Below are 71180 nucleotides of genomic sequence, written 5' to 3'. Positions count from 1 at the left end.
CAACTACCTCCTGTTTTTTCTCTCTAAAATCATTAAATTTGTGTGTGGAAAAGATCCTGTCTCCCATCTCCACTCTCTCACACTCAGAACCGAGGCATATTTAATCCTTAATCCATCTGTGCTGACTCTCATGTGACAGGTAAAATGTATTTGACTTAAGTTCTAGAAGCCCAAGATTAAGGGTCTTTTGATCCCTGGTAGATGATAAAAGGGGGAGGGAGGTGTGAAATGGGGCAGAGACTGGGGAGGGATGAGTCAGCCCTGAGCCCACTCCCACAGTGACTGTACTAATGTATCCCTGAGGCAGGATCAACTCATCTCTCATGGAGGTTCTGCCTCTCAACGCTGTGCTGGGGCTCAGTGCCCGGCACTTGAACTTCAGAAAACCCAGTCATGGCTAAGCTAATGGAGGAACCATCTTGAAAGTGGGGTGATAACGCCTTTCCACTTGGTAAGGCCCCATTTCCCAAGCTTTGTAAAAGCCCAGAGTGGTGGCTCTGCTGCTGGTGACACCATGCAAACTGTTCCCCCAGGGGCAAATCTTCAGAGACCAGCATAAGCGAACGTTCCAGTAAGAGCGCTCCCTTTCTAGCAGCTTGAGAGAATGAGGGATGCAGAAATTGTTCTCTTTCTCCACCCCCCCCCATCACTGTCACTGCAGCTCAAGGTTCACATTACTTCTGGGGTCTTCAGCTTAGTTTTCAGCGGGGGCTGTGGTTTCCTACAAAGAAAATGTGCGTCTTAAGAAAAGAAATGCAAAGATTGGACATCAGAGGTTCTTTCTTAGGATAGAAAATCTAGCTCCAAAAGATATCAAAACCATCAAATGTCCCTAAAAATATTGTTTTGAATATTTATTAAATATCGAATAGGATAACACTGCATGTATGAGTTGAGGTTGCTGAATGGGAAGAAGTGTTCTGAAGGAGCAGGGGGCTGGCAAGAGGTTTCTGGCCTCCTTGAACTTCAGGAACCCCTGAAAGGAACCTCAAGGCAGTTATTCCTGCTGTCAGGCTTTTGGTTTTCCTTAAACCAAGCTTTCATTGTGTAACCCCCCCCCCACTAGCCTCTAACTCATAATCCTCCTGCATCATCCTCCCATGCTGGGCAGGCTTCCTATTCCCCACCTCCACACTGGCTTTTCTTCCAGAAATTAACCTGTAATATCCCCCAGAATATCCTTGCATATCTCCCACCCCACCACCACACGCTAAGCTAAAACAGCAGGATGTTAGGTACCTACGAATATGCAGGGCAGAAGAACAATCAACCACGTGTTTCCAAATGAGAAAAGTACATTTTGGTTGGTTAGACAAGACTGTGTTAGCTCCGGAGTGGCATAGATATACATGTCTGTGTCCCCTTATTACATGCCCTCTGGACACTTCCCTTTAGGTTGTATGTGTACATGCGTAGGAGAATGAATATGAAGGATAGAAGCTCTCTTTGGTTGTTTTCCTTGATCACTGGACATTTTATTTTTAAAGATGTGTTGAGGACTGGAGAGATTGCTCAGTGGTTAGAGCACTTACTGTTCTTCCAGAGGTCCTGAGTTCAAATCCCAGCAACCACATGGTGGCTCACAACCATCTGTAATGAGATTTGATTTGTGTCTGATGACAGCTACAGTGTACTTATATATAATAAATGAATCTTTTAAAAATGTGTTTGGATTTATTTTCCATGTATGGATGTTTTGCCTGCATGTATCTCTGTGTACCATGTGCATGCCTGTGGTCCATGAAGATGAGAGGTAACTGGAGTTAGGCATGGTTGTGAGCCACTAGGTGGGTGCTGGGAACTGAACCCATGCCCTCTACAAGAACAAGTGCTCTAAACCACTAAGCCATCTCTCCAGCCCCTCTTTCTATCTTAGATTTGAAATGAAGTCTCTTACTGGAATTTACTGATTCTTCTAGAATGACAGGGTAGCAAGCTCTAGAAAGTTTCATGTCTCCACCTCCATAGATGCTGGGATCATGGGGGTGCACCGCCATGCCCAGCTTTTTATGTGGGTGCTGGGCATCTAAATCTAAGCCTTCTTGCTTGCTTGCTGAGTATTTTATCTAGGGTTGAGGTGGGTGGCGTCCACAGCTTCCTGTGCTTTCCTTCTTAATGATGCACCACCTGGGTGTGAAAGGCTACTTTAGCTTGTAGCACCACTGAATTTAACTCTTGAAAATACGTAGCTTGTCTTCTTGTTGGAAATAAGAAATAAATCTTGGAAAAGAAAGATATATTATTTACCTAAATGTAGTCTCCTCTTCACTATGAAACATGTCCTGGTTTGAAAAATAAATAATTCAGTAACAACTGTAATCACACCAGCTTTTCTTTCTTTTTCTTTGTGTTTCTCTCTCCCTACTCCTCTCTCTTCTCCTCTTTCCTTCTCTCCTTCTGTCTCTCTCTTTTTGGTTAGAAATGGAGATGGTCCCAGAATCTGAGCTTAAATATTGACATTTTTAGAAAGTGATCTCACATTCTATCTGGTTCTATCTCGTGCTTATAAATGTGAATTCTAAAGAGTTTGGGAAGCAGAAACTCCTGCAGACAGAGCATCTGTGTGGCTTGACGGCCCCTGGCCAGGAGCCACCCGTTGTTCTTAAAGAAATGGTTGGATCTCCAGCTTCCACCCAGCAGCTCACAGCCATCTGCAAATCTCATTCCAGGGGATCTTACACCCTCCTCTGACCTCCACAGGTACCAGGCACACACATAATGCTCAGGGATTCATGCAAGCAAATTACTCATACAAATAAGATAAAAAAACAAACCTGAAAAGCAGAAATAGCTGGGTGTGATGGCCCAGGACTTTAATCCAGCACTCAGGAGGCAGAGGGAGGCAGGCAGATCTGAGTTTCAGGCCAGCCTGGTCCACAGAGTGGGTTCCAGGACAGTCTGTCCTACACAAGAACACCCTGTCTTGAACAACAATAACAATAAATAAATAAATAAATAAATAAATAAATAAATAAATAAATAAAAATAAATAGGTAGAAAAGAGGACAAGGTTCATAAGGTGGAGAAAGAATCTGTTATTATTTGAATGTTCTCCTTAGTGGAGAGAAAAAGTAATTTCTGAAGTTAATATACAAATACCTACATCTGTCTCCTCAAAGATAAACAAGCCATCAGCAAACAGGGAAGAGGGTAAAAGAACAAAATGTGAATTCAGACTTCAGAGGACAGAAGAGACAAACATTGCTTCAAAAACAAAACAAACAAACAACCAGAGGGGCAGGAGCAGGAAACAAGTTATTTTATATAAAAAGCACACTAAAAAGACATTAACAAATGAAGGTGAAATTTTTAGATGGAAAATTAAATTATCAAAGTGTACTATATGTGGACAAAATATTAAAAAAATATTTTTTTAAACTTTTCAAACCAAAGGCCTAAGTATTAAGTTCAGCTTTGGTGTTAAGAAGAGGTCCTCATCGCTGTGCAGATCTGGGCAGGATTCAAGAGAACTTTCAGGCCTTTATCACTGCAAAGCCCCACCCACAATTCAAGGGAACAGACAAATCTTACCACGTCGAAGCCCCACCCACTTTCTTCACCACCTGATCCCTAGGAAACCTAATCTCTTTTGCTGTTAAAGAGGACGCAACCAAAAAGGAGAAAACTGACAGAGGACAGCCACTTGGTACACAGGTACAATGAACATTTATTTATTTATTTATTTATTTATTTATTTATTTATTTATTTATTTATTTATTTATTTAGTCATTTGAGACAAAGGTCACCTATGTAGCTCAGGATAGCCCTAACTCCTGTTCCTCCAGCCTCAGCCTTCCAAACTGCTAGAACTACAGGTGTGCACCACCACTCCTGAATCTCGGGGACCGTTTTAGAAGCTGTTTGGCCTTGATGATTAACAGATACATTTTTGTTGTTGTTGTTGTTGTTGTTGGTTTTTTGTTTGTTTGTTTGTTTTTGCCTATTTGATTGGCTGCTCACACAGAGAGGAACCCAGAGAAGCCAGTGATTCCATCACAGCCAGGAATGAAAAATGACTCACAGAGGCTTTGGGTGAGCAACCTGCTGCTTAACATTAAAATGTTTCTGATATTTTTGATATTATAATATAATTATGCCACTTCTCCCTTTCCCCCTCTAAATCCTACCATATCCTTGGCTCTCTTTCAAATCAAGGCCTCTTTTTTCATTAGTTGTTGTTACATACACATGTACATACATACATATCACACACACACCCTCCCTATTGCTGAAGATACCATGTACTTTGGACACAGGACCCAGAAGCTCCTGAGCAGGAAATGGCATAAATAGATGACCTCCTCCCTGAGGAGGCACCAGAAGATGACAGACAAGTTCCAGAGGAGGGAAGCAAACAATAGTCCTATCCAGCTGCGATGCTTGAGTCACAACAACAACCAGCATGACACAAGAGCCCTAAGGGTGCATCAGCAGCACTAACACCTTGTTGGTACCCAAGGTTACCAACTCTCTAATCGGATGTATGATCTTCTCAATAAGAGGGAAACCATTAGAATGCCTCTAAATAGGGTTGGTGGAGCTGTTTGAGACAGTGTCCCCTGCTCTGGAGCCCTGGTTGGCTTAGAACTCAGAGGGTCTACTCCCTCTGCCTACCAAGAGTTTAAGGATGTTTAAGATGCTCGTTTGATTAGTTTGGTTTGAGTGCTGGGCTTGTGGTGCTCAGTATCAGCTCTACCACTGAGCTACAACCTGTAGGTCCTAGCGGGGTAAGTTTTAAAGAAGAAGGCTCTCTTTAAATAACCTGTAAGTACAAGCAAGTAATTAAGAAGAAAAAAAGGAGAGGAGGGGGAGGAGGAGGAGGAGGAAAAAGACAAGGAGGAGGAGGAGGAGGAAGAGGAGAAGGAGGAGGAAGAAGAGGAGGAGGAATAGGAGCAGGAGGAGGAAGAGGACAAGGAGGAGGAGGAGGAAGAGGAGAAGGATAGTAGTAATAGTCATCGTCATCCCATCCCCTTTCATAGCAGAAAGTATGCTCAACCAACTTGGCTAACAGGAGTGTGGAAGAAAAATATAGAAGACAAATTTATTGCAAGTGTGCTTTCTACCAAGGTGAGAGAGAATGAGAGGGGAGTCATAGGTGCATCTTCACAGGGCTTAGAAACACACCACTAATCAGTCTTAAAACAGTTTTCTAAATTGTTTTTATGTCTCCTGTAGCCAATCAAAAGTTCTTTCTGATCCTGAAAGGCTGAGCAAAAATCTACTCCCAATGGCCATCTAAAATTTAGTAACAAGAATTGTTAGGCCAAGATTTAATAAGTCTATTGCTTCACTTTCTAGATGAATCAGAAAGAATTTAAATCATTTGCCTGACCCGTCCCCCAAAAAGTAGAAAGAAAGAAAATTAAAATAAAAGAAGAAGAGAGAATAGGAGTGAGAAAAAAAAAAAAAAAAAAAAAAAAAAAAAAACTAAGGCAAGGAAATGATGGTCACATAATCAGGCACACAGACGATGAAGATTTATTTCCACGAGGGTTACCTCTGGGATGGCCCAAGGTCCAGCTATCGATTCAGGGCTCTCAGACACACATGGGGGGCTGGGCCCACTTCCATACACTGTGGAGCCAGAGCTGCAGCAGGAAAGATGGTAAAAGCTGTGTAGCTGCTCGTAATGATTGTCACAGTGGTACCCCAGGCTGTAGTAGAACTTCAGCTGCTCCCTAACAGCAGATGGAAGAGGACAAGAAGCAACAGTCGTCATCAACAGGGCAGCACTACACACTCGCTCTTTTCTAGAAGTTTCACGTACAGACGATTCTGCTTCTGCCAATTTAAAATGAAAACACTTATGCTCTCAGCAACAGGCTAGCAGTTGGCAAGAAGCTTGTATTGAATAACACTGATGCTTTCATTAAAGTAAAAGATAAACAAAACCAAGCTCACCTTTGCCAGATGAAGCAATAGTTACTTTGTTGAGTGGTGCCAAAGTCTATAACATCCTCACATTTGGACATTTCTCCAGACGCGGAAGAAAACAACTTGAGCACTTTTATTTCTGAATCTGAAATTACATCAGCCGCAACCACCCTTACAAAGACCTCTTATACGCAGCCACGAAATGTGTGCAATTACATTTAGTGGCAAGTCCCGCCAGGCAATTGTCTCCTGACAAGGAGGAAAGGTGAGTAGAAGCAGGATGCATCTGTAATCACTTGGGGACACTTGTGCAAACCTCTCTGGCTTCCAGCTGCCAGTGCCTCCCAGGATTGCCAGGATTGGGGAAACCTGCAGAATTCTTTGTGTGTTTGTGGGTGAACTTTGAAGAAGTGATACTTCTCCACGTCCTGCTTCCCTTCCCACCCATATTAGGTAAGAATGTCATTTTCAATATCTAAAACCTAAATACCACAATCTGAAGGGCCTGTCCCTCAGTGGTCTGCTACAAGTAACTACTGGAGCCAGTTCCTCATGGTTCTCTCTCTCTCTCTCTGGTGTATTTATTTCATGTATGTGAGTACACTGTCACTGTCTTCACACACACCAGAAGAGGGCATCGAATCCCATTACAGATGGTTATGAGCCACCATGTGGTTACTGGGAATTGAACTCAGGACCTCTGGAAGAGCAGTCAGTGCTCTTAACCAATGAGCTTTCTCTCCAGCCTTCATGTCTGTCTCTTTAGATATCTAAATACAGAAACCACTTTCTCAATCAGCTGCAGAATCGTCAAGATGGAACTGCGTATCACATACATACTTTCCATAATGCCGATCTGAGCTATGGTTTTGGATTAAGATCGTATCTCTGTGTGGGAGGCTGGCCTCAAACGCACGGCCTTCTGTCTCAGTGGTCCTCAGTGTTCCCATCACAGCTTTATCAGGTTTAAATTTAATTTTTTTTAAATGTTAGAACCAAAAACTGTAATAAAGCAACAGCATGCATGCTTTAGTTTGCATCAATTACTCTGATGTGTTCTTATTGGTTAAAAAAAAAAAAAACATTATTTTAGTGTATGTGTGTGAGCCTATGTGTTTATATGCTCCATATACATGCAGGAGCCTGTGTAGTCAAGAAGAGGGCCCTGGAGCCCTGGAGTCACAGGTGGTTGAGAGGTACTGTGCTGGGTACCAAACCTGGGTCCTCTGCAAGAACAGCAAACACTCAAGTGCTGAGCCATCTCTTGAGCTCCCTCTTACTGATTTTCACAAGTCCTTGCTTGCTAAGGCCGTAATAGTTACTGCATCTACTCCTCACTGTTGGAAGGCCCAGACTCAGTGGTCACTGGCCTGGTAAAAGTTGCATCACCCTACTTTGACAAGTGTTGGTGAATGGCTTTTTCTCTAACATTACGAAGGCCTGGTCTGGGTGCCTGTGGACTTTTGTAGGTGCTAACCCTGTGCTGCCAGAGTCACTGAACTGAACAAATGTCTGTGTAAGCCACTGCTGCTTCCTTTGTTTCCCCAGATCCAACACAAGTCCTTAGACTGCAGCAAAGCATCAGGGATACTTCCTATTTAAAAAGAAAAAGAAGGAATGGGGGGGGGGGGGAGGCTGGAGAGATGCGTCACTGGTTAAGCATGATCCCATTCAATTCCCAGCACCCACATGGCAACTCACAACAGTCTGTAACTCCAGTTTCAGAGGATCTGATGTCCTCACATAGACACAAATGCAGGCAAAATAATTGTACACGAAAATTAAGTAAATATAAAATAAGAAGAAAAAACTTATTCCCTTGTCATTTTAGAACCCTTTAAATCAAGAAAATCAGAACCATGACTGTGAATAAAGGATTTGAAGCTGAGATCAGGAATGTGCAAACTGAACATCACAAAGGCCGTCAAGAAGCTGAGGGAGAAGGACACAGGACAAAGGGCTTTGAGCAGGGATCCTGGATGAAACCAGGTATTTTGAGACCTTGTAGGTTAAGATGACAAGGGTGGACTCAAAAGTGCTGCTTTGCTCTTTTCCCAAGTGAGAAACTAAGCAAGTTCAGCTGGATGGAGAACACAGAGCAAGTTCACCGTGTGTGCTAACATCCAGGAAAGTTGTCCATGACCTACTCCTGCTTTAACCCAGAAATGCAAAGGGATCAAACGCCTCTGGGAATACAGCTATACCCAACCCCCACAGTCCTAGAATGTAACAGGGTCGCCACCTTTTATGTGCAAGAAGGAAGGTAAATGAGTGGAACTATTATACTCTTGTGATTTTTCTGAATGGGGCTAACTCCCTCCACTTTATCTTACCACGGCTATTCTTTCTTGCTGTTCAAAAAGGCATGCAGGCAACTTCTTCAATAAATATTTGCTGGATGGATACATGAATGAAGGGTTGGCTCAGATGCAAAGAGCTTTGCAATCAGTCATTTCAAAGCACAACAGAAATCCTGATCGCTGCGTCACCTACTGATCTCTCAACAGTTGGTTTGCTCCTTGGAAACTTCAGTTTCCACACTGGGATTAAGTGGCCTTTTATAGCCTGTTTTTGAGAGAACAGGAGGTCTTAGGAGAAGTATGTCCCGTTTGAATCCAGTGGAACAGGTCTATAATTCCGCAGAGGTTTGCTTCAGACAATGAGTCCTGCAACCTGAGCTAGTTAAGACGATGCTGATCTGACCGCTCAGCAGCCAGAAGGAGAAGCTGCGGCTTTGTTCTCTGAGAAGGAGAAAGTTCAAGGTCAAGTGTGTGTAAGACTCAGGATCAGCAATTGGCTGCCCCTTAGTTGTGTGGCTTTAAAATGTCACGTCCCTGGGTGTATTTCAGCATTTATAACCTAAGACTAGATTCGGATATTTTACTTTGGACTTTATTGTTTCTCTTTCTCTCTCTCTCTCTCTCTCTCTCTCTCTCTCTCTCTCTCTCTCTCTCTCTCTCTCTCTCTTTTTCTTTCTTTCTTTCTGTGTTAACTCTATCATGGATTTTTCTTTTTCTTTTCTTTTCCTTTCTTCCTTCCTCTTTATTTTGAGACAGGTTTCTCTGTGTAGCTCTGGCCATTCTGGAAGTTGCTTTCTAGACCAGGCTGGCCTCAAACTCACCTGCACCATCTGCATCACCTTGTGGGATTTTTCATTTTTTGATCGCGTGTTAGGGCATAAAAATATATTCGAAAGTGTAAAATCCAATTTTACTTCACTGAAGCAGTAATTCCATTAAAAAGACCAATTAAATTTTGTTCTCCAAAAATTTATCAGTGTTCTCCAGAAATTTAGATCCACAGATCCACAGATCCACAGATTTTCATATAATTTAAAGGAACTAAATTTCCTTGACATTTATCAATGTGGCCTCATCCACCCTATTAATTATGTTTTAGCTGACATATTCTTAAGTCTTCTGAGCTCTGCTGCTGGATGAATTCCTAAGGCAGATTTTATTTCTTTTTGTTAAAATCACTGTGGGACCTCCACTTAATGATTTACCTCCTAGAGTCAACCATGTTCTTTGATTCCTGGGCAGAGCAGATGATTTTGTTAAACCACGAAACTCTTCTCGAAACCATAAGTAGGTGAATGTGTGATACTCTGGCACTAACAGATCCCAGTGTAGGATTAAACTTTCAGGAGCTTTGCATCTGGACTAGGTGTCCACACTGAACCCATCAGATTAAGCCGGTATAGACTTGATTCACAGAGTTGCTTGCTAGATGCCTTATAACCAACTAAATGACAACCAACAGGTTTTTAAAAGAACTATACTGTGGCTAATTACATCACTCCTCTTTTGTGTGTGTGTGTGTGTGTGTGTGTGTGTGTGTGTAAAGACCACTTGATCACAGTCTTCTGGAGTTCCCAGAACCTGATTTGGAAGCAGCTCAGTTTGCAAATTATGGTGTTGATTTTGTTGTTGTTGTTGTTGTTGGCGGTGGTGTGCATGTAGGGTGTGTGTGTGGAGGGGTGTTGGGGGAGTGTAGGATAATGTCATCATGCAGCAGGACTGGTCCAGCTTATCACTGGATGAAAAGGAAGAATAGGCCAGGAAAAGTCTAGGAAGGAGGAAGGAAGAGGAGAAAAGAAGAATCAAGATGGAGGTTCAGATGTAGATAAACTCGATCAATTTTATCTTGTCTAGGTGGGCGGTTTATATCTTTATTAACTGACAGTGAATTTATTGTGAATGTATTGGGGACTGAGAATTAACATATAAATCTAATGGCTAAATTATAAGTTTCTTGAGCTTTGATTTTACAGGGCTAACGGGGACAGTGTGTGAAAGCAAATAGTTGAGAGCAGCCGTGCAGATCCGAGCGGAGTGAGAACGCACGGGAACTGGCAGCGGCCGATTTTTTTATTTGTACTGCAACAGGTGGTGTCCCACGTTGGTCATGGTAACAATCCTCTAGGGGACAGTGTGTAAAAGCAAAAGCAGACAGACAGCCGGAGAGCATGCTCCCTGCAGCCACTGATCCTTTTTTTTGAAAACCGAAACAGGGACGGAGGAGTATTAAGACAGAATTTCATCCCAAAGTTGGCCTTGAATTCCTGATCCTGTTTCTACATCCCAAATGCTGTCATTATGGGCACTTTTTGTTTTGTTGACTGCCTGGGCTCCCCTGGAGCTGTGTTCCACCCACCTCTGCCTCCTTAGCACTGGGTGTTCTGCTTTGTTCTGATGATCTCATAATCATTTACTTGTTTCTTATTGAAACTTTAAAATGAAGAACTTGCCAAACAAACAAAACAAAACAAAACCACACAGTGAAATTATCTAGATCCAAAGTCTACACATCCCAATGAACTTTTGTCGTAAAAATAGCTAAGTTTTGGAACTTTAAACTGGATTTTACACTTTCAGATACATTTTCACATTACAAAGCCTGGAAAATTTATGACAGTTAAAACTAGAAAATTATTTTTTTATCTTTTCGTGACTAACATGCCCATTGTTTGTATTTAGCCTTTCCTTTCTACATGGTACAGTCAGTATACCCACATGTACATCTGTTTAGAAGGATACACATATACATATATTATATGCTATGATATACAACAGCGAATGTAAGTTTTTCCCTGAGATTGTGTGTCTTTCCTTAATATTATATATTCTAAGCCCATCTGTTTTCTTGAAAAATTTCGTCATTTTCTGTAGAGCCAAAGAGTGTTCCATTCTATGTATGTGTCAGAATCTCCCCATCTGTTGACAATGTGGTGTCTTGCTGTAGATGATAAAGCAGCAATAGGCATGTGGGTGTGAATGTTTCTGTGGTTGGGTATCAAGGTCCCCAGGTGTATTCCCAGGAGTGAAATATGGGGTCATATGGTAGTTCTATTTTGGTTTTTTGAAGAATGCCCAAATCGATTTTCATAATGGTTGTATTAATTTGCACCAAACCAGCCACGAGTGAAGGTTCTATTCTCCTCAGCCTCTCCAACATTTGTTATATGCTGTGGTAAATAAAAATGCTAATTTTATCCCACACTAGTGCCACCATTAGGGCCACATTGCATTATGGCAAAATCATGACTCAATAATCAAAAATTTATCAATCTGATTTATATGCTAAGTTCTCAATCCACAACACATTCACACAATAAATCTTTGTAAATCCTGGGTATTGGCCACTGTCTGGAGTGTAGCTGGTAGATTTTTCTCCAATTCTGTGTGCTGTTTGCTCTCATAGCTTCTTTGTTGCGCAGAAACTTATTTCATGTCTTAATAAGCAGGAATAGTTCCTGTGATACTGGTGATCTATTCAGAAAGTTCTTGACTACATCAAAAGTACTTGAAAAGCATTTTCTGTTTTCTTCCAAATGTATCATCACTGCCAGCTATATATATATATTTATTGGCTCTTGTGTAAAAATTAAGTGGGGGGCTGTAGAGATGGCTCAGTGGTTAAGAGCACTGACTGCTCTTGCAGAGGTCCTTCCTGAGTTCATTTCCCAGCAACCACATGGTGGCTCACAAACATCTGTAATGGAATCTGATGCCCTCTTCTGGTGTGTCTGAAGACAGCTACAGTGTACTTATAAAAATACAATAAATAAATAAATCTTTAAAAAAAAAGTGGGCATTTCTTCGCCATTTTATTTCCAGGTCTTCTATTCCATTAGTCTACTTGCTTTTACACCACTGCCAGGCTGTATTTATTGCTATAGCTCTGTAGTCTAATTTGAGATCAGGTGTTATAATTCTCCAAGCAGTGTTCTTATTTTCTCAGGATTGCTTTTACTATTTGTTTTCCTCCCACCCTTTGCGGTTCCGTATGAATTCTTGTATTTTTTTCCTAAGCTCTTGAACTATGACACAAAAATTCATATTATGTTAAATCTGTAGATTAATTTTGGTAGTGCAGCCATTTTCAGAACACTAACTCTACCAGGCCACCAGGAGCATAGGAGATCTGTACATAACTTTCTCTAATAAAGACTAGAGAAATTAACGAAACAGATAAATAACTTTTGGCAATCACACTTCCTCTGTTGTAATGTTTAAAATACCCACACTTATATTTCTCCAGAAGCAGCTATATTTCCTTGAAGGTAATGAGGGGTTGGGCGCTTCCAGGAACAGAGTAAATAAAGCACAGGATTTTGAAAGTTTTACTCATTCGCATTTTCTTGGATACGATTACTATTACAATGCGGGACACGGCCTGGCAGGACCGGGCTCGCAGTCCAGCTTGGGGACACTGCCAGCTCTGGTTCCTGCGAGCCCCGGACGACGCAACAGAGAGCTCACTAATCTGCTCTCGGCAGGAAAACGAAACCCTTCACTTAGTGATCCGAGCCAAAGGGAAGCTGCAAAAGGAAAGCGGGTGCAAGGAGGCGCCGGCCTGGGCGATGAAGCGTGAGACTGTCTCTAAACAATAAGAAAAATCACAAATGGAGGAAACCTAACTCTGGGCTCCCAAATCAACAAAGGCACTCCACCGAAGCCGGAAGTGGTTCCGCCTCTTCCTGAGGCGCACCGGAAGTTGGGGCTTGGGCGGAGTGTGTCCCGCCCACTTCCCAATGCGGGCTGAACTCACGGCTTCCGAGGATTTGCCTGCTTGCCACAACGTTTCCCCCTCTGCTCTGAGACCCTCCTACTGCGGCTTCGTTACTCACGCTTCTCGTAGAGTGGGCTACGTGACCTTCGAGCCCGTACTCTGTTAGTTATTGCCATTTGCAGGCGCCTAAAAGGTGCCCCCTCGAGGATGACGTATAATTCGCGCGCCGGCTTCGGCAGGGCCTGCCTCCGCTTCCATTGGGTTCCCACGCCGGCTTCTCTTGCTAGGCACGTGTGTTGCTGAATGGAGCTGGTGGCTGGAAGCTACGAGCAGGTCCTGTTTGGGTTCACAGTGCACCGCGAGTCCGCGGGGAGCGGCCACCGGGAGGTGAGGCACCGCGAGTCCAGGGCTGCGGGGGACGGGCGGGCTGGACCCTACCGGGCAGAACCGTGGCGTCAGTTTATTGTTGGGTCTCCGTGGGTAATTGATGTAGGACTTGTTGGAAAAAAGGACAGCTTTATGCAGATAATTCCAGCTCTCGAGAGGCTGAGGCAGGAGGATGGTGAACGCAAAGCTTGTATAGAAAGATTCCGCTCTTTACAGAGTAGAGGCTTTTCGGAATGAGATAATATTTACTTGTTAAAGTGGATAAAATATCCACTGACGAAAACAAAAGAAGTTCATTTCAATGGGGAGTGGATGAATGGTTGTTAGAGGTTGGGACGAACGTAGGGAGGTGATGGAGAGAGGATGGCTAATGCTTGCAGAAATGAAGTTTGGTGGGAAGAATAACTGCTCCTTTTTTATTTTATTTTATTTTATTTTATTTTATTTTATTTTATTTTTTGCCTTGAAAGGTACAGTTGACATCAATTAATTGTATATCCTAAAGTAGTTACAAGAGTATTTTGAATGTTCAACTAAAAAACATGGCACATAGTTGGGATAAGTTGTCTTTTTCATATCTGATCTAAGTATGCATTGAAACATCCCATTGTGCTCCATAAATACATAGTTTTATATGATAATTAAAAAGGGAAAAACTTAAAGTATTCTCAAGGCATGAAAAACTGACAATTATTTCAACATACGAAAAATAAGGTGTGCATTTAAGATGACAATTATTGTAGTTCTTTAAGTCCTAATGTAAAAATAACTTTATCTTTCACTGAGCTTTTGTTCTGATTAACAAACTACTACAGGGCTGGAGAGATGGCTTAGCTGTTAAGAGCACTGGCTGTTCTTTCAGAGGGTCTCGGTTCAGTTCCCAGCATCCACCTGGCAGCTCAAATATACCTGTTCCAAGGGATCTGGTACCCTCATACAGACATATATGCAGTCAGAATACCAGTGTACATAAAATAAAAATAAACTATATATAAGAGAACTATTCCAACTGGACTGGGATGAAGAAAGTGATGCGAATCCACTTTATCGTGAATTTGCTGTGGGCAGGGTGAAAGGTGCCAGAGGTGTGGATCCTGCTTTGTAGTCTTCTTGGTTGAGATAAAGTGTAGCATAGCATGAAATTTATTTTTGTCAGGTATGAAAATAAGATGATACAGGTAATTGCCAACATAAGTCAAACAGTAAAGGGAATTAGAAATGTCATTTAGCAGGGCAATGGCCCCACCCTTAATCCCAGCATTCAGGAGGCAGAGGTAGGCAGATGGATCCTTGAGTTCCAGGCCAGCCTGGTTTACACAGAGAAATTCTGTCTTGAAGAACCAAATAAGAAAAAAATAAGTATGATAATCTTAATTCTCAAATGATTATTTCTCGAACAATTCTACTGATCACCTACAGATCTGTTTTGTTGAGAATTCCTGAGTGTGTGTTGTGGTTTTTGTTTTTGTTTTTAAGTGTACTGAAGATGTACAGCAACCCTGAGATTGATACATTCATTCTCATTTTATAGATGAATAATTGGGAGGTTCATAGGGCAAGAGACACTAAAGGCCACATGCTTTACGAATACAACATGTCAGTCAAGGTCCTCCAGATGTTTCCAGACTTATGTTGTTAACAATTCCAGGTGCTGCTTCTAAATCTAGCCAGAAACCAAGATAACCAATATCATTTGTGTAATTTGGACAAACAAGTAATGATTTGAGCATAAAGCTGTAACATCATCAAGTCAGCTGGCTCATGTCTGTAATCAGGAGGCTGAGGCAGAAGGATTTAAGCCAGCTGTGGTGGCACATGTTTTTAATCCCAGCACTTAGGAAGACAACCATAGCTACAAAGTGAGACCCTGTCTCACAAGAAAGAGGAGGAGGGATGGAGAAAGGAAGAAACTTAAAAAATAAAACCATATGCCTCAGGTACATTGTGTTGACTGAAAGGAAGCATGCTGCTCCTGACTAAGGAATGGACTATCTGCTCCTGTAGCCTTTTAGGACTTGATACGTAGTGATTGATTTTAAGCATATATAAAGAACTTTGCTTGCTTTGTCTTTTTTCTTTTTTTCCCTTTCTTCCCTGGTTTGTTTGGTTAATTTTCCTGTGTAGCTCCTTCAGTTTGAAGAGCACTGTGTGTGAGCAAGCCTTCTTCTGTTCTTTGCACTCGTCCAGAAGTCTATAGTAATGAGTACCTGGTCCTGAGACAATCACTAGTGGTTCTCGAGGGCTCATGGTGGTACTTAGGAAAATATACCAATGCAGTCCTGTTTTTCTTTATAGGGCTTATCATGTTTATCTCTGTGTAGTGTCACATTAACTGGTTTTCTATCTCTTTCCTTAAAGTGAAAGTTGTATTTGAATACCGACCTCTGTCTTTGTTTTTCTACTACCCATAGTGTTACCAAGCATATACAATAGAATAGTTACATAGATAAAGAGAAAATGGGCAGTTGTGATTGGAATTAACCCACATAGGAAGTTAAACATTTGAATAAGTTACTGCTATGGAAGTCTATGGATGTCTACATTACTGGGATCTGGAGGCACGTTACTGAGCTCACTTCCTCTCCTTACAGTCCTTACACAGGTCTTTGATCCTTTTCTGTTCTTTAATCTGTGTATTATTACATAGTTTTTCTCTACTTGCAGGATCCACTGCTTGCTTTTTCAGATTGTGGGACTGTATTTTCAGAGAACTGTGATGTGGCTGTGGTGTTGATTATGTATTTCTTTCTCAGACATGGACTCCTGTGGCTGACTTTACTCACCACGCCCACACTTCCTCCCTGTCGGCTGTGGCAGCGAACAGTCGCTATGTAGTCACCGGCAGCAAAGATGAAACGATTCACATTTATGACATGAAAAAGAAGGTAGAGCATGGGGCTCTGGTGCATCACAGTGGTAAGTTTGCCTTAGTGTTCTGTTGCCGTATGAGGCGCCATGATCGAGAGGTGTCTCTTATAAAAGAACATGTTTGGTAAATGGGGGCTTGCTTACAGTTTCAGAGGGTTAGTCTATCATAATGGCAGGAAGCAGACAGGCATGTTTATGGAGTGGGGCAGGGAGGGAGAGAGGGAGGGGGAGGAAGAGAGACAGAGACAGACAGACAGACAGACAGACTGAGTGAGTGGTGTGTGTGTGTGTGTGTGTGTGTGTGTGTGTGTGTGTGTGTGTGTGGTGTCTCTGCAGGGCTTTCTGGTTGGCAGGGAAACAATAAAACATAGTTTAGCATGGTTTAGGTAACTGGTGCTGGGCCAGACTTTGAGAGTCTGGCATCAGTTCATTTATTTTAGCCATATTTAAGCGCACCAACATTTTTGGAAAAAGTTTTTGGTTAACAGTCAACTCAGTCCCATGTGTGCAGCAAGGCTTAAGACATGTTTACATTGGTGATCTTTACAAAGTCAATATGGCTTCTTTCATAAGATGGTTCTATTGACTTAGAAACAGTGCTCAAGTTAAGGGCCTACAGAGAATGACTCAGCACTGGCCTCACTCGGGCTTTGGAGAGCATAAGTGACCTCTCTGACTAGGATGGATTTTTTTTTTGGACTAGAAGTAATGCTCAGGTTTTGGGGGGTTGGGGCAAGTCTGGGATAAACATAATATTCTGGGGGATACAGAAGAGCCTGGATCAACAAGTAGCAAAGCATCATCAGGTTGTGAACTACAATTTCTCCCAGCATTCTAGAGGAGTAACCACATGTAGCTGTGTGGGTGCACAGGAACTTTGACCCTCTACAATGGCGCCATAGCCAAGAACTTCACATCCTGAACTGTAGGCAGGATAGACATGGGGCCTTTTGAAGCCACTCCCAGTGACACACCTCCTAATCCTTCTCATCCCTCTCAAACAGTTCTACTCCTGTTGACTAAGCATTCAAATGTATGAACTAGGAGCTTGGGGGCATTCTTGTTTAAAACACCCCAAAGTTGCAGCCTTTAAGATACATGGGGGTATTATCAGTTTATAATTGAGTTCAGTTAGACTGATAGGTAAATGTCTCTACTGTGTTCAGATTCTGTGATGGGAAATATAGAAATTGTCTCAGGTAGGATTTCTATTGCTGTGAATACCATGATCACAGTAATTCTTATGAAGGAAGTCATGTAATTGGGGCTGGTTTATGGTTCAGATGTTCAATTCATTATTGTCATGGCTGGAAGCATGGCAGCATGCAGGCAGATTTGGTGTTAGAGGTAGCTGAAGGGTTTCTACATGTGACAGGCAGCAGGAAGAGCGAGTGACACTGGGCCTGACGAATACTTAAAACCTCAGAGCCCATCCCCAGTAGCACACTTCTTTTAACAAGGTCACATTTACTCCAACAAAGCCACAGCTCCTAATTGTGCCATTCCCTATGAACCTGTGGGTGCCATTTGCATGGAAACTACCACACAGATGAAGGGAAAAGATGTTCCTTGTCTGTAGGTTGCTTTCCTGTTCTAAAAGGCAGGGAGGTAGACAGGCTTTTCTGTAGAGTCTCTATGCACCTACAGCCGAGCATGCTTACCACAGAGAACCTGAGGTGTGCCAGAGTCAGATACAGGGGAACCAAGGTCATTGGAACTGAGGCCAAAGAGGAGGAGTTGCACACAAGCTTGTGCAAAGTCGCCCAGTATAGAGGCAGATCAAGGGATTAAATAGTTAACTGATTATTTTAAATCGAATTTCTCATGTAACAGATGAAGGTAAAGGCAGAAGAGAAGTCGGCATTAATTTAATTTGTACTTAGCTTGAAGAATTTGTCCAGAGTCTCTCTCAAAGGTGCAGGTGTGGTTTGAATGGCTTTGTGGCCTGAAGTCTGTAATGTTTTCCACCACTGCCCTCCTTAGCTTTTTAATGCGTGATCGGGAGAGGAGGTCTTGGGAGAACAAGGCTTCAATTGGCAGTGGGAAGTGAAGGTTCTGAAGTGATTGAAATGATTAAGGAGGTTTGTTGGCTACAGAGCTGGAAAAGTAACATTTTATAGCATTGTTACTGCTGATGGCAGTGCATGAGAAGAATGCAGACATAAACCACAACTGGGCATTAGTAGTGATTGGATGGGTCGCTTGAACTTAGAAAGTAGGAGTCATGGCTCAGTGTGCGGAGACTTCTACATAAACTTTAAGCTGCATTCTTTTTTTGACTTTGTATTTCTGAAACAGGGTTTCTTTGTATAACCCTGGCTGTCTGGAACTTGCTCTGTAGCCCAGGCTGACCTTGTCTAAGAGATCTGCCTGTCACAGGATGAAAGGCATGCGCCAACTCTGCCCAGCTTAAAGCTGCTGCCTTAATGCTGGGTTATATAGCTCAGTGGTAAAACCCCTGCTTAGTCTATACAGAGCCTCTTGAATTTAGTCTCCTAGAGCCACTGAAACAAATGAAAACTGTTAGTTTTAATATGAAAAACTTGAATTCTTTACCTAAAGCTTTAAGGTATGATTCTATAGTACCAAAGTGTTGGTTTTGTTTTTATGGTACTAGAGATTGATCATGGGTCTTGTGTGTGCTAGTCAGAGCCACTGCCAAACTGTATTCATCTTCCTGAGCTTCCAACCAGAAACAGTTCAGAGTGGATATAATTTTGCCTGTCTTGCTTTTTCACAGGCACAGTAACTTGCCTGAAATTCTTTGGCAGCCGGCACTTAATCAGTGGAGCAGAAGATGGGCTCATCTGTGTCTGGGATGCAAAGAAATGGGAGTGCCTCAAGTCCATTAAAGCTCACAGGTGAGACCATGTGTTCCTGTTGTCATTCTGGCAAGACCCCTCACGCTGGGGCTAACTGTCGGTTTCCTTTTAGGGGTCATGTGACTTTCCTTTCTATCCACCCGTCTGGCAAGTTGGCTCTGTCTGTTGGTACTGATAAGACATTAAGGTAAGTTATAAATGCCCAAGGGTGTCTTTACTAATGTCTTTTACCTAGTAATAACAAAATGCTGTTTTCATGTCATTCCGAGAAAATACGGTTTTCGTGTAGTTCTGAAATTTTTAGCCATTTAAGTTGCTGTAACAACAAATGCAAAATAGAAAGTCATAGAGCTGTTTCATAACGATGGTGTAGAGAATGTTTGTATTGGCCAGGCAGGGTGGTGCAAGTGTTTAACCCCAGCACTCAGGGCCCAGAGGCAGACAGATCTCTGTGAATCTGAGGCCAGCCTGGTCTACATAGCAAGTTCCAGGCCTAGACCCTGTGCCCCCCACCCTCCTCCACCCCAAAAAAGTGCAGTTATTGTAAGTTGAGGAGGAGAGTGACCCTGAAGGGACATGTTTAGGTGATGAAGATGTAACAGATAGCAACATGTCTAAAGATTCGGGAATGGGCTGAGCTTTAATCATGCTTGAAGAAAAATACTTACTGACAAATTGCTACAAAGTAAACAGTAAATTGTCCTGTGTAGAGGCATGTATGCCTGTTTTTCCCACTTAGTGACATAAAGATCATGCTGTAAACAAACCTCCTGTTTTGCAGAACGTGGAATCTTGTAGAGGGAAGATCAGCTTTCATAAAAAATATAAAGCAAAGTGAGTATTTTGCATGTTTTATAATAACTAGCTAAACTATGAATGTATGCAGACACTTTTTTTATGTTTATTATTTTATGTGAATGGGTATTTTGCCTGCATGTATGTTTGTATACTACTTGGATCCTTGAAACCTTGGATATCAAAAGACATCAGATGCCCTGGAACTTGAATTACAGGTAGTTGTGAACCGCCATGTGGGTGCTGGGAATCAAGTGCAGGTTCCCCAGAACAGTCAGTGCTAAGCCATCTGTCCAACCCAAGATAAAACCATTTTTGCCTTACAGATGCTCACATTGTGGAATGGTCCCCAAGTGGAGAGAAGTACATAGTTGTTGTGCTGAATAAAGTAGATGTCTATCATCTGGACACGGCGTCTGTGAGCGGCACCATCACAAACGGAAAGAGGATCTCTTCTGTTGCATTTCTTTCAGTGAGTTCTGGAAAGCAGGGCTGGGGGTTTTGAGGTGTCCAAATCCCTGACGGCGTTCTGGGAATTGTTTTTCTTTTTTCTAGGACTCTGTCCTTGCAGTGGCTGGCGATGAAGAAGTTGTGAGGTTTTTTGACTGTGATTCCCTAGTGTGCCTCTGTGAATTTAGAGCTCATGAAAACAGGTATTCTTTATTTTAAAGCAATCTGTGTGTATATAGTCCTACTGAATGTTAAGTCGGCACTTCCATAAGTCTCCATATGTGTCTGTGTTAAGAGAAACATGTCACAAAGATATGACATGTATGATTGCTGGCATCTAAGGAGATGGTGGAACTGTTACCTCCTTGGATTTCATACAGCAGGAGGGTTGCTGTGACTGCGACTAGTTGTTTTGTACTTTAACTGTTAGACTTGAATAGCAAGTATTTTTGAGCTAAGGAAAAGCTAAACAATATTGAGCTTTGTTCCTGACTGCTCTTGTCCTTTTTAAAATTTCTTTGCCCACTTCCCCTTTCCCCTGCTATCTTTTCTCAGTGGGAAAAAGGATGAGCTCTATCTCCCAAGTGTATAAAGGGTAGATAGTCTCAGAATAGGTTGATCATATACTTGGCCAGGTTCATTCCACACTTACGGGAGCTCTCCCAAACCTGGCCAGTGGACTCAGAATGTGCCTTTTTTCTTTTTTAGATTTTAGTATAATTTTCAGACAGGTAATAGCATATAGCATTTTACTTAATTCCTGCTTTCTGGGAATGGCTGTTTTGAGAAACCTCGCTGTAAACATCCCGTCCTTCAGGCAGTGCACAGGCAGTGCCTCCCTGCTTAAAGCAAGCTCGTTTTAGGAAATGGTTTCACATAGAGCCACCAGGTCACCTCAGCTCTAATCTGAACTCCATTATATCCTCAGGCACTTCCTCCTGTGTGGTGTTTTAATTATGTTTTAATCGTGTGCCAGGCATTTGTGTTGTGTCTGAGGGGCACCCTACAGTGCTGTGGAGGTCAGAAGACAGAGCTGTGGGCTGGTTCTTTCCTTCCACATTCAATCGTGTTTTAGAGATTGAAGTCAGGGAGCCATTGTGCCAGTTCCCTCAGTGTTATTCTGAAGTAAAATTACAGTTTTAAGGGTCTTAGACCTGGAAATAGCATGGTTTCAGTCCCATTTGGAACATTTGTCCAGTAGAAATGGAAGGTGAGTGGTATGTTAGGCAATCCAGAAACCAAAAGGCAGCTTAGACTAGAAGTGGTGGTTTCCCTGGAGTTGGAGAAACCCATTCTTCTCTCTTCCTCTTCATGAGCCTGCAGTCAGCATCTTTTCTGTATGATGTGCAGATTTTAGTTACAGGCTTCATCACCCATATCCTTATTTTCTAGAAGGATGTATCAGAAGATAACCCGAGTATCTGTGGTTGTCACTTCAGCTTTCTCTTTAGATGTGGACAGTGTTTTTCACAATTTGGTCTGAAAAGAACTCAATTGGAATATGCGGCATTAGTTATGTCTTAGGCTACTGTTCATTGAATGCTTTGAAAAACTTGAAACATTGATAAAGCAAGAGCCTGTTGTGGTTTTATGATATCACATCCTCTGGAGGAAATGATCTCTGGCATTGATGTTTCTCCCTAGGGTAAAGGACATGGTCAGTTTTGAAATTCCAGACCATCACGTTCTTGTCACAGCATCAAATGATGGCTTCATCAAAGTGTGGACACTTACACGGGAGAAGGTCAGTGTCCCTTATCAACACACTGCAGTGCAGGCCCGACTGTGACATCATTACGCCATGTTATGGTAGTACCACATTACTGTAAGTTAGCAGTGTTTAAGAGTCATAAAACGTAGATCCTTAAGCTTTAAAGTCTCTTCCATTCATAACCTGTACTAGAGTTGTAAAGTTGGATTACCACAGAACTGCCTGAGGCTGTGAACTAAGTAAGATCAGGTTAGACATCCTAGTGCCCTTGCTTTCAGTTGAAAACTTGGCTTGCTGTTTTTGTGTATTGGGTCATCTTTATCTTACAGACAAATCCTAGAGAAAAAGATTGCCATTACCAAAAACAATTTGAAAGGTCCTGATTGGTTATGGAGCTACCATTAGTGTTGACCAGATAACAAGACACTGAACTCCTTTTTCATGCTCCTTGTAGTTTCAGTCTGGAGTGGATGTGGTTTGTTGAATGTCTGAGAACTTGACAATTTCTGGATACTTGGAATAAGTTGTGAGCAGCCTATCAGAGCAATTATAAACGGTGGTCGTCAGCTCCTCTGAGAGTCACTATCTTTTGCGCAAGAAGACACAGGCTTGCCTCACCTGATAGAAGGGCTGTGTTATGAGATACGTTGTTGGGTAATTTCACCAGTGCATTCACACAGACTCTGGTAGGACGCTGTACTTAGTGTGGATCTGTAAGCCTAGTGTGGTACACTCATCCTGACACTGACGGAAGCATTCTTCTGTGGTACATATGGTATACTGAAACTTCAACTTACATTATCTGGTTATGGAAAAAGAAAAGCAGTTATACAAAAACTCCTCTGGGTTGAGTGTAAGTTTTATTTTTCTTCTGTTCCAGAAAGATCCCCCTTCTTTGCTATGTGAGGTCAACACTGGTGCCAGGCTGACGTGTCTTGGCGTGTGGTTAGACAGCGCGACAAATGAAACAGCAAGCCTCCCTCCAGCTGCAGAGCCCTGTCCCAGTAAGTTAAGCTGATGGATCATTTAAAAGACTGAACAGTCTGTTTCCTCAGGGGTTGTTGAAGGGGGAGGAACAGTCCTTAATGCATTGCCTCATGTGTTTTAGACCAACCTAAGACGATCAGAAGGAAACCTGGTGACAAAATTCAGGAAGAAACATCAGAACCTAACTCAGAGAAATCGGACATACCTGGTGACAGCAATCAGCCAACAAAAGGAAATAGCCCAGCGTCAGCCAAGAAGAGGAAAATGGCAAATGTGTCGGAAAAGAAGAGAAAAAAGAAAATGTAATTCACATGGCAAATCCCAGATTCTCCTCCCCAACAGAGTGTCTTTTTGACAGAATTCTCCTTTTAGAATATTATACCTAAATTTCCCATGTGAGAAACAAAAAAAACTTCTCCATCTGGAGAAAATGTGCAGCTTAAAAAAAGAACCACTTTTAGGTGGTGCTCTGTTTTGTTAAGTGATAAAATTATTTTGGCAGATGGCATTTTATTATATATTGTAGTATATAGTAGTTGTATACTTTTTACTGTTCAGAACAAGTAAAGATCTGAAAATATTTTATTAAAAATAATGCAATTTAAATATATTTATTTGGTGACACTTTCGTGCTAGCTGTGCCTTCGTGCCCCCAGCCCCTGCTCCCCGCACAGACCTGTTTATGTCTTTACCAGAAGTGGATAAAAGGGGTTTTTAGACAATCTGCTTCTAAGCAGTTGGTAACAAGCAAATTTAAGGGCAAAAAATAACACTTCTTATCATCTTTGTCTTTAGAGCATCAGTACCCCTTAAGCTAACCCAACAGCCTCAGCTCACTTCCTTGTCACGTTGGCTCAATGTCACCATAACCCTCTGCTTCAGATTGTTGTGCGATTAAGACGTGTCAGTATGTGTGGTGGTCCTAGAACAAGCCTAGCACACTGCAGGTACTTAATGACCATGACCTTTTACTTGACCCACTGTCATCAAGAGTAAGGGCATATTTTATCAAGTGCTGGCACACACCTTTAAAGACGCACTTAGGAAGTAGACAGGCAGATCTCAGTTCAAAGCCAGCTTGGTCTACAGAGAGCAAGTTCTAGGATAGCCAGAGCTACAAACATACATAAATTAATAACACCTTCATCAACTGCCTGAACGTCTTGTGATATTAACGGATGGGAAGCCCCAAGGGCACAGTGCGAGTAGAACTCAAAAGAAGATAAAAGTCTATGGGCCAGTAGATGGTTTGGTGGCTGGTAGAGTACTTACCACCAAGCCCAGAGACCTGAGTTCAGCTTCTGAAGCCTGTAGTTGTGGAAGGAAAACCTCCCTACAACTTGTCTTCTGACCACATTTGTACTGCAGCATGTGCTCCCACTCCGTTCCCACTTACACACAGTCATCTATAATAGTTTAATTATGTTAGAGTTTGGTTTTCTTATAAAAGATAACTTGGCTTTGGAAGGAATTGTATGTAAACAGTGTTTCAGTTGAGCATGGTGTGGCATCCTTATAATCTGGCATTCGGGAGGTAGAAGGACATCCAGGGATTCAGGGTGTTTGGGACTGAGATCTTGTCTAAAGAAAAAAAGTTTAAAACAAACATGGGCTTCAGTTATAGAGTTAGCTGGAACCTCCAGGTTGTCCAAGCTTTTGTTACAATTGTGTGATTTGATTGCAGTGTGGAGCCTTTCCTTCCCCTAGTGCCTACAGAAGTGAGTCCGATCTTCTCCCCAGTCCTAGTTTACTTAGGATCCTTTTGTTGAAGGCGTCTGGGAATCTTGGTGCAGTAAGCTATGCTATATCCATAGTGGCAGAGCTGTGTTCTCCCAGGAGGTGCACGGGTAGGCGAAGTGTGTGAGGCTGGGAACGCAGTAATCCAGAAGGCATGTGACGGGACCCTCAGGAGAGGATCACTTGAGCCCAGGAGTTCTAGGCCAGCCTGGGCAATACAGACCCCCATCTTAGGGAAAACAACGTAGTAAATAGGAAAAGTGTGTCAAATCGTTCAGGATGCTGTATTCACAGACAATAAATTTATGTGAGACACTCAGTATGATGTACAGGAGACAAGACATTGACATTACTCAGGGCATCACAAGTCCGGAATTAGGTCCGTCACTGTGTGTATTCTCTACAGCAAGACCCACGGTGCTCCGCAGGCCGATAGGTAGAGCACATCTCTGGTAAGAGTGTAACTGTTCTGCACCACTGTCTGCTCCAGGTTGCCACCATCTCCGTGGGGTCAGCTGTGCCTGCTTGTAAAAGCTGATCTCAATTGGGCTTGTTGACTGTTGACCTCCATTTATAAAAGGAGTGGGAGGGTCGTAGGACCCCCCTCACCTATATCTAGCTATCCCTCCATCCAGTTTCATGGCTTCTGCCTTAATTGCATGTGGCTTGAGGAAGGGCTAGACTTTATAGGTGGAGAGGGACTAGGGGAGGGGGCTGTATGTACACAGCCATAAGGAAGCCATCATTCACGCTGGGTATAGGCCTTCCAGTGTTTTAGGGTCACTCACTTCTGCCTGAAACCTCTCAGCCATGAGGAACCTTGGTAAACTCATTGGTTCTTGGGGGTGAACTTTGTAATACGATCTGAGGAGTAAATGCTTAGCCTCTCCCAGGGCAAGATTTCTTAAAAATAGACTCCGTTTAAATGTTTCCACTTAAGATCTACCCTCGGTTCATGGCAGTACATAAACACTGAGTTGCTTTGATTGTGGCTGATAATGCCTCTTGATAATGCCTGGCACCCTCTCCTGATGGTTCTAATTTATCCCATTTTCCTTGTATTAAACTGGCTCATCTGCGGAGTGCTGACCTCAGACTGCAGCCAAACCTGGCGCCCCCCCCCACTCCTCCCAACCACTTCCCCCTTCCCTGCAAAGCGCCAAGCCCGTCCCTCTTAACTCAAGCCCCGCCCAAGCCCCTTAGGTCCCGCCCGTCTGTCCAAGCTCCGCCCCTCTCGCTAGGACGCAGCGCGCGCCGTGACGTCTGCACACCCGGCTCCTGACCTCCGTCACTTGCTTTTGGCTCGCAACCTTGTCCTCCAGCGCAGGCCTCCGGGCTCCGGCTCCGGTGTCGGGTGCGTTCTTACTCTGCGGGTTTTAGCACCCGGGAATTGTTCCGCACGCGCAGGCGCGCGGGACTCTCCCGTGCACTCTCTGCTGAGCTCCCTTCTCCGGCCGACTTCCCGCCTCTAAAACGTTCTGTAACTGCGGTTCCGGGAGTGGAAACCTAACGGCGCGTGCGCTTCTTCCCTGGCCGCGGAGAGCTTTTTCGTAAGAGAGCAGGAGTCACTTTGTATGGATTGTAGCAAGTCCAGTGCAATTGCGACTCGGGTTCCCGGGCTTTTTCTTTCTTTCTTTCTTTCTTTCTTTCTTTTTTTTTTTTTTTTGGTCCCTTGCTCCAGCCTAACAGGACCTGAGGGTTGGATCCAAGGGTTTGTAAAAGTTTGCAAACTTAGTATTTGAGGGCGTTTGAGAGAAAACAGCACTTGCCCTGATCCTTGGAGACGCTAAGAAGGGGGGGGTGGGGTGGTATAGGCCATTTGTTTTCTGATTTAGCAATCGATTAGTTGATGTATCAGACCTGTCCAGAGCTGGTCACTGACTCCTGCTCGCTTCCGTGGGCCTTGCTGTAGAGGAGGTTGTAATACAAATGTTTGGTGTCTCCCCAGCACTTAGTATACATGGAAGTGTTTTACCAGCTAGCCGGTTACCTTCACTGGGCAGCAGAGCCAGGGAAAGCAGTGGCTGTGTGTTCAAGGACCAGTTGGATCCACACCCAGAGCTGTACCTTGAACTCATTTCTTTCCGACTGCTAGAGGCCTGCGTGTTCTTAACTCCTCTGACCTCTCCCCTACAGGTGAAGGCCCTTTGTGGTCTCCAAAGTGACTCAACAATGCAGAAGGACAGTGGCCCACTGTAAGTGCCCTATGCATCGGAATAGAATCACTTGCTTCTAAAACCAGAGCATGTGGCAGGAGCCTTCAACTTGGCACTGCCCCGGGGGCATCATGGGCTGTGCCATGATCCTTGAACATCTGGCCTGGGACCCAGACTTGAATTTGGTCCCGCCACAGGCTAGTTCTAAGCCTGCCACCTCACCTCTCTTTATTTCTGATGGCACACCGACAGGATTTGCTGGAAATGACAGCCTTTTTGTCCCAGCCAATGATTTAAGCAGTTACCGTTTGTTTGTTTGTGTGGGTGCATCTGTGCCATGGTGCATTTGTAGGGACCAGAGGACAGTTTGTGGGGGTTGATCTTCTCCTTCTATTAGGTGGATCCCTTGTAATGTAATCAAACTCAGACTGCCAGCCTTGGGGGTGGGGTAGGGGCACATCATTACCAAGGCTGAGCATCACACTGGCCTCACCCATTGATTTTTGTGGCTTGTATTTGAAACTCGGTTGGCACTGGCTTCTCCCTTTTGCCATTTCAGGGTGCCTTTGCACTATTTTGGTTTCGGCTATGCGGCCCTGGTTGCTACTGGTGGGATTATTGGCTATGCAAAAGCAGGTAAGCCTTTCTTTCACCTTACTCTTATCCAATTGTCAACTTAGTCCAGTGAAAGGTGGGTCCCCAGAGTCCTTGAAGCCTAATTGACTCAGGTTTGCTTTAGGCCCTGAGTGTATCCTGCATAGTCAAGCTCCGGCTCCTCCTGCACTGGCTTCCGATTATCGGGCAGAGCTGAGCCGGGCAGTTCTTTTCCTCTTTACATACAGATAGGCAGGGGTGGCCGGGGCTGGGTGTTATCGACATCACCATACACCATGCTGCCTATCAGCTCTCTACTCTGTATTGTCTGTTTAACACAGGCTCAAGCCAGGGCCTCATTGAGTCACACCTAATGGAGAGAAGGCTGGGGTGATAAGACCTTGACTTCTGTGACGGCAGACTCCCCCCATGCTGGGAGCACGGTGGCTCTAAGCCTTCTGAAGACAGTCTCTATGGCAGGCGAGGGGAGTCTTGTGTGTTCTTTATGGAATGGCTGACATCACAACATGGATGCATGCCTGTTTGCTTCTCCCCAGGTAGTGTGCCATCCCTGGCTGCTGGACTCTTCTTCGGGGGCCTAGCAGGCTTGGGTGCCTACCAGCTGTCTCAGGATCCCAGGAACGTGTGGGTTTTCCTAGGTAGGTTCGCCTCGGGCTCTGCTGCTGCATTCTACTTGGCCGTGAGACTTGATGGGGGTGTGGCAGGTTCTCGTCTCTGCATTTCAGCTGCTTCTGCCAAGCAGAGGGTGGGTTTCATCGTGGAGAACCCTGGGTTGTTTCCGTTCTATATACTAAATACAGAAGGGTTTCATACAGCATGGATTTAATCTTCCCAGTGAGATCTGTTTTGAACTGGCCAAGACAGTGTGTTAACTATTGAGGTTCTATACTAAAGCCAGCCCGCCTGAAACTTAACAGAAATCTCACACATCTCACAAGGCCGGAGCTCACGTATCCTTTCCCCCTTTTGGACATCTTCCATAGGCAGTTAATTGTGTAAGACACAGACAGACCTTGCCTTTGGGAAGCATTTAAGCTCAGGAGCAAGTCAGGTAATGGGATTCTGTGGAACTGGAGATAAAGTGCCCCGGGTGTAGCCCATGCAGGAAGGGAAAAGAGGAGATGACTTCTTATCATGGTGTTTTCTGACACATTTTTGTTGGTCTCCACCCGAGTGCTAGCCGTTGCCAGGGGCGTGGGGTACTTCTGTGGCTCTCACACAAACAGTGTACGGACACATGCGAAGCTAACCCTCCCAAAGGTGTCACTGACAGTGTCGCAGAGTGGGCTCTGCACACCAGCCATGGGTAGGAAGGGAGGAGCTGTGGACCATCTGAGGAAAGAGAATGCACCGGCTCCCAGTTCTTCTGAGCCGCTTCCTCATCATGCTCAGCAATGGCTCACACACCGCTTCTGCCTCTGATGCCAGCATTCTGCTCCCCACAGGAGATCCCACGAATACTCGATTCAAACAACCACTAACCACAGTCTCCCTCACAGCCCGCAGCTTCCAGGCCATCCCTTCTTCCGATTGTGAACTGTCTTGGGTCCACCATTCATCTGTACCCCCGTGTAAGGTCTCCACACATGAGGTTCACGTGTGGCCAACTTTGACTTGTTTAGATGAGGATCTCGGAGCATACTTCCTCTTCGGCCACTGGCTTTTCCCTTCCTTCTCAGAAGCTTCTGTACAAACCCACTTAGACTGTTCCTCATTCTTCCTCTCGCATGCTTCATGGATCCACTGCAGCTTTTGTCCCTTTGACCATGGAATGCATCCCTGAGTCTCACAGGGACCTGTACGAGCTCACTGCTTTTATTTATTTATTTCATTTTAAACTTTATTTCACATGGCCAGAGTCGCTTCTCAACACAAATGGCCAATGACCTTGACCGTGTCACACGAGCCCTCCTGTCGGGGTCTTTGTGTGTACTAGCTCCTCAGCCTACAGCATATTTGCGTCAGCTCATTTCACTCCTCTCCTTCCAGATACTGGCTAAGTCTTTGCTTCTTTAGTTAACCCTTTCGTAATAGTATCAATGACTCCCTCCGTTAGGACATGTGTGTAACATTTATTGTAGCACAAATTAGACTTCGTGTGTGAGTCTTGAAGCTAGCTCGAATCTTGAGGCTTTTGAAACACTGGAAGGTGGAGTTTCAACACTTGTTGAGTTTGGTCAGGTCTCTAGCTTGGCACATAAGGTCAACATTTTCTTATGAGGACCCTTGGTAGGCCTGGATGCTGTAGGCAGCAGTCACACTTACTTCTCTCTGAGCCTCTCATAGGACGGAGTCTGGGCCTCAGTAGGTGGATGGGACTTTACTTTTGTGTCCACTGTGCGTAGGATCTGATCATGTTGACTTTTCTCTTTCTTAGCTACATCTGGGACCTTGGCTGGCATTATGGGGATGAGATTCTACAATTCCGGGAAATTTATGCCTGCGGGTTTAATCGCAGGAGCCAGGTACTTTCCCCTCCCTTTATGTGGACCATGTTTAGGTTTTTGCTCTAGAGTTTTCATACAGTCACAAATGCGCTCGCTTTGGTGTGTGCCTGATTCTAGACGTCAACTCCCATTTTTAGGTTGTATGCAAGTAGCAAGGGCTACAAAAGCCTTTGAAGTTGATTTAGTACCTAAGAGTAGTCACTCACCATAGAATGAATGATCCAGAGGCTGCTCTGAGGACTGTCCTAAGCTTCCCTACATGATCTTGTCACATGCCCTTGTGTGTGGCTGTGTGAGACTTTCCATGTTGATGCCCTATTTTTTAGTTGAGTGCCGTCTATTGAAAGTTTTGCTAAAAGGGAACTTTTTTACTGAGTCGATTTTTTAATTTTAATTGTAAAACCTAAACCAAACTGTCTTAAATCGATAAGTTCTTAAGTATGATAATCGTATTCTGGAGGAAGGAGAATTTAAAACAGAACAGAACAACAAACTGTCTCAGGGAAGTAGATGCCTGCTTTTCTTCGGCTGTGGTTATGCTGTTGATGAAAGTCTTTTACAGTGCAAACAAAAAAGTCTTCATAGATCAAGGTAACAACCAGTAACCTAGGAGGCAGGAGACCTGCCATCAATCTGCACTGTGGCCCCTAGAGTGTTGGTCTCTCTTGCCCTTTCCTTAGCCTTCTAAGTTATTGGTATTGGCTTAGGAGTTCCATGTGCCACTGTGAAGACTTGAATTTCTGTTCTTCCTCAGGGGATGGGAGTGATGCTCTACTTTAGCCCTTCTCACACACAGTTTCGAGGGTCGTGCACACTTTGTTCCTTAAAAAAAAACCAAAACAACAACAAGAAAACCCAACCGTTGTGTACTTTTCCTGATGAGTTGTTTTTCTTTTCCTTTGAACAGTTTGCTGATGGTTGCCAAACTTGGAATAAGTATGCTGAGTTCACCCCATCCGTAGTAGCCATCTTCCTGCGTGGGCTCTTGAAGAGTTGACACTCTTCAGATCTCCACATTACAATGTTGAAGAGAGACGTGCAGCAAAGATCTACACTGAGCACACTGAAGGGAAGATGTGCCATTACTGTGGTGACAGTTCAGAGGTGGCGAGTGTCTGACATCAGAGCTCACGCTGCCTTTATTCAGCTTTGTTTTTCCATTATGTCTCGACTTTCTGTACTCGTAGATAAAGGGGTCAGCACTGAGGGCCCAGAGCTACATGGCCTGCCCAGAAGTGTGTGAAATCTCTTGTGACATTTGTGATATGGGATCTTTTGCACAGGTCTGTTATGAAATTATGTTACAGTGACATTACCAGTGAAAATAAAGTTTTCTATTAAGAACATTTCTCTGGTGTCATCTTTGTCAGAGGTGTCTGGGATGTAGCGTGAGATGTGGATTGGTTGTGGAGCATGGCTGTAATCCCAGTATCTTAGACGCAGAAGCAGGAGTTCAGGGTCATATTCAGTTTTGTAAGTTCGAAGCTAACCTGTGCTACATGAAACTGTCTCAAAAAACCTAAAACCAAAACAAACATGCACACAAAACCCTTTGAGAATTTCTAAGCTATGCCTGTGTAATAAAAACAGGGACTTAGCATCAGATCTCTGCTTACATGTCTTAAAAGCAGGCTTAGCATATTCAAATACATTTTCCTTTTGTAAGTCTGTGCTTCTTACCTCTGCTCACTATCTTGCCCCTGCCTTCTAGCTGCTAGGGATTAGAGATGTGCCTCCCATCTAATTCACCCTCAAGGACAAGTTCTGAATACCCGTATGATGTTTATAACATAGATAGGATCTATGTTGATATTACATGTCTTTTTCTTTTTTCTTTTTATTTGGGGGGGGGGGCTCTTGCTATGTACCTCAGGATGGCCTTGAACTCATAATTCTTTATTTTTTTGAGTGCTGGTATTACAGATGTGCACGACTGTCTAGTACTTAGCATTCCTGAACTATGATGCCCAGAATCCTGTGCAACTGATCAGTGTATTCTGGACTGTGTGTTTCTGAAATGGAGCCATGACTCATTTTCTCATGTGAGACCCCAGATCTTCCTGACTGCTGTAGTGAAAGGACCGGCGCTTGTCAGGGCTGTTCTGCAAATACTTTGATTAGATCTGAGATGATTGATTTGCTTTCTACGTGTAGTTGTTTCCAATCCATGGCATGAATAAACAGTCCATTTATGATTGAGTGGTGCGTGATGGCTCCATTCTCTGGAGAATCAGGTTTGAGTGATTATTTTGAGATGTGGTTATGCCATGTTGCCTAGGCTGGTTGTGTACAATTAAGCTCCAATAATTCTGCCTCAGCCTCCCAAGTACCTAGTACTACAGGTGTGTGTCACCATTCCCAGCTTGAGTATCGTTTGTGGTATTGAGGGTCAGAAGTAGGGCGTTGCATATACCAGATAAGCCTTAGCTGTAGATGCATGCTTCTTGTTCATTTCACTTCATTTCGTCCTTTTGATTCTGATTAGCAGGGCTGAGCTTCGAACCCTGAGCCTCAGATGTGTTAGGCAAGTGTGTTACCACTCCACCATCTCCACCATCCAACCTAGAGTCGCAAAACTCTTGGGGATTTGGTCGATACCTCCAGACCTGTGTGTTAAAACACACCCTGTCCATGTTGGCCTTGTATAGGTAAAGAAACAAGGCAGAGATTGTTTTTCATCATTCTGTGGCACTGCTGTTGGGCCCTGAGCTCTCAGCGTGCCAGCCAAGCACCCTACTGCTGAGCTGTGCCCAGCTCTGCGTGTATGGAGTTTGAGGTAGGGACTTGCCAAATGTTCAGGCTGGCTTTGGCTTATGTTCCAGGGAGGACTTGAACTTGCAATTGCTCTGCTCAAATATGGAGTTGATGAAGCTGTCTTTTAGTAAATGACAAAAATAAGAGAGCTATGGAGCTAAGACACATGTAGGAACTTTAAATACATGATTGCTAACTGAAAGTAGCCAGTCTGAAAAAGTAACATATACTGTGATTCCAGCTATGGGACATTTTAGAAGTAGAACGGTTAAACATTAAATACAGATTCTAGAGGCTGGCGGTGTGGCTTAGTGGTAGGGCACTTTCTTAGCATGAATAAAGCCCTGGGTTCCATCCTCAGGATGGGAGGGGCAAGAGGAAGAGGGGAAGGGAGGAAAGGAGAGAGGGAGGGAGGAAAAGGGGAAGTGTAGGAATGCATGTTGTTGGCAATAGGGAACGTTGGGGGAGAGGAAGGCTACATGAGAACTCCTGAACTCCTGCTCTCAAACTGAAACTGCCACAGGACAAAGCAACTCCCCCCGGAAAGGGTCCACCCAGAGACATGCACACGTGTTTCCACTGCTGTGCTGAAGGCAGCAAGGAAACAGCTCAGACATCCACCAACAGATGAATGGATAACGAAAATAGGCTCGATACGTGAAATGGAAAGTTACCCAGTTATAACAAAGCATGAGAATTTCAGGAGAAAGGATGGATCTATAAAGTACAGTATGAAACAAGGGGGTCAAAACACAGGCTAAAACCCAATGTCCTACCTCGGATGTGGCTCCTAGCCTGTAATGTATCCAAGTGTGTATGCACAGGATAGGTAAAGTCCACAGACGTTGAAAGGAGACCCAAAGAAGGTCCTATAAGTGACAAGGAAGGAGGGGAGTGGACAGAAGGACAAGACAGGGAACGGCGTGGGAAGAGCAGCAAAGGAGTGGGGGAAGGGGGATAGAGGGGGTAATGGGAGGGGGAGAGCCACAAGAACACATTATTTAAAAAAATGTCAGAATATAATGAACACATTGTATGCTGAACAAAAAAAGAAAAAAGAAAAACAACTACAACAAAATGGACCACTGAATATAGAGTTTAATTATAGAAAAAAAAAAACCACACTAGTTAACCATATATCTATTCGGAGTTCATGTTTCTCAGAAACACCAAGGAATTTTAATTAGCTTTGAGGCAATAAAATTGTACAAACACACATAACCGTCAGGACTAGGATACGTTACTATTTCAAGTTTTAACATTTTAAACATGTAAAATATGAACAGCTATATCTTCTATACAAAAATATATGATTTGATAATGTGCTTTTGGGCGGTGCCCACAAGACGATGCCAATTCCATCAGCATCTGTTACATAGCCATAAATACATTAAAATATCAGCAGGTAATGACGTTATTCTTTCAAAAGAATATACAGTACTAATCATGCCCAGCCTAGCGAGTGGCAGGTTTATAAAGTAGTCCTAACTTCAAAATATCTATTTAAAAAAAAAACAATTTGGTATAAAAGTAGAAACAATAGACTATATGAAACTCTGCCATGGCAACTGAGTGCGTTTGCCCTGCGACTCTGTGAAGTTCGTTAGTGACCCGCAGGAACAAGGGTTTGCCTGAGGACCCGCTGGCACACTTCACCTTTGTGTCAGTCAGGAACATGGGGAAACAGGAGTTGGGAGAGTCAGATGGACGAGCATCAGATACGGTTTCAAGAACGTTCTTAGTGATGAGATGACAACCCCAGTTGTGATTAATGTCACAGTTTGGTCAAGGTCCAACAACAGTGCTAAAACGAGACTAGCATACTTTGATAGACGCTGGAGAGGGGTTTGTTTTTTAAGAAACATAGCCCAAGATGTGGCTGCTCACTTAGTCTCACAGTTTCAAATGTAGCAAACCGAAAGGTAGTTACCATCTTTCTGACACTGCCAAGGTGGGAGAATAGACCCTCTGCCAAGTAACTCGGCCCCAGGAGCCTGTCTCACCCCTATGAAAAGCGAGCAGAGGCGAATCAGTCAGGTCCCTACTAGGGACCAGAATCTCAGTAGCTTAGGCTACTACGGAACAGGCAAGAGTGAAGCCCTGTGTACTCACTTCCCAGAGAAGTTCTCTAAAAGCCTGTGTACGTATCTAGGAATTGGTAGATCGAATACTTGATACTTTGGCAAATAATTTATTCAATACTCTTTAAAGTCCCGCTCAAAAGTCTCAGCATGGCGCTCCATCAGCGCGGCTGGCCACAAGCTAAAAAGATGCATTGCATTTCCGGAAAAGGAAGAAATTGGGAGCTGCCTTCTGCTCTTCGAGGCGCCCACGCTTGCGTGCGTCTTGTGGAACTTGGTAGAAATAGACTCAGTAGACGTCTCCCAGGATCAAGGGGCTTGATCGTCCTCTACGGAGCAATGCTTCAGGGCTTCCACTTCTCCTACCGGTGGCCTCCGTACTTAGCCACCCAGTCTGTCCTCCCGTGCACCGAGGGGACTGGCTGTGTGCGGTTCACAATATTGAGGTTTTTGGCTGTGGGATTGTAAGTTCGTCCTGAAAACTGGCCTCGGCCCGTTTTTGTGCTCCAGGTATAGTCTGAAAGAGATCAGAATTTCATGGATTTGATTATCAAATTCAAAAGAAAGCAATCCATCTTCATTTTTGTAGGGAACTTTGGATTTGTCTTTGGAAGCTGTGGGGCAAATGTTAAGGTTTATATTTAGTTCGAATCTGGTGTCTTTTGATTTTCTGAGGCAAGTTCTTGCTGTGTAGCTCGGACTGGTCTGGAGCTCATCATGTAGCCCAGGCTGGCCCCAGTCAGGGTCAGCTCATCTTTACTCTCACAGCACTGATTACAGGTGTTGCCTCAAGCAAAACCCCCAGTGGAATATTATGTGGGCATTTACTATAATTACTATAGTGATATCTTTCATGTCGCTCAGACACTGCGGCTCTTAGCTAGATAGCTAACTAGACCAACCAAGACACGTGTGGTTCCTTAGTCAGTGAGCACTCTCGGTGTGGTGGTGACTACTCTCACACCGGCTTATATCCCGAAGAACAATCAAACATGGAATCAAGACTAAAGAGATTCTCGGAACTGTGTGGAACTCTGGCTTCGTGGAGCTATACATTAATGAAGTGCTGTAGTCTCTCTTTACAAGTAAAAATGTGCTTTTAAGAACTTAGACTTCTCTTTTTAAAAATTTCTTTTTGGGATACCACTGTATAGCTCTGGCTGGCTTGGAACTTGCTGCATAGATCAGGCTGTCTCGAAGCTCCCAGAGATCTGCCTGCCTCTGCCTCCTGAGTCCTGGGATCAAACATGTGTGCTATCACATCTAACTATGCCCTTTTCTTTTTTCATTCCTCTTTCTCCCTCTCTCCTCCCCACATCCCCACCTTTTCCCTTCCTTTTGTACTAGGAACAGAATATAAGTATTATGCACCTAGACAAGAGCTCTACAAGAGCTCTATCAGTGAGCCATAGCCCAGCATCACAAGCTTCATTATTTATTGGCAAAACTATAAGTGATCACACAAACTCCTAAAGAGTAATGTTTTTTTAAAAAATGTTTTGTTGTTTTTGTATGTGTATGAGTGTTTTTGCCTGCATATGTGTGTACCATGTGTGTGCAATGCCCAAAGAGGTCAGAAGAGGGCATCAGAACCCTGGAAGCTGAGTTCTAGGCAGTTGTGAGCAGTCATGTGGGTAATGGGGACTGAATTTGGGTCATCTTCAAGAACAACAAGTGCTCTCAACCAGTGAGCCATCTCTCCAGCTTCAATCAGCAATGTTTAAAGGAGCCCAAACCTTTAACTACAAAGTTTATTTTTATGTGTACTGGGTAAAGATTTGTGAGAGGCTAGTCCAGTGTTTGTGGGTTATCATGATTTGAGAAAGAGATAAAATCTGTTAAGCCCTTGATATTTGAATAAGCTGAAATTGCTTAAAGACCTCCAATGACAAGCCCTCCTCTCTTTATCATGACAGCCAGGTTTCATGGGGCATCTACGTGAGAATACCAGGCCTTGCACTGAGCTTCATCTGTCTTTTTATGTTGGGTAGCCACTGACACTCTTGGGGTGAGCTCGGCTTCAATGCTGAGATGCACCTGGATGGTTTGTAGCTTCCAGAGAATAATGTGTTTGCCAGTCTGGTTTCTCACACTTGCATCCTGTCTGCTATATAGAGTATTTGGGGGCTAGGGGCATGGACACATGCTGTCAGTGGTGTGGCAGGTCACTTCAAATTGTCCTTACTGGGTGCCTAGCGAAGGTCAGGGCCGTGTGTCTTTGAGGGCCAGTAAAGGCACTGTGTTTTCTAAGTAACCAGTAAGGTGTAACTGTTGGAATATGAAAATCTCACGTGATGAGCTATCATAGTTAGCCTCAGGTCCAAATAGACCCATGAGTGGAGTACAGAGTGGGAGGGGGAGGCTTGGAGAGGCGGAGGGAGTACAGTAATTGTTTACGACTCTGTAGACTCAGGAAACTGAATCACAGGCCCTTCCCAGAGGCCAGCTAAGCAACAAACGGTTGCTACGGGGAGAGTCTGGTCATATAGCTGCCTGCAAGTTCTGCAGGAGACCCAGAGATACAGCTTTTGTGACTTGTCGCCCATGCTTGGGGTGGGCTTTTCATCAGTTCACATGTCAGGCTTACCTCCAATAAACTCACTAAGCTCAACTTGGATAGAATCATTTACTGGACCTGTGTTGCGGCTGCTCTCTCTCTAGGGTAAATGAAATAGACTTCTCAGGAAAATCACCTAGCAGTGTCTCTGTGGCTTCGTGGGTAGTGTTTCCATAAGCCACTCCCCTGGGTGGTGTTTCCATAAGCCACTCCCATTGATCTTGTTACTTTTGAGGCAGGGGATGAGGAAGTATTGGGGCTTTGAGAAGTAGAGATTAGGAAGTTGTGAAGGCATTAGGGCAGAGAGGGAGCCTATGAGAGGCGAGGGATAGTCGAGTAAATACGGTAACGACTTGATTGTGTGAAAATGAGTACCCAGATAGCGAGGTACTTCTAAATAGCATGTTTTGTTTCTTATATGAAAAGTGGATGCCAAGTCATGGTAAATGACTCACTGTAAGACTGGTCTAAAACTTTTGAGGCTCCCTAGAAACCTGTTGTATATAATGTGCTTTTCCCCGTGGGCAGATGGTAACCATGCAATCCACTCTAGAAAATTCTTGAGATTGGTAGATTTACAAACTGTCTTTGTCACAGCCTGTCTTGTGTAACTGAGCAGCTCCTGCTGCATCCTGACGTGTCCTGCTGCTGGTGGCCAGGCAGCACGTCCCCAAGACAATGCTGGGCACTTCAGGCTTCTCTGCCTCACTAGCTGTTCCTCAGCTTCTGTGCTTCCCATGCCCCTTCACTATACACCTCTCTCCTCGTGCCTTCCTTTCTCAATGCTGATGTTCCTTGGGGCCTGTCCTGGGGGGCCAAGCACCAGGTAGGAACCATTGTGGGAGGGGAGCCACTTGGCACTGTTGATAACGTGAAAGTAATTTAAGTCTCCCCTCAAGAAAACAGACATCATCTTATAAGGGAAAGCCTCTTCTAGTGAGAAATCTCAGACCGTATCAGGAGATCACTCTTACCCGAAGCCGTCGCACCAAGAGGTGCCAAGTGGATCCTCTGGCCAGCTGATCCCACTTCTTTCTTGAGAAAGGAAGGCATGTATCCCGTCTGGTTGTAAGTGGTGTAGCTCCCAGCGTTTCCTGCTAATGCATCGGGAGTATCAGTCAGAAGGGGGCCTCTGAGGTGCTGCAGAGTGACTGAAGATGACCCTTCTTACTTAGAAATGCTATGCAAGAGCTGCTGTGGTCTAGTCAGGATGCTACCGGCCACAGAGACTCTCACTCAGTCCTTGGACGGTGAATAGTTTGCCTGAGCTCCTGCGGTTAGTAAGAATTGAGCCAGTGTCTGAACCCTGGACACACTAGGCTTTTTGATGATACTAGTACATGTGTGTGTGTGTGTGTGTGTGTGTATGTGTGTGTGTGTGTCTGTTTGTGTGTGTCTGTGTGTGTCTGTGTGTGTGCACGTGTGTTCCTGTTTGTATGTGTCTAGCTGCCATAAGGGTTTTAGGTTCTGAACATGGAGGTAAGTTCTTCCATGGAATCTGAAGTTCATGATTCTCATCACTGTCAGCCTCACCAGCATCACTGTTAGTGAAGGTCGGTCTGAAGGCAGCTCAGGATGGGTAGATGAGGGAATGGGGGAATCTAAGGCAGAACCAGCCATGAGGACACTTCGGTATTGGAAGCGAGAGATTGGGGTTGGAAGCAAGCAGTCATACAGGGGTGGGAGACGAGACCAGGTAGGTTTACAGAGGAAGGGACACAGCCTCTGTGTTTGCATCCTAGGTGACCGGATGGCGTGCTTTAGACAGAAATATGGGAGAATCAGGTTTGGGGAAAGGGGGTGTAGAGGATATTCAGGTCTGGATGAGGAAGTTGGCTAGCTTGGTAATAAGTGATGTTCAGAGTTGCTGGTCCTGCAGCGGTGGCTTGGAGGGAACAGTGCAGAAGAACCTAGGGACATGGACAGGCCCTGGAACAAACCCTCAAGGAGCATCAGCATCAAGAAAGAAAGGCACAGAGAGCTCTGTCGGAGCTCTGTGTGAGTGTGTGGGGAGGGGGCGGATCTGAGAGAGGTGGGCACAGAAGCACAGCTAAGGAATGGCTACGGAGGCAGAGATCCGAAGTGCTCAGCTCTGCCCCAGGGATATGGTACCTGAGCAGGAGCAGGACAGCAGGAGCTGCTTCAGTGACCCGAGACAGGCTGTGACAAACCCTAGTGAATGGGGGTGGTGGGCAAGGGATGGAGGCAGCTCCCCGCAAGCCATAAGCAAGCATCGCCACTCAGGGACAAGGCAGGCTTGTTAGCGAGAGTGCGTAGGGTTCTGTGTGCCCTGGGAGTTTCAAAGAACTTGTCACCGGACAGTTAGGAATGAAGTGTACTTTCTACAGCTTCCTTCTCTCTCCTGGGGCTAAACACAGATGCTTGCTTGCTCTTGAAGCAACAAAAGTCAAAGAGCAGCTTTCCTCATCAGACCTTGGAGGATGTGACATCCTGTGATTGTTATATATGTGCAAGTCTTTGCACTAACGTATTTATGCAAGAACAGTGACCTGCACTGACTGGTCTCACTGTCACTATTCAGCGTGAATTACTAACTCAACCTGCTACTTCAAAAGGCTTGTCTGACGTGATTTAGCTGAGGGTGACCTTGAACTCCTGATCCTCCTGCTTCCCCACCCGAGTGCTGGGGATACAGGTGTGAGCCACTACACCTGATTTACACAATGCTAGGACTTGAACCTGACGCCCAGCATGTACTAGACAAGCTGAACTTACAGCCTCAGCCTCAAAAATCTTAGAAAGAAGTTCAAGGTCGTGATCACATCCAGTGGCCACGGAGTGTCTTGTTCACCTTCTCTTCCCCACCGCAAATGTGGCAGCTACTAAAGGACAGAAGCGCTAGGGACAGCCCTGATAAGTCTGTCATTTCTAATATCATTTCTTCCATCCGATAGATGGAAGCTGGCTTAACTAACTAACTGAAGATAAAAATAGCAGCAAACGAGCGATGGGAGGTATTAGAGCCAGTCACCAGACAGCTGTAGATACAATTCCTTCCTCTTGCCAAAGGCCTTCACTAAGAATAAAACTGTTTTGGCTTATTACTTGGAGTGTTTGTTTGCTGCAGAGTTTTAGGCCTAAAGTTGGTCGTTGGCTTTGGTGTGGAAACCACTAACGTTACTCCCCCAGGAAATCCACCACTGCCATCAGCATCGGCTTTCATTTCCATGCCTGGGGATATGTAAGACCTGAGCATCAGATGTTTTTCCTCAAAAATCCTAGGAATATTGGTCATAAAGCAAGAAACGATCCCTTACTTTCAGTAGAATGGTTTCGGTGATTTCTAGAAGTTGCCATAGCCAATTTACAGAATAATTATGAAGACTATTTCCCAGAGAAGGAAGGATGGCGCTGTGGACACCGTGGGAAGCCACTCCTCCTGCCAGCCCTGCCTTGGCTCTGAAGCAGGTCACCCGGCCTTCTGTGAGAGGGTTGGGGCTGAGAAGAGAGCCAGTGAGCCAGAGCAAGCAGCCCCTTCACAGAGCCGACGTTACCTTGTGGGTCCTCTAGCTGCTCAGCAGACTTTCCAGTGCATGACAGGTTTTCAATCGGTTTAATTATGCTGTCTTCTAAGAGAAGGCGCGCGAGGGACAGAGCCGCAGGAAGGGTGTTAAAGTAGAGCAGAGGGAAGATGAGTTAGATGGTTAGTAGAAAGATCCAGAAGGAGGCTCTGCAATGAGAAATGTCTCCATGTGCCGCCACAGCTTCCCTGTCATGCTGACTGGAGGTTACAACACTCAAAGCCATGGCACCACCATTTGAACCAGTCTGTATAACTGGCAGCCTCTGGGAATATTATTTTGAAGTAGCGGAGACAAAATAAATGGATTATGGAGATGGACTCTGGTGCTCCAGTCCTGTTACATGGGCAAGTTGAGTTCTCAGAGGGTCTATAAACTAGGCCAGGTGGTGGTGGTGTACACCTTTAATCCTAGCACTTGGGAGTCAGAGGCAGGGGGATCTCTGAGTTCAAGGCCAGCCTGGTCTACAGAGTGAGTTCTAGGACAGTCAGAGTGGCATGGAGAGGCCCTGCCTTGAAAAACCAGACAGAAATCAAGAAGAACAAAAAGAAAGAAAGAAATCTAAACTAAATTCACCCCCAAACTCAAAACAAACACATCTATGTGGAAGACTCTGTGATGCTCTGTGAGGGAGATGTCTGACTAGAACTTCCAGACTGTGGAGAGTCAGATTGTTAGAATCCAGAGCCATCGATCTTGGTCTCTTTTTAGTCCATTTAAACGTCATTTAAGTCATTTATTGCCCACTTCCGGTGTCTGACCTAACATCCTCTGAATTTAACAACCCCATAGAATTTATTCTCATCAGATCACATGTCTACCAAACCTAAAGCTAAGATGTCACAAGACATATTGCAGGGCAGTCACTCACCTCCTGACATACACACATACACACTCACACACACACTTGTGATCCCTCCAAAGTATTTGGCAAATCCCTTGACTTGTGAATTTCTTCCATAATTGATAAAATCTCATGTACATCACTTTTAGCTTGGAGTGTGTTACCCAGGGCAACCTGAATTTCCAGCCATGGTTACTCATACATGGGTTTTACATGACTGATGTGTTGATGCAGTGTCGGAGTGCACATGCACTGTAACCACCATCACCAAACTTGTCCAACCCAGCACTCACATTCTTAATAACCCAATGTGTCACACAGTTTTCAGTTGAAATCCAAAATTTTTCATCATTATCATAGATGTTATAAAACTAATTTGTCTCTCTTTTAAATGGATTCTGAATGTCATAGTGAGGAAGTGGATTACAGAGCCCTTTCTACGGTGAAAATTTCACACTCATCCTTTACCCATAAACCATACTTCAGACTCCAAATTTTATCCAAATAGAACTGAAGACTTAAAACTATAAATCTATTACTCAAAATTGTGTATGTTAGAAAAAATGTAGATTTCTGTAACCATAGTGTGTTTTCTGATATTACTGAATTGTTATGATTTGTTGCATATAACTAATAAAAAGGATAAATATTATAAATTTTGATTACTAGGCACGGAAGCTAGGTATTGTTGGGAGCACAGGCTAATGGGGCTGAGTTGTTTCAAGTTGTCTGTGTGCCAGAAGTGACTGTTTGGCACAGGAGTTTCTGAGGCTCAGCTAGAGAGCTCTCTCATCCTGACTGTCATTTATGGAGACAGAAGTCTGGGGAGACCTTGTTGATGTGACTACTTTGTTGAGAATCATTTTGTTACTGCTCTCTGTGCTCAAGATTTATGGACTATGCAGTGATTTATGACAACCCTTTTGAATTTACTGTCAGCACATAGTTCAGTGATACCCTCTTTTAATCTTCTAAAGGTTAAAACCTGGAACCCCTAGACTCTGTGGCATGAGGTAACACAGTCTGAGTATAGCCCAGGCTGGTCTCAAATTCTTGGTGTTTCCAGTGGTCACCCAGGTTTCACAAGGAGTAGCCCCCCCAGTCACGGAGGTCACCTCCTTTCTCAACGTATCCAACAGTCCCTTTGACTGACACCTTGGACAAGTTTCTGTTTGGGGTCGACTTAGAGAAGGAGAAGTTCTTTCTGTTTGGGAAGTGGGAAAATGAAGATACTTAGGAAGGACCCCAGTGGCAGATGAGGGACTGACAAACTGAAAATATCTGTGCTCAAGAATATTTTGGATAATTTTTTTGTGTGATCTGTGTCTCCCCTAGGGCCACACAGATCTCTGCTGAATGGCATGCCTGTGGCATATTTACAACCAATCATCAGACACTGATAAGTAGGTGACTCAAATCTGTTACCTGCGTTATTCCTCTTGAAAGCAAGGTCTGTCCCCATGGATCCCAACGACTTAGGAAATAGCTGATTATTCCAAGAGTGTGAATTTATATCCTTGCCTCCAGCTACCAAAGACACATTCTTGGGATTCACACCTGAGAAGAACAAAGCAGTAGAGTGTGAACGTGAGCCCAAGGGAAGATGTATGTTTCTATGAAGCCTGGACATCCTGTGGACAGGAGGCTGGTGGTAAATGTCGGCTAACGTGTAGCCAATGTTTATTCCTTTTAATGAACTCCAACATGATTCTGAGCCCTCAGCACAAACCTGGTATTGACAGCACACACTTTACCTCTTGTAATAAAACAGCATAGACACTTAACCATTCTGTGAAATACCTCATGGGAGGGGGGACAGGGAGGGAGGGAGGGAGAAGCCGGGGAAGCACATTTTCGCCACCAAACCATGATGTTTCCAAGTCCCTCACCTACACCCTTGGTCAACAGCTGACACAGTAGGGAAGAAAGGTGTGACCTAAAGACATAGCAAATGCCTACAGCTCTTTACCATCTGAGACTGAAAAGGTGCTGGAGATGTACTTGGGAGGAGACTGGCTTTAGTTACATCATACAAAGTCTGAGATGTCAGTTCCAGTGGTCAAAGGGAGCTTTTTTCAACTTGCTGACATAAAAGGTTTGAACACTCCCTGAGTTCGTTTGCCATTGGCTACTCAGCTCTGAGTCACTGACAACTTGACACGATCTAATCACACTCTTGCAATGTCATTAGCTAATGCTGATGTCATCTCTGATGGAGTTAGAACTGTTCCCTGGTAGGAGGGCCTTTCCCACTCACATGCTGACTTCCCGAGGAAGGCTTCCTGTGTGTGACACATACATAGGCTTCTTTTTGAAACCAGAAGTGCAGAGCTTGGAGAGCTCATTATTGGTTCTCCGAGGAAGGACTAGTTGAGTAAATACAGCTTCCGTTTTTACAGGAGTAACACCCATCGGTTCAGTTTCTGATGGAACACTTACAAAGAGCCACAGTGGACAGTTATTTGACAGAGAGGATGCAGTGCATGAAAGGGGAGAAGGCCATTTGAGGAAAAGAATAGGGCTGGCAGGAGGAGCCAGTAGCCAGGGAAGGGTAGGAAGGAGCAAGTCTGAGCAAGGCAGACATGTATTATTATTATCTTATTATTATTATTATTATTATTATTATTATTATTATTATTATTATCTCTTTACCCTAACAAAAGAGAGAGGGAGAGATTAAAAAGGAAGGTGCAGTTGGTTACAATTTTTTGTATTAAAAAGTTTACTCAGAGAGAGTGTGGGCCTCAGAGGTGGCTCAGCAGGTGAATCCTTGCTATGCAAGCACAAGGACCCGAGTTTGGGTTCCCAGCACCTATGTAAAAAGTCAGCTGTGGTGGTGTGCCTGTAACCCCGGCACTACAAGGTGGCCCTAGGAAGGTCCTAGAGTCTCGCCAACTTATGAGCTCAGGTTCAGTATCTCCAAAAGTGATACACACACACACACACACACACACACACACACACACACACAGAGAGAGAGAGAGAGAGAGAGAGAGAGAGAGAGAGAGAGGGAGAAGATTGCACCTGAACTTGATCTGAAGTGCATACGCAGCACCAGCACCTGCACACGGTGGACATACACCATACATACAAAAGGAAACATGAGTCGGGAGATTAGGAAGCTACACTATAGTACACCCAGTGTTTATAAATGTTGTTCAATAAATGTCGGGAGCTGACAGAATTAAAAGATTCCCTTAGCCTGAGTAACGCCATTTTACATAGATCTCAGCCTAGGTTTCTGTTTCCCACAGTAAAGGCCTTTTCCCAGAAAATAGGTGATCTATCTTTGGTGAGGTAGCTAGCTGAGTAGAGCGGTCACCCAGGCAACAGATCCTGCTTTGCAGCACATTCTCCCCTACACCTAGGTTGTCCCCCTTCTCAAGTAATTCTTCACAAAGGGTATTGTGAAAAGTCCTTTAGCTGGAAAGTTTCCTTAGTCCCATGCCTTACTTTTCCATGCCTTATTTCCTTCTTATACCTGTATAAAACTAGCATGTGAAAAAATAAAATTTGTCAGCTTGATCAGACCACCTGACTTGCTGTAGCAATTTGGGGTCAGAGAGATGGCTCAGTGGGTAACGGTGCTTGGCAAGTAAATCTGGAGATCTGAATTTGATGTAGGGGAACCTCATGGTGGAAGGATAGGACCCACAGGCAATCCCCTGACCTGTGTGTGCACATGCACACACTCGACCATGCACACACACACCCTAAACCCCACAACAATAGTGAGAAAGCCAATTTTAAGCTAAACCATGATCCCAACCAGGTTTGGTGGTGTGCTCCTAGGTGACATCGGTGTCAGCCAAGGACCTAAGTAAGGAGAGAGCTAAGAGATGCATGGCACAGACACACCAGGAGCAGAGCGATGGAGAGGGAGCGGGGAGCGGTTCTGTGGTCATTTGTTGAACAGATCAAAGGGGGCTTAACATGGTCATTCCAAAGGGCAGCAAGGAGGGCAGGGAGTGCTCAGTGGGGAGAGGGAAGGTTGGAATGAGCCATTCTGATGTTCAGCAGTGGTAACCCTGGCTCCTGAAGGGAGTCCTGGGTTTAGGGTGAGACCAGAAGGCACCACTTAAAGGTGAGAAACTGTTGGTGTTTTCACTACATCTTTATCTGCAGCTGATACCTTGCAGTAATTAAGTGCCTAACGGGGTGAGAGGTCATAATGAACATGGTTCCATTATGAATAATACACAGAACCTTACGGCCTGACTGCCAAGTGCATATGTTGATCTGTGGCAGGTCACACTGACAACACTACATCTCTTTCCCTGAAGGCCATTGCTACAGATCTATCAAACCTCAGGCTTTCCTGCAGTCAGGTATTTATACATCCCCTATAAGCCCAAGATTTGATCTAAGACTATTCATATACTTGGCACTAGGGTTAAAAAGTAGGTTATCCATGTACTATTCTTTCTTAGTCCTAAGATAAATAATTATAAGATTAATCATGGAAGCCGGGAATAGCATGTTTTAAGCCCCAGCACTCAGGAGGCAGAGGCAGGTGGATCTCTGAGTTTGAGGCTAGCCTGGTCTACAGAGGGAGTCTCAGGTCAGTCAGTGACTACACATAGAAACCCTGTCTTGAAAAACAAAACAAAACAAACAAAAATCATGAGTTAAAATAAACAACAATGGCGTTCTCTTGTATTGTCTTCTATTTCAGAGTTGCTGGTTCATAACAGATAATCCGAATGCCTCAACTTAGCCCAGCCTGATCCAGCTTGAGGGAAGATCTTTAGGACAGAGTCTAGTCTGATCCAGGCTCAGCTTTAGCTATAAACAATTCTTTTCTATTGCGAGTCCAGCTTTCAGATCTCGTTACCCGTTTGAAGTAACCTGTGGAGTCTGTTAGGCCTTTCTTCTCAAAAAGACAAGGAAAGGACAGGTCTGACAGCTTGACATAGATCTTTAAAAGCCATATGGAAAGTGCATTCATGAAAATGGGGGTGCGCTGAGCTCCTGATCCTTTGGCACGGACTTATGGTGGGTCACTTCTACTATCAGAGGGGGAGTCGTTTCATATATGAGACAAATAGAATCCTGACTTGCTAACTTTCAGTCATTCAAATGTCCTTTATGTTGTTTTCAGCAGTATTCGCTGTGGGTCTGTGTTCCGGAACCCCTATTGCTTCCAAGCTTTTGCTGTCAGCCTGGGGCTTCCACCTACGTGCAAACCCACTAATTCCTCTGGTTCTGCATCTTCACCTAGGCTTACCTATCAGCAAGGCCCACCGTCTGCCACCGCATCTGCATCGTACCCACGTCTACCTTGCACACATGCAACACCATCTTGACTAGCCTCTTGGTCTATTTGAGTCTCTAGCCTGTTCTTTCCAGCCGCCAGAAGAAGCTTGTAAATAAACACATACAGCACGCCATTTAGGGAACAATATATTCTTGAAATTTACACTTGTAATAAGGTGCCTAGTTGCTTCAATGACACTGAGCACTTAATGAATGCACATCTTTGGCCAGGCTTTGGGGAAGCAGAATTATAATCGTTATGGCAACAGGCACAGCTGCTAAAGAATCCTGGGATGGTTTTCTCCTTCCCAGGTGCCCTCTCTTTTTAGATACCAAGGTCCTTTACCCTTCCCTTGCAATACTCCGACTAGCAGCAAACAAACTGTTGTCTTGAACCAGGCTATCAGATGGCTCAGGCTGGCCTGGAATTCCCAGTCCTCCCGCTCCCACCTTCTGAGCATTAGGATTAAGTATTGGTAAATTTTCCTTACTTACCTGGAAGGTATCTTGATTGTTTCAAATAGTACTGCTTAGCCGTTGAAGCCGTTGACAAGTTTGGATCAGATTTTAAGGTAACAGATGCATGTAAACTCCTATTTGCCCCCTTCAAGTGGTTGGCGACTGGGAGTCCTGAGTCTGGAAACCTTGGAGATGAACACAAAGCACCGGTCACCGCATGAAAATCATTTGCCCCCCACCCCATGTCCTTCAGTGATTCCAATGAGCTGATGTAAAACCATGAGTCCTTCTGTTGTTGAGGTTGCTAAATGACAGCATCTCAGCCTATCTCTGCCAGCACAGGGAGTCATTTCTGACATGAGGCAGGCTGCAACAGTTTATGGGTGTGGAATCCATTGCCTCTTCTGGAATCACTGCAGGTATGGATTCATAACACAGCATCCATGGCTGCCTCCACCCGCTTCTAAAGTCACTTCTATCGAAGAAGGCTCTTTCAGGCCGGACGTTGGCTGCCCACTCTGGGGTAGCTCTTGACTCAGGCAAGCGCTTTTACTGGGGATGGGTCACCATTCTGGCTTGTTACCCTTCCTCTTATTGCACTGTGGTTTTCCCACGTATGGAAGTTCTGCTCAGGCCCCATCGTCCACCCACCTCTCCCAGGGGACTGAACCGGGCTCCTGAACACACAAGAGGAACGCTCTACTCTGAGCCACACCTCCAGCTCCTTTTTTGTTTGGAGAAAGGATGCCCCTTAAGTTGTGCAGGTTGGCACTGAACTTGTAGTCCTCATTACTCTGAAGTAGCTGGAATTACATTGTGTGCTACATGGAAACTGTGCATGTATGTGTGTGTGTGTGTGTGTGTGTGTGTGTGTGTGTGTGTGTGCGCACATGCGTGTGCATGCACACATATGACCGTTGTTGTTGTTATTGTAGCTGTTATTATCTTAGGATGTGGCTTTCTGAACTCACCCTGTAGTTAAGTGGCCTTGAAGTCCTGATCCCTGATTCCCTTGTCCTATTTCCCAAGTGCTGGAATTACAGGGTATTACAGGTCATCATGCTGAATTATTTTGGTTTTATTGTTGTGATTATTTTGAGTTGGTTTTGTAGGGTAGTTGGTTTTGGTTTTGTTTCTTTTCTGAGACCAAATAGCAACTGTATAATCCAGGCTGGCTTTAAACCTTTGCATCTTTTTTTTCTCAGACTCCAAAGTACCTGGGACTACAGGTGTCAGCAATATGCTCTGTAGAGGGACGCATAAGGAACTCCAACAGAGCCTCTGGAGCTTCCCATGCCAGGGTCTCACGCCGGCCATGTTTAGCACCTCAGGATTATATCCAATGACCACACAAGACTAGCATGGCGGAGTAGTCTGGCTCCTGCCTAATGGGATTGAGTGAGGTTCTTCCTAAGGTCACGTGCCCCAGGAAAGAGAATGTATGAGACTAGACTGGGAGCTAGAGACAGAGTCACCCATCCATGTGCACCCTTGACAGTCTCTATGTGACTTCAGAGGGAATGACCCACCCTGTGTGCTCCTGATAGATATTTTTAATGAGTTGTATATAAACTGCGAAGAGAAGACATCTGTGCTGGTCAGTGCCAGTGTCCCCAGACTTGAGACATGACTGTGCTTCTTACTCTTCTGTACCAGAGTGAAAAGTAAAGCAAAATATGTTCAACAAGTAGGAGCCGCTGGATGCTGAACGTCCAGGACAGGTTCTAAAAATGACTTTCAAATGCTTTATTGGCAGTGATCTAATAATGAACTCTTCATGCCATCAGAGAAAAACCACGAGCTTTGTATATGATGCTCTGCATCCTACCTATAGGAGTGTGAGCCTCAGGCAGGAATGGCGATGACCTCAATTCCGGAGAGTGAGCTGGGTGTGGCTGGCATGAACTGTGGTCCCAGCCACTCAAGACATACAGTGGGAGGACTACTCCAGCCTACAAGTGTGAGACCGGCCTGGCCAACACAGCGAGACAATGCCTCAAAAACAACAAGAACAGCAACAGCAACAAAACAAAGGAGCAATAGAAAGGCTAGAAAAGTACTTTGCTCTATACACATCACTAATTCACGCATAAAGATTTCTGGGTTTTGTAGAAGAAAGAACTAATCGTTGTTGTTGTATTTTATGGGTGAAATAAAATTGAAGTGTAGTGAAAGACATTTCCCTGTGAATGTGCAACCCTACCGAAACGGAGAGTCTTTCTTCTTCTTCTCCTTGAAGGCATCCATACTCGGCTTCTTGGAGTGGGAGGCTCCCAAGTCACAGTCCTCGATGTCGTCACAGCTGTCTCCAGACTTGAAGACTGTCTGACCCCACCGTCTCCGGGCTCCCTTATGGCCCAGTGTGTTGACTGGATTCTGTGGCGGGAAAACAAAGTCAGCCACCAGAGTGTTCAATTACCTAAGATTTCCTCAGGCAGTAAGTTTTAAAGGGTCTTTCCCTTTATAGTCAGGTGTTACTGGATGACAGGACACATTCTGAGAGATGCTGTCACTGGGGGTATATCACAGAATGCACTTACAAGAACCTAGATGCTCTAGCCTACTAGTGTGGCTTTTGTTCATGGGCAACAAACATTGTTCCACATGCTACTACACTGAACACTGTTAACTGTGGAAGGATGGTCACCATTTGTGTATCTAAACATACGTAAAGGTAGATGAGGTACATATAGGTTAGTGGTGGAGCACAGAGGTAGCATGCACAAGGGCCTAGATCCAACCCAACTATCCGGTACTTCTTCCTCTGCCCTGTCCCCCAGTAGAGGAAACGGCAGGAAGAACTTGAAGCATCTAGCTACCTCCATAGTCAAGAAAAGAAAGCAAATAAATACATACAGGCCTACAGGTTCTTTTTAAAACATTGTACAGGACCTACACCCGAAGAATAGTACCACTCAGTATTGGGCTGGCTCTTCCTGCATCAGCGAGAATACTGAAGCTAATTCTCTACAGACATACCTGAAAGCCGATGGGCTCTAGGCAGTCCCTCATGGACACCTCCAGTTCAGAGGATTCTAGATTATGTCTGACTGACAATTAAAACTAACCAGCACCGGATACTTGTGGTCCAAGGTTCTGGGTTGACCCCTCATTACTAGAATCTAGAAAACCGAGACTTGGCAGTGAGCCTTCTTGCCCTTCTCTTTGAGTGGAAATAGCTTTATGTTTATTTATAAAAACAACACAACACTGGGGTTGGTGTGTCCCTGGATCTTTCATGATTTCCCCTCTAAAATGCATGTGCCACCTTATAGCCAATGCATAAAACCCACTGTGGAGGGGATGGCACCGGAAGACAGGGACACCCTGGTATCTTCAGCCATTTGCTGAAGTGGCACAGTCAGAAGACAGAGAAGGTTCTGTGAGAAGGTCCCAATGCTCTGGGTTGACCACCATGGGCTTCCTGTTTTTGAGGAAACATTTTATTGTTTAAGCCACAGGGGTCAGTCTACAATAAGGAAAGAGCTCAGCAGACGGCCAGCTGCGCGGTAGACTCCAGGGCACTGGAAGACTGACTTAGGAGTGTACAGGGATGCTGACATTGGATGGGAAGGGCAGGAAAGGACACCCACCAGCCTCACCGGCCTATACTTTGTCAAGGGGACACTTTTGAAGCCAGAGTTAAGTGTAGAGTGAATGAGAACCAAGGCTCTGGACGCAGAGTCAGCAGATGATGGTGTGAAGCTGAGTTCTGATTCCTACGAAGCCACGACAGTACATCTGGAACGACCCTGCATGTTTGGGAGGGAGCAGATGACAAGTAATGCCTTGGAAATACAAAGCAAACGTTGGCAGTCCACGGCAATACTTTGTCATAGAATGAGGGCAAGGATTTGGGGAACGGGGGTCATATAAACCACTATTTTCGTATTTGTAGGAAGCCCATGTGAGCGACAGTCAGACTGGTGTCCCAGGTTTTCACGATGGCCCCAGAAATGAAATGATCAGAGGCTATTGGAAGTGGATCAGTGCATAGTTAATAATCTATTGAGTGATCAGCAGATCGATGTCAATCTAGAAGGTTCCAGTTGCTACCCAAGAGCATCCTGCTTTTCTGTTTGTTATGAAGATACAAGAATAAAAACAGACAACTAAAAAATTCCACAGATGTCAGGATTGTTAGACCCAGGAGAGAACAGGAGCATTCAAGAACAAGAAGTTTGTAAGGTAGCGGGAGATCTTTAACTCTTTGGACCCCAGCGATGGAATAGGCAAGTTAAAAATATAGACTATGTGATATTCAGAAGCATTTAGTAACAAAACAAACTCAGAAATTACCTGGCTAGAACAACCATCCCAGTTCTGAAATATGTTAGCCATATAAAGATGAGGGGCTAGATATAAGTACTTTAACTTGGTGAGTACACTCGGGCTGAACACAGTGGGCAGTTCTTAATAAATATGAACAGTGCTCGTTAGCTACAGATTTCTTTTCCTTTCCTTTCAGTGTGCACCAGCATCCAATGACCTTCTGAAGGGGGAGGGGGAGATGCAACTCCCATTGGCAAGAGGCCCCTTGGGTTTTGGAAGCCATTGATTCTGGTTTGTCTTCCCTCGTGTGTACTGTCTGCCTGTGTTCAGGCAGCGTCATTCCTAGGGGACAGCAGAGTGAGGAGGGGCCAGCAGAATGAGGAGGGGTCAGCAGAATGAGGAGGGGTCAGGAGAATGAGGAGGGGTCAGCAGAATGAGGAGGGGCCAGCAAAGTGAGGAGGGGCCAGCAGAGTGAGGAGGGGCCAGCAGAATGAGGAGGGGTCAGGAGAATGAGGAGGGGTCAGCAGAATGAGGAGGGGCCAGCAAAGTGAGGAGGGGCCAGCAGAGTGAGGAGGGGCCAGCAGAATGAGGAGGGGTCAGCAGAATGAAGAGGAGTCAGGAGAATGAGGAGGGGTCAGCAGAATGAGGAGGAGTCAGGAGAATGAGGAGGGGCCAGCTGAATGAGGAGGGGTCAGCAGAATGAGGAGGGGTCAGCAGAATGAAGAGGAGTCAGGAGAATGAGGAGGGGTCAGCAGAATGAGGAGGAGTCAGGAGAATGAGGAGGGATCAGCAGAATGAGGAGGAGTCAGGAGAATGAGGAGGGGTCAGCAGAATGAGGAGGAGTCAGGAGAATGAGGAGGGGTCAGCAGAATGAGGAAGGGTCTTAATGGCTTGTCAGAACAAGTTACCTGCAGAGACTATGACAGAGTTGTGGATGTACTACCCAGAGAGTAGATGGTACAAGGCCTGTTTTCAAATACCTGTAGAGAATTACTCTCCTTTCTGCTACACACCAGAGACCACACCTTCCTTTCTGTTACACACCAGACCACACCCCTTCTTTCTGTTACACACCAGAGAACATACCCTCCTTTCTGTTACATACTATAGAGATTACACCCTCCTGTTACACACCAGAGACCACACCTTCCTTTCTGTTACACACCAGACCACACCCTTCTTTCTGTTACACACCAGAGACCACACCCTCCTCTTTGTTACACACCAGAGACCACACTCTCCTTTCTGTTATACACCAGAGACCACACTCTCCTTCTGTTACACACCAGAGACCACACTCTCCTTTCTGTTTCACACCATAGAGACCAGATTCTCCCTTCTGTTATATACTATAGAGACCACAGTCTCTAATATTCAGAGCTGGAAGAAGTTTCTTCTGGACCCTGGAGGCTACTCATTTATCCAGCATATATTAAAAATCCATGAAGGCACCATCTAGATCCTGGAGTTATAGTGATAAACAAAACAGATGTATTTCTGATGTCTCAGAGCTTGCTCTCCAGTAGAAGGGAAAAATGCTGTACAAGGACATAAGAAAGAGAAGTCAGCAGTACGGAAGGACAGGTTTGGCATTAGTGGGCGTTGGGGTAGTCATACAAAGACAGGAAGAGTTGTTGGGAATGGACCAGAAATTAGATGCAATGTTTGAAAAGAACTGTGTGGAAAGAATCCAATACCAACAGTCAACCCTGAAAACATACATACAGGTAACATCTACAGACCACAAAGATTGTTTTGATATGTTTGAAAACACACACACACACAGACAGACAGACAGACAGACACACACACACACACACACACACACACACACACACACACACACCTAACTATAATTAAAGAAAAAGAGGACATGATTTTGAAAGAGATTAAGAGAGGCTTTGAAGGGAAAGAAGGGAGAGAGAAAATAATGTGATAGTCTCAAAAAATTTTAAATTACATTAAAATAATATTTCCAATCTATGTTCATTATCAGTGAAAAACAGTGTGGAATTCTTGGGAAAATCCTTATTATTTAGGATTAGTACTTTATAGTGTCCAGTTCCTTCTGTGAATTCTTAAATGACACCTGCAGCCTATGAATGTTACTCCTTTATTCTGGAAGTTTCTGCTCATCATCTTAAAATATTACCTCATCTCTTACCAGACCTCAACCAAAGAAAGCAGGGGTTTTGACCTGGGAAAAATTCCACACACAGTCCATGGTTAGAACTGTACCAACAATCTACTGGGTGAGCCCCGGCCACTACTTACCGAGACTGCACCAGCCCATGCCATCTAAGGCATCTTCTTGGCTACTCACCACTGGTATGGTTTTGATGATACTTGGAAACATTGTTTGTGGTGGTTTCTGGTGACCCTGCTGCTTTGGAGGTGGCTGAATCACTGTGTTCTGTGGTGGCTGAATGGCTTGCAGTGGTTGGTGGCCCTGTTTTGGCTGGGGCTGCCCAACAGGCTGATCAAGTATGTTTGGCAAAGGCTTAGGATCCCGTTCAGAGGAAGATGGCTTTGGCTCTAGAGGCTGCAACTGCTTGTGTAAAGTCTGTTTTGCGTCCAGATGGTGTGCAGAAGGGCCCAATACCTGACCGACTTGAAAATACGGGTGCTTCAGTGCCTGGGAAAAGTGTGGAATACCATACATTAATGCATAGCCAATCAAAATGTTTCCAAGTTTAAACTGTGTGCATCCTTAACATAGGGCAAACCCCTCACTATTAACAGTGGTCTTCTTGATGAAATTCTGGGTATTAAACCTGTGGCCTCAGACACGCTCATGACAAGTGCCAAGCATGTAGGATCTCTGTAGGATACCAGGTTGGGCAATGCTGAGAACCTACGAGCAGAAGACAAACTTCCCAGAAGAAAGCACACATAAATGAGGCACACAGCTAAATCCATGTGTGCACTGTCTCTGGGTTTTATCCTTTTTAAAATAAACTGCTAACTTGTAATACTGCTATGGGCAAGGTGAACAAATTGAGAATTTTTCTCTACCCAAATTATAAACAGCTCCATATTGGGTTCTAGGGATTGACCCTGGAGTCATCTTACTGGCACCTTAGGACATCAGCGAAGACTTTAACCTGCTGAGCCACCTCGCTAGTCCCTTCTATTGCTTTCATAACCAGCTTCCTCATCGTGGTATTAAGTATTTATACGCACTGTTGGTCTTAATGACTTACTTAGTTTTTAAGCAGCTATGCACAGTCTCTTGTGATTTCTTTCTGTGCCAGGACTGTTGCTATGGTGATTTTACTACCTCACAGGGTAACTGCTCCTCAACCCTGCTCTCCAGTTACCTTCTTGTGTTCAAATATGCCTGGATTAATCTTTCTTTTTTTTTTTAAAAAAAAAATTGTAGCTGGTCTTTTTTTGTGTTGTTGTTTGTGGGTTTTGTTGTTGTGGTTGTTTATTTGGTTTTGGGTTTCTAAGACAGGGTTTCCCTTGGTGGACTTGTTTGTTCCAGAATTCACTCTGTAGAGCAGGCTGGCATCAAACTCACAAAGATCCACCTGCCTCTGCCTCCTAAGTGCTGGGACTAAAGGTGTGTGCCACCACTGCCTGGCCTGTAGCTAGTCTTTAGAAAACACATACACTATTTTTTTTAAATGAGGGGCTTATGCTTTACATGGAATTTATGTTACATTTAAATAATATAATATAGTTTGTTATCATTGTTTGTTGAGCCTCTGGCAAGCTAAGGGATAGCATTTTAAAGACCACAAAATGCCACGATGCTACCCTCTTGTGGGAGTCGGAGGATAAACTCTTTTTCTGCAGTCTGAATTTCCTGATTCTTGTTCCAATGAGCAAGAATCCTAGCCCTCCATCAAAGAAGCCTACTGTGTGCCACCCAGACTAAGCATGTGCCGGACTTGAGGAATTATCCTTAGTTGTTACCTCTTCTCTGGCTCGTTGGGGTCAGAAAACCACCATGAGGTGACTTCATTTGCAATATGGCCTGTTCTTGCTTGTTGCATATAGAGGGTGTCCTGGGTTTTAGCACTTAGTAATCTTGGAAAACATTGGTTGAGAATTAATGTCTTTCTACAATTGCAAAACTTTAAAAATGTAGAGGTTGGAGAGATGGTTCAGTGGTTAAGGGCACTGTCTGCTCTTGTAGAGGACCTGGGTTTGGTTCTCCAGACCCTACATGGTGTGTCAATAACCACCTATAGTTCCAGCCCCAGGAGGATCCAATGGCATGCACTGGCCTCTAGGGTTCCTGTATACACATGGTGCACACCCATACTTAGGCACACAAAAACATGCACATAAAAGAAATAACTTTAAGAAGCTGTCCCCTGGGAGATCTGCCTTACCTGGCTTGCAGTTGGTCGTTTCTTTGGGTCCCAGCTCAGCATTTCTGTCATAAGATGAATAGCCTCGTTACTGGCGTTGGGGATGAGAGTTTTTAGGTTTATGGGAATGCACTGGGGAAAGCGGAAGTTCATGGAGGATGCAAGCTGGTATCCTTCTGGCCAGTCACTCTGTTAAGGAATATACACATAGAGAAGGTTGGTATTTGGTAATTAATAGAATAACTCAGGAATGACACAGATTCGTGGGGGAAAAACTCAGTGCCAAGTCATATAAATAAATGTGAAACACCAGGTGCCTTAGAGAAAGAACGTGGATCTGAGAGGGGGTAAAAATGAAAATAGCATATTTATAAATTTCAAAATAGCAAACTCCTTCTGGCTTGCCGTCTCAGTGGCACCGAGGTGACTGAATCAAGGACAAAATATTTACAAAGAGGCTGCTTCCTGTGAAGTTTCCCACTACACATCAGAGCAAGTCCAACGTTAAGACCTTTGTGGGAAGAAAAGGATAGTCAGCTTCATAGTTTAGCATCTATGTTCTTTAGCTAACGGATAGGCCAGTGCTGGCTTAATTCCAGTTACACTTATTAATTTCATCTTAGAAGGTAAGGTCTACCCCAAAGGTGGTAGCCATGGGGAGGAACTCAGAATTCAGTACAGCAAATATCACAGCAGAGATATAAATGGAAAGAAGCTAAGAAAAACTAAGGTCTAGGGTCGCAGGGGTTAACGGATGGTGGGATGGGCATTCACAGAGCAAGCAGAAAAGTGTTAGAATCACAAACATCAGCCCAAACTTAAACTCTAGGCACACTGTACTGATAAATGTTTTTAAAGGAAAAGCAAACACCTTTCCCCCATTTGAATTTGGTGGGATGCTGACTTCTTGCAATCTTTATTGCTCCCCAATAAGAATGTAATGTCTCTAAGAAAACTATTTAAGTATAAAGGTGTTTGAAGCTGAAAATATCTCAAGCAGTAAATAAAAACAAACAAACAAAACCACAAAGTATCATATGCAGGACACCCAGACCAGGCTGCTCAGGGACCAGGGGACTTACTTTCTTGGGAGTCCCTAACACTTGGCAAATTTTAAAGATCTCATCAACTTCACTTGTTCCTGGGAAGAGCGGTCTGAATGTGTAGAGCTCCGCCATTATGCTTCCCACGGCCCACACGTCAATGGGAGAGCTGTACACCGAAGACCTTAGTAAAACTTCAGGAGCACGGTACCTGTGGAAACAGAAAACAGTGTCCAGTGGGACATCTCAGGGCAATGGACAGCAGGAATTGACTGCTGGCTCACAACTTCCAAGCAAGGCCCAAGGACAAAGCACCTTCTGTGTACCAGGGCCTCTGGGTGAGATACCTATTTCCTGACCACAGTTAGTGGGGCTGGCTAGAAATGTAGGGGAAATGTCCACGTGGCCTGAGGTAGTTCTTCACATAGCTAATCGAGAAGGTAAGTAGCCTCTGAAATGTTCAGAAAGAACCATGGACAAAACCATCAGGTGTGAATGTATCTATCCATATGCAGGTTAGGGAAGGAAAGATAGATGGATTGGCCTTGAGTAGGAGTTTCTGCCCCCCCCCTTTTACAAATCACCTTGAAAATGTTGATGCTATCATTATACTTCCTCATATAGATTTTTTAATTTACAACAGCAAAGGCAAGTGGAAAGTTCCTGCAACACCCCTGCCACCAACCCTTGCAGAATATCCTCCTCCAAAACAGTTGTCTTCCTGAGTTTGGCTTATGTCACTTAACATGATGAACTCCAGCTCAATCCATTTTCCTAAAAATATGGCACAATTTCATTTTGTGTGCGTGTGTGCGTGTGTGTGTGTGTGTGTGTGTGTTTCTGAGATAGGGTTCCTCTGTGTAGCCCTTGCTGTCCTGGAACTCACTCTGTAGACCAGACTGACCTTGTCTACACACTGCTTCTCCTACACTCACTAACTTTTCAAATGTCTACACTGCCTGGGACACTGGTGTGTTCTGGTTTGCACTGTGCCAGCAGTGATGCCTATTTATGCTAGACGGCTATGCCACTGAGTATTTTCTGTATGTTCATCACTGGCTTCTCTTGATGAACAGAAAAGTACGATTCCTTCCAAACTAAAGGTCCATTTTGTTTTTTGGAGACTGTTGTTGGAATATTTCCTTCAGAAAACACATATTCTGAATTTCAAGGCTGCTGTTATGAAGCTCCACAGCTTGAGGTGATGCATACCCTCAATCCCAGCACTGGGGAGGCAGAGGCTCTTTATATATATATATATTCTTTCCCTTCTCACTGATCCCAACTTCCTATCACGTCTCCATATATTATTATTATTTTGCTTATAATAATGTAGTGCCATAAGATGTATGTGCACACTTGATTTTTACAAATATTTACATACAGGAAATGCACTTAAACCCACAACTTGCTAAATTTTCCACAAATAGGATACACTCACTGGTCCAACAACCAGATCAAGAAATGCGTGCTACAGATACCTCAAAGACTCATTCCATCACTGCTGTGGCGTAAACCCACAGCTTTCCCTGGCCTTGTACTTTATACAAATGACTGCATTTAGCAGAAGCTTTTTTTTCTGTGTGGCCTCTTACTCCCAGTGCTACCTCTGAGAAGTACCATGGTGCTGTATGTCACGGTAGACTGTCCCTTTCTCCTACATGGTAGTTACCAAAATCCCAATAGTCCTTAGGGTATTCCACCCATGTAGCTTATTTGTGACTTGGCTTTCTTGGGGCAGTGACTTCTCTTCTGTTTTGTTCATGGCCTTATGTTCCTAATGCCTACAGTAATGTTTAGCACATAGTAGGTATTCAGCGTTATTGGAAGGTTGAGTGAAATATTTTTTCTTCTTTTGTTTCACTAGTGGAATAGCCACAAGCCAATTCTGCCCTCTCTGTAAAGAACACAAAATGTCTACACTTTCTCTTAAATATTCAATATGGACCCTCTGGAAAGATAACCGATCAACACAGGAAAACTTTGACATAAATGTTACCATCTGGTTGACACATAGTCGGTATATGGTGGCTGTGATCTTAATTCTCTTGCAAGTCCAAAATCAGCAATCTTCACCAGTTCTGGACCCATGCAGAGCAAGTTCTCAGGCTTCATGTCTCTGTGAAAAAAACCTGTGCAAGCAAGAGAGGAAAACACACTAAGTAATCACGTTTATTGCCGTCATCATGTGACATCTTTATATAAATATAAAAGAAGTCATTGTAAAGGGGTGTGGGGACTTGCTTGTAAAATAATTTAGGTTCACATGACATGTAAGATCATTTAAAAAAAAACAAGCACATTTGACTTATATTTTTAATTTTTGACTTCAGTGGGTGTGTATGAGGAATGGCTTGTTGACACACCGTGTCTATTTCCTGGTATATCTACATCCTTACAGATTTGGATGCATTATCACAGACATCCTTACAGATTTGGATGTATTGTTATCACAGGCATCCTCACGGATTTGGATGTATTGTTATCACTGCTGTGTAACAGACAAGAAGGAAGAGATGCAGAGAGAAGCTTGGCTTCAGTCAGTGCAGTTGGTCTCCTTGCTGCTGTTATACCTCGGCGTAACACGAGATTCCCTGAGGTTAATCACAAATGTGAAAAGTTCATTGGACAAAAGAGCTCCACGCATTTGAACTAATCTCCTCGTTTATTTAACAGTTCACTTTCCCCTGGTGGCCAAGTCTTTGAAAAACCCAACAATGAAAATGCTCACTATTACTGAGTCTATGTAAGTCTTTATGAGTCTATGTGGTCAGTGACAGAGGCTGATGGGCAACCTCTGTATGGAATGGAACAGGAGTAAGGAAACCATGAGGTCTTTCCTTATGAGTCAGCGTTAAAGGGATTCTTCTCTCAACTGGACTCAAGTGCTGGATTCTGAAGACCCCACCAAGGAGAAGAACTGTGGTTAGTACTAAAGGTCTTTTGTGGAGGTTTGAGATCCAGCCCTCTGGGTGTCAACATTTCTAACCATTGCCTACTTAAGGTTCCCAGTGCAGCAATGTCATGACACAAATGGCATTATACCCAAATGGCCAGTGATTCTAACCAGACATTCAACAACACCAAATGTTTTAGATGTTCGAGCTAATAATTTTCTTTACTTAATGGATATACAAAAATTGCATAAAGTAAACAAGTAAGAGATTCATAGAAAATACATAGCAGCTTCCATTCCATTCAGAGAATAGGTGTAACTACATGTAAACACTAAGGACAGCTATAAAAGACCACACACAGGCACTACACATCATTTGAATCCTTGTGAGCCATGCTTGCTCAAAGAAAGGCTTCTAATCCTTTCCAAAAATAAGTTTGAAGGGAAGACTGTCATTGAGAGAACAGAAAGGGAACAGGTCCCCAGGGCAAGCCCGGTCCAGAAAGCATCCCCCACACAGACAAACCAACCAACAAACCAACTACCCACCCACCCAACAAACCAACCAATCAACCAAAACGCCACAGCACCTTCTGTTCAAACACAACAGCAGAATGCCGCAGAAAAACAAAATCAGCCATAACCCGAATCACATGCCTACCCTCTTCACAAAACACAAAATTGCCAGCAACACTTGGGGGTTCTCCAAGACGGGGTCCCTTGCAGCCTGACATCATTACCACCATGTCTGCTGTTCTCTGTGCAGTGCATGGAATAAAACTGGTTACTTTCAACTTACGTCTAGAAAGAGAATTCGTTTCCTAATCTGCAAAAAAAACCCTCACACGATAGTCATTTTTATTGTTGTTAATTTTTCTCTAGTTGGGTTTAGAGGAGGGATGTCAGGCAAGACGCTCGTGACCAAACTTCTAACATGTCTGTTATAGATACTAGATATCTATGTACGATTATACAAAATTATGATGTTTAGATGACAAAGTCAGCCGTAACTCAGAAGACACATTATTACTACGTGGGCACAGACAGGGAACTAAGACTACAAAGAAACTCACCGTGTTTGTGAATAAATGCCAGCCCCTGTAGTATTTGATACATAATATTTCTGATGACCGACTCGGGGAACAGTTTGTTTCTGGAAGAAATGAATAGTCTGTTAACCAACCAAAAATGCAGAAGGCCGATAGTACTCCTGATGCCCTGTAGCCTCTATTGGCTAAAAGTACAATGAACAGAGTTGCAGTGCTAAATGCTGTAGGTTTAAAATGGAAAAACAGCAATTTTCAATGTTGTTGTTTTGATGTTTCAGAAAACCTCAAATCCAACAGTCAATGCCTTATACAAAAATTCAGGAGTTAAAGTGTAAACTGCCCCAATAAGACCCTGGGAAAACTACCAGTGTCAACAAACAACTGCTCAGGCTTTGAGAATAAGGCCTGCATGGTTTAGGCCCCTGTTGTTTTAAGACCGGGTCTTGCGGTATAGCTCCAGCTGGCCTTGAACTTACCACCCTCTTGCCTCAACCTCTCCAGTGTTGGGATTACAAGCTTGTAGTCCTATGTCCCACAATGCCTCAGTTTACACTTCATATCAATATTACCCAGTAAAAATAGTTAGGAGCTACACATGAGAGTCATGTTTAGTTTTTCCAGCAGCTACATTTAAACAAAAGCAAAGGAAAAAGGGAGCATTAACCTTACTTAAATTTTTTATTTTTAAGTTTACTTTGACCAATGTACAAACCTATCAAAAATACATATTTAAACAAACAAAATATAAAAAATACATATGATGTGATGTGTGATAATCTCACATATGTATGCACCATGCAACGTTTAATCAGGGTAAGATTTATGTTTCAAACACTTATCATTCCTTTCTGGTAAAAACTTCAACATCCTTCCTTCTATGTCCCAAACTATGCAATTTGTGGTTCTTACCTAAAACCACCTATTATTACACCATAGAAACTCCAGAACTTTTCACTTCTTAGAATCCATTTTTGGATCTTTCCCTGTCTCTATTTTTCCACTTAGTTTAAAAAGTGCATTTATTTCAACACACTATCAACTGTGAGACCTGGTCTTATGTAGCCCAGGGTATCCTTAAAGGTGGTACAAAGCTGTCTTCTGGCCTTTCTTCCTCCACCTCCCAAGTGCTAGGATTGCAGGTAAGAAGTTACCATGCCAGACTAATATAAAGTTATTTATATTTTCTTAAACTAAGTTCCCCAAACTTGGTGTACAGTTTAATTAGCATTATAGCACGGTTTAATCATTGTAAGGGCTCAAAAGTCATATGAGGCCAGAGGCTACTGTCTTAGATGTGACATTTAGATAATGCCCTTGGTAAGTCCCAATGAGGATTAAATTAAGGGAGCAAAAATTAATTTGTCATGCCACTGACTAAAATTTCCAATACCTGAATATTGTAAAGTGAGAATTTCCTTCCAGCTGGTTACACAAAAACTTATGACTCATATGTCTCTAATGAGTTCATCAGACAGTTTGTGGCGGGCAGGATGGATGGGTGTAAATTTACTTGTAGAGGCCAGAGGTCAGTGTTGGATGTCTTCATCCATCACTCTGCCTTGTTTCTTTGAAGCAGGGTCTGTCACAGAATCAGGAGTTCAGTTGTTGGCCAGACTGTCTGACAATGAGGTCCAGAGGTTTGTCTCCCTCCCTGCCCCATGTTAGGGTTACAGCCATCCACCTGCCTTTCCTATGTGGTTCCTGGGGACCAGAATTTGGCTCCTCATAGTTTGCTTACTCTCTGAGACAGTTGCCCAGCTCCTGTCTCATCTTTTCTTGAAAGCTACTTTCCCCTTTCTTCATTATTCACAGCTCTTTATAAGATGCTTGAAAGGGCACTGAAGACAAGGTCCTCAGTTTTGCCTACAGCCAGCTCCACGCATGAGCATAAGGCAGCTGACTCTCTTCACTCTAAGGGTAAGGGGCGGCTGGACGTTTGTATGACATCTTTGCTGTATGACATCTTTGCTGCGGAGGAGTCACAGTGCACTGGAGGGTGGTAGCGATGTCATAGCTGGTTCTTCAGTGTCGAATGTTACCATTTGATGAGATGACAGCATCAGCCCATTTAAATCTACCTCTTCAAGTTATTTTCTTTTAAGTTTATTTATTTTATGTATGTGAGTGCACTGTCATTCTGTTCAGACACACTAGAAGAGGGCATCAGATCCCATTACAGATGGTTGTGAGCCACCATGTAGTTGCTGGGAATTGAACTCAGGACCTCAGGTAAAGCAGTCAGTGCTCTTAACCGCTGAGCCATCTTTCCGGCCCCCTCTTCAGGTTATAAACCAGTAGTGCATCAAGTGTGAGGCATCGAAAGAATTGAAGGGACTCAAGGGAAAAAACAGCAGAGAAAATATAGTTCTCATAAAATAAAGACGTACCTGTCTTTCATTAGCTGATAGAGGTTTTCTTTCATATATTCAAATATAAAGTAAAGATGGTCATTTTCTCTGATAACTTCTTTTAGTTTAATCACATTGGCATGATTGAGTTTCTTCAAGGACTGTAAAACAGGACAGCAGTACAATTCCCAAAGAACATTGTAGAGGTCGGCAAGACCTTATGTGTGTTAGTTACCTAGCTACCTGTCTACACTCATTAATAAATTACATGTTAAGATCTTCAGACATTAAAAAAGCTCTTGGGGCATTAATTTAAAGCAAATGTTAAACGATTTAAGCAATGGATGCTATATGAAAAGGGTAACCAAGGAACCGTAGCTACACCTGGTCACTTTCCCTTTTCTAAGGCAGGTCTAACCTTCTCTTTCTGACTTACCCATGTCAGACACCATGCAAAGTATCTAAAATCTCACCCAAGTCACACAGCATAAAACACAAGAAAGGGTGGGCCATGATTTGAAAGCTTGCTTTTCCTTTGAGAGTGTGTGTTTTGAAGTCATCTTTAAATTTAAAAAAGGCCTTGTTTTCTGTTCCCCACTAACACGGGAGGGAGGACTTCAGGAATGTAAAGGAAAGAAGTGAATGCAGTCTCTTTAGGATGCAGTTTGAAGAGCAGCGATTCCCAACCTTTCGGGGGATTGGGGAGTTACACACTGGATATCCGACACATCAGATATTTAGATTATGATGCATAACGGTAGCAAAATTACAGTTATGAAGTAGCAATGAAGTGATTTTACAGTTGGGGTCAACAGAGCAGAGGAACAGTATTAAAGGGTCAGTGTTAGGAAAGTTGAGAACCACTGCTCTAGAATGAACTCAGCGGCTGTGCTCAGATAAGGGGCCCTGCTGGGGCCTTGGCCTCTTTACCTTAACTTCTCGCAAGTTCATACACTCATCCCAAGAATAGAACTTTCTCTTCATCCTGAAATAGATGAGGGGACATTCAGTGTTCAGGATCAAAGGCTGCAAGAGACAAGTGTCACAACCGCTGGTGTTCCTGAGTACGGGTCCACTTTAAGGAACATTCTCCCTCCCCTCTCTGCTTACATCTCATCAGCTCTGGGCTCAGAGGTGCCACGTCTGCCCCCCCTTCTGTTTCAACACCAGTCACGACGGCCCTGGAGCTTCCTTTCCGACTCAGTTCCTAACCAATTTTAGTCAATTTAATTGTGATTCTTTTTTTAAAGTGTGATTTTTTTTTTCTCCTTGCCCGTTTCTGTTCTTTCTGCAACTTAAAAGATAAACACAACAGTATACTTCAGAGGTGGGGGGTAGGGTGAGCGTTACAAAGTTTGGTAGGAAATTCAGGGAAGGATTTGACCTGACAACTTTGCATTACTACTTCAGCTTTGGGTCATAAAATAATTCAAACCAGGGAAAGAAACAAAACAAAATAAAACCACGACTGATCCAAATTTAGACAGAGTGGTCTTTCCTTTCCTTCCTTCCCTCCCCTCACCTCCCCAGGGTGTCTGACCCCAAAGCCTTTCCCATTTTGCTCTGTACTTAACCCTCTTCCCCATTAGAGACAGCAGAACTCTGTTTAGCATGATAAAGTAATTCTACTACGCACTCAACAGATAGTTTGTAGTTTGTCTTTTTAGATTGCATTATTTTATGTAAATGGATTTTTAGCCATCAAAAGGAACGGGACAAGAAAAACTCTATGCTAGGCAAGAGGGTGCCCCACCATCACCCCAGCACTGGGAACAGAGGCAGGCAGAGCTCTGTGAGTTTGAGGCCAGCATAATCTACAGAATAAGTTCCAGACAGCCAGGACTACACAGTGAGACATTGTCTCAAAACAAAACAACCCCCCCCCCCGCCCCACCAAACCAAACTGCCCAATGATGTCCTTGATCATTTTTATTAGTCTGACTGTGTGATGGTTGGTCTTCACAGTCAACTTAACTGCATTTAGAATCACCAAGGAAACCGCCTACAGGTGTGTGCATGTGAGGATGTTTTCAGAAGGGTTTAACTGAAGAGGGGAAAATTCATCTTGGATGTGGGTGGCCCCAACTTATAGGCTGGGATCCTGGGTTGAGTAAAAAATAAAAAGTAAGAATGAACTGAGCACCAGACTTCATCTCTCTCTGCATCATAATAGCTGAGGTATTAATGTCCAGCCAGCCGCCACCATTCCTCCCCTGCTCTGACGGACTCAATCCCTTCTCCAGCCAAAAGGCAAGGCTTAAACCTTTCCTCCCTTAGTTGCCTTTGTTGAGTATTTTATCACAGAAAAGAGGAACTGATACAATCTATTGATGATTTATGGATCACCAGGAAGCTCTGAGTTACCCGATTAACTGGGCTAATTGCTACAAAGCAGGGCCTCATAAAGTTATAGAGCACATATGAGAAATTCAGCATGGGACTGAAAGCTCAAGGGAGGTCAAGCTGAGGCCGCACAGCCTGGGCACAGATGCTTGCTCAGCTGCTCATGGATGTACGGCCTTGGGTGGCTTCTCAGTGGCTCAGATGTCTTTCCATAAAAACATGCTACTGTACCACAAAGCATATTGAACACTTAGAGGCTAGTCTCATTTTTAGGAGTTATCTTTAAGCCATCAGGAGACCTGAACAGTGTCACTGCTAGTGTTTTAAAGGTATCCTTATGGAATCAGAGTTTCATTTAAGCTCATTCAGGCCCCATAAGGAAGCTTATGAGGTGGCTTCATGAAAATCAGAACTTACTCAAAGGTACTTTTCAGTGCAATAGGTTTCTAGAAAGTTTTTACTTTCCAAAAGATAAATCTAACTTAATGGCTTTAAAGTAAAACATCAATTCAAATAAAACCATAGAAGACAACAGTTTAATAAAAGGATTACGCTATCCTAAAGTGCGCATGGGATGCTGATTCTTTCAAATTCTATTTCAGAAATGTGGAAGTACCTTGAGTTTGGTGATATTGATTGCAAGCCTGACGGCTGGAGTCAGAGCCCCCTGCACTGACGGGGAAGGAGGAAATCCCTGACTCCCACATGCCTTCCACAGGCACACTGTGGTGTGCAATAATAATAAAACACGCAATATTTTTTAAAGAAGTATCTGGTCTTCGGAACTCAAGTAAAAACATACCCGTTAGCTTTTGTAAGTCAATAGACACTGAAACTTAGCTCTGACTTGAACGATCTTAACTCTTCTCCCATGTTTATTAATATTGTGTCTTCTTTGTAGCAATACCTCCCAAAGGGGACACGCTCCAGCCCGTAGGAAGCTCGGCCATTCTCCCTGCCCCATCTGTGCTGTCTTCACATCCACTCTAGTGTAGGGGACTCCTAAAATTCTGAGTTAAGCTTTCTGCTTCAAGTGCTTTGTGGACTTCTAGTTCTAAAGATCCGCAGCTCCTTCCCTGGGATTCATGACTTTAGGCTCCTCCCACTCCTCTGCTTTAGGCTCCTCCCACTCCTCTGCCTTAGGCTCCTCCCACTCCTCTGCCCCCTTCCCCGCCCCCTTCCTTTCACTGCCCTCAGCTACTCAGCTTCCACAATTCCCTAGAAATGTTCTTACTTGTTGAAGTATTCTCCTTTCTCCTTAAAGTAATAACAGCAATAATAATTCATGAAGTCCACCCTCGATGGAAATGGTTCTCAACCTGTGGGTTGTGACCCTCTTGGGGTTTGAACTACCTTTTCACAGGGGTCCCCTAAGACCATCTGCCTATCAGACATTTCTATTAATATTCACAACAGTAGCAAAATTACAGTAGTGAAGTATCACCAGAAACATTTGGGGGGTCACCACACATGAGGAACTGTGTTAACCTCGGTGATAGTTTGCTGGCATTAGCCTCTGTTCCCACGACTAATCTTCCACTCCCCTTCCCCCATTTATGTTGTGACTTGCAGATTTGTTAGCAATGTGTCTCTGTCTTGTCTTCATTTTGTCATGAGCACATATACAGTAAGTACAGACCAAGTGTGCAACAATTACCTGTGCTGTGTGAAGTTTTCCTCTGTTTGTGATAAGGTGTGTGTGTGCATAATGACCCATGTAGCTAACAACAACCTTAAGTGTTTAAGTATTATTAAGTATATTAAGTATTTAAGTTCTACATAGTGAGTTCAAGGCCAACAAGTTGTGAATGAATGAGTGAATGGATGGATGAATGAATGAACAAAACTGGGTGCTACCTAAGTCACCCTGTCTGGGGAACTTTGTGGAATGGAAAATACATGGCCTGTTATCAGATGACTTGTGGCTTCTCACTCCTGAATTCCTGTGCTGAAGTCCTAACCCCTCAAATTGTGACCATATTTAAAAATATGATTAGATTTATTTGCTTGTCTGAGTTCTTTGCGGTGGTTACAATTATGAGACAGCGTTTCCCTAAGTAGCCCAGCTTGGCTTTGAACTCGTGATCCTCTTGCCTTAGGCACTTGTGTGCTGAGCACCACTGTGCTCAGCTGAGACAGTTTCTGAGAGGTAATTAACTTGCACTGGAATCTTTAAGAGAGGACCCAGCCCTGTACGTCCTTAACAAGAAAGGAAAGCACCACACACACACACACACACACACACACACACACACACACACACACACGAAGAGCATAGACACACAGACAACCAGATACAGGCCGCAGAGAGAGGCAGCAGAGGCCAGCCCTGCTGACACTCCGAACTTGGATGTACTGTTTTCCGAAATAAATAACTGTTGAAGCCACATAGTTTACCAGGTAGCCATATCAGACTGCATTAACGAAACACACTGAGAGAGGGTCCTTCAGCCCAGCCAAACTTCTAACAACTTCAGCCCTGCTCCATTCCTGGGTACCTCTTAAGACTGCAAGCCAGAACCACTCAGAAGGTACTTCTTAATTCCTGATCCACAGAAAGAGTGTAGATTAAGAAATCCTAGTCTCATTTTAAACTATCAAACTTCAGAGTATTTTGCTATGTAGCAAAAATATAAGAAACCCAACCCGTAATAAGTAATAGTTGATTCTATTTACTTCCATTTATACTCAAGAAAATAGCACATCTCCTTCAGATTTCAGTTTAACAAGTCCAACCTTATCTCAAAGCCAGCTGTTTTAAAGGATCAGTAAATTCTATTCTGGCCCCATGTTTAAACTTAAGAAATATTCACTCTCTCCATTTTTATCCCAAGTGTATCCGGCATGAAATGCAGGGCACTCAGACTTAACTTGGTTTATAAATGCAATGTGGACTTTCCTTCACATAAGTTTATTCCTCTTTGGTAATCTAATTTTTTTTTCTACAACAGTGTTTCTCATCAGTCAAACTACCTTGTGGTCTGGACTGAACCTCGCTCCCTGACGCTGCAGGCTCTCAAGCAAAGGAAAACAAACACCCAAGCCTTGCACAAACTCCACAGTGGGGCACACACACCTCTTGATCGCCACCAGCTCCCCAGATTCATTGCTCTTGCCCATAAGTACACTCCCATACGTGCCGTCCCCCAGCTGCCTCATGGTTGTATATCGGTTCATCTTGGGGAAGGTAAGCCAGCGGAGGCTGTTGACGGAGATCTCTTCCTTGTGGAGTAGAAATCTAAATACGTCGTAACTCGCGGTCCTCCTTTTTCCTGCTACACCGGAGACAGGCTTGTCATCATTAAACACGGCTCCTCCTCAAGATCGGGCAGGCTCATGAGATGCAGCACCAAGGGATCTGGCCAAGAGACACCGTGTCCATGCTTATTGACACCCTGTGAAAAGCCGAAGCAAACATGCTGTCAGCACAGAGTCCCTACGACACATTGACTGGCATCCTAGATGCATGGAAATTTGAGCGGATCCAGAGGACGTTGTTAGAGGTCCTCCGTGAACTGTGGAAGGAAGTCCACCCACAGCAGATCGGGCAGCTTGGTGCTCCCCTGTCTCTGCACCGAGTGATCTCTGCATGACCGTTCAAAGCGGGATTAACGCTTTTGTGGGATTCTCTCTTTTTACTGCCCACACTCCATGTTCTTTCAAAGGAACCAGGGGAAACCAGGCAGCTCAACCACATTCATTCTTTGAAGCAAGTTTGGAAGGACTTCAGTTAGCATGCTTAATATAAATTGTATTATTTACTTAAAAATTCCCAGTGGGCCAACTGTCCAAATTAGGCAGGGTAAATATAAAACAAGCCACGGAGAGAATAGTAATGCAGAGGAACTTCAGTTAAATAACACGCCACCATCGTTTACATTAAACCAAGAAACATTTAAGTCTAATTATGAATACATTCACACAAAGAAATAGGAAATGCAAACCCATTTTCTATACAGGCATGTGAGGCGGGCAAGCATAGAACACGGGTTAACCTGGGGCTTTATGTGGCTTTGGGTTATGCACACCCACCCTCTCTTGTAATAATGCACTCAGCAGCCCCGTTCCTTCGCTTGTACGTACTACGCGCTTACGTACCCTTCTAAATAATGCACCGAGCAAAATCAGAATCCCCTTGAATCCCAATGGCACCAGGTCACATGTACTCCCTTCTCTCTAAGAAAATCAAATTTAACAACTTCTATTCTACTTAACTATATTCCCAACATATATTAGGCACAAAGAATAAAGGGGCTGATGTGGCCTGAAGGGGTGCGCATGCGCAGTGATGCAAGCCTGTCCTCAAGTGAATCCTCTACTTATCATCTAAAGTCTATGTGTGTGACGAAAACAAATGTTGTGGGGAGGTGCAGGAACAGCACACAGAATGAATACATAATCCAATCTACCAATCAAAATTGAGAACCACGCCTTAGTCACCAGCTCCTCCTCCTTTTGAGCCTGGAGCAGAGCAAGTTGTGTCCCTGAGCACTCCCACGCATGCTCACTGTCAACCTTGATGGTGGACCGCTCTCTGAAATCTTGCTTTGCCCTTAATGAAGTGATTTTGCTGTTTGCAAGTCTGTGTGAGCTCGCTCTTTCAGTTCTTCGGATAAGAAGCAAAGAACCAGGAGACACCCAACCCAGACCCCAACCACCAATAGCATGTATATGTGTATATATGAGCACATACATGTGTTTATTTGGGAATATATGCGATCACATGTAATGGGACTTAAGACACACACCTGCAAAGCTGCATCTCGCTGAATTACAGAGTCTGAGTTAGAGGGTTGAGGGTCCACCTGCTTCCAAATTCCTACATAATGGCTTGAAAACCTTTTGCTGGACCAAGGTAATTAAAAGAAAGGAAGTTCAGCTCTAAAATGCAATGAAACTATGAATGTACATCTTTAAAATTATTTATTATGGGCTTGAAAGATGACTTAGTAGGTACAGGTGATTACTGCCAAGCCTTATGACCTGAGTTCAATCCCTGGAACACGGGACTCAGGACCCATGTTAGTGTAAGGAGAGAAATGATTCCCACAAAGTGTCTTCTCTCTCCCCATCTCCCATCCTCCTTTTCTTCCTCCCTCCCTCCCTCTCTTCCTCCTTCTCTCTCTCTTCTCTCTCTCCCCCCATACTCACTCACTCACTCACACACACACACACACACACACACACACACACACACACACACATGTACATGTAAACTATTTATTTGTGGCACAGGGCATTGAACGCAGGGCCTTGCATGTGCTAGGCAAACACTGTACAATTGATCTATGCTCTCAGCCCTGAATGTGTATTTTCAAAAACGTTGAACTTTTCCCACTAACAGATGAGCTTTGTAATTATTATAGCAAAAAGAAAAACAAAAAACCAAGGGAAAGAAAGGTCCCTGGTCGCTGATAGACACATATTCTCTTGCACCTGAGAGTAGAGCAAAACAAACAAAAAGCTTGGCCGAATGACTGCTTTTCTCACAATTTCTTTGAGATCACAATTACCCTTTGTCCTAACAATGGCATGTGACTGGCATTTAGA

General features: G+C 44.0%; 3 protein-coding genes across 8 annotated transcripts; 2 read left to right on the top strand and 1 right to left on the bottom strand.

Moving 5' to 3' along the window:
- The first annotated feature begins 12913 nt into the window (after positions 1-12913).
- PAK1IP1 (PAK1 interacting protein 1) lies at positions 12914-23504 on the top strand. The gene is made up of 10 exons (XM_080910151.1): positions 12914-13276; positions 16030-16192; positions 18885-19005; positions 19079-19153; positions 19748-19800; positions 20088-20233; positions 20317-20414; positions 21856-21955; positions 22803-22926; positions 23031-23504. The coding sequence occupies exons 1-10, from the start codon at positions 13193-13195 to the stop codon at positions 23213-23215; spliced, it is 1149 nt and encodes a 382-aa protein (XP_080766277.1). The 5' UTR covers positions 12914-13192; the 3' UTR covers positions 23216-23504.
- A 2377-nt stretch (positions 23505-25881) lies between these two features.
- TMEM14C (transmembrane protein 14C) lies at positions 25882-31210 on the top strand. Of its 2 annotated transcripts, none has more exons than XM_080923425.1 (6): positions 25882-26000; positions 26783-26841; positions 27362-27438; positions 27954-28055; positions 29795-29882; positions 30772-31210. In XM_080923425.1, exons 2-6 carry the CDS (start codon positions 26819-26821, stop codon positions 30824-30826), a joined length of 345 nt encoding a protein of 114 aa, XP_080779551.1. In that variant the 5' UTR covers positions 25882-26000; positions 26783-26818; the 3' UTR covers positions 30827-31210. The 2 variants fall into 2 exon arrangements, with proteins under 2 accessions (XP_080779551.1, XP_080779552.1); XM_080923426.1 differs by lacking the exon at positions 25882-26000 and adding an exon at positions 26018-26196.
- Positions 31211-35061: 3851 nt separating this feature from the next.
- On the bottom strand, positions 35062-68807 carry MAK (male germ cell associated kinase; the record flags this gene model as incomplete). Of its 5 annotated transcripts, XM_080925995.1 has the most annotated exons (14): positions 35062-35216; positions 38231-38350; positions 40772-40846; positions 43068-43199; positions 47394-47542; positions 49561-49733; positions 53953-54264; positions 55973-56140; positions 57034-57205; positions 58994-59126; positions 60964-61043; positions 63327-63448; positions 64218-64272; positions 68707-68807. In XM_080925995.1, 14 exons carry the CDS (start codon positions 68805-68807, stop codon positions 35062-35064), a joined length of 1947 nt encoding a protein of 648 aa, XP_080782121.1. The 5 variants fall into 5 exon arrangements, with proteins under 5 accessions (XP_080782121.1, XP_080782122.1, XP_080782123.1 ...); XM_080925996.1 differs by lacking the exon at positions 40772-40846 and having other exon boundaries at positions 38231-38353; XM_080925997.1 differs by lacking the exon at positions 40772-40846.
- Positions 68808-71180: the final 2373 nt, after the last annotated feature.

The sequence above is a fragment of the Micromys minutus genome (assembly GCF_963924665.1).
Source record: "Micromys minutus genome assembly, chromosome: 1".
Lineage (NCBI taxonomy): Eukaryota > Metazoa > Chordata > Mammalia > Rodentia > Muridae > Micromys > Micromys minutus.
Note: the sequence above shows the minus strand (reverse complement) of the source record. Positions and strands in the feature narration are given on the sequence as shown.

Bases quoted from the DNA above. Each gene is read 5' to 3' on its own strand.
- PAK1IP1 (XM_080910151.1), top strand. From the start codon at position 13,193: ATGGAGCTGGTGGCTGGAAGCTACGAGCAGGTCCTGTTTGGGTTCACA. The intron at 19,154-19,747 runs GTAAGTTATAAA...CCTGTTTTGCAG, and splicing joins GGTACTGATAAGACATTAAG to AACGTGGAATCTTGTAGAGG. The intron at 22,927-23,030 runs GTAAGTTAAGCT...CATGTGTTTTAG, and splicing joins AGCTGCAGAGCCCTGTCCCA to ACCAACCTAAGACGATCAGA.
- TMEM14C (XM_080923425.1), top strand. From the start codon at position 26,819: ATGCAGAAGGACAGTGGCCCACT. The intron at 26,842-27,361 runs GTAAGTGCCCTA...TTGCCATTTCAG, and splicing joins CAGAAGGACAGTGGCCCACT to GGTGCCTTTGCACTATTTTG. The intron at 27,439-27,953 runs GTAAGCCTTTCT...GCTTCTCCCCAG, and splicing joins TATTGGCTATGCAAAAGCAG to GTAGTGTGCCATCCCTGGCT.